The sequence below is a fragment of the Dermacentor silvarum genome, chromosome 8 (genome assembly GCF_013339745.2).
Source record: "Dermacentor silvarum isolate Dsil-2018 chromosome 8, BIME_Dsil_1.4, whole genome shotgun sequence".
Lineage (NCBI taxonomy): Eukaryota > Metazoa > Arthropoda > Arachnida > Ixodida > Ixodidae > Dermacentor > Dermacentor silvarum.
The window spans coordinates 32,049,043-32,121,131 of NC_051161.1; the positions used below are offsets into that span (position 1 = coordinate 32,049,043).

The window sequence follows — 72,089 nt, forward strand, 5'->3', positions numbered from 1 at the left end:
GTGTTTTCGATATACGTTCTCGATTAGCAGCGGAATTGGCTTAACGAGAGGGTTTGCTCATGTTTGCTGTATCCGCCTCGAGATGGCGCCCAAGTGTATTTGCGTTAACGTTAGCGTTTTGCTCCGTTCCGCTATTCTAAAACACTACGTTGTGTATTTTGTACCGCGCAGTGCAGCCTTTCTTTGCGTTAGCGTTGCGTCGCACGCTAACGTAAGCGTTTTTCCGCTATACTAAAACTCCCTAATGCTTCGTAATTCGCTCATTTTAAATCTTCCAGTTTAAAACAGCGTTGTGTATTTTGTGACAAGCCCTACTGAGCTAGTTCGTTCATAGCTTAGACGAGTTTTGATCAGGCATTAGTACAGCGACGTCCTTGTCTGTCTTCCGTGGTCCTTTGTTCTTGCAGTTCAGCTGTTCAAAATTCGTCTTACATGACAACTGCGTGTTTTCGTTGAAGCATTTGTCAACGGAAGTTCATAATGTGTAGCTGCTCACTCAAAGTTGTCAAGTGCACATTTTTAACTCTGTCGTGTGCCGACGTGCGTAGCATTCACTCCCCTGACATGCACACTATGTTTTACAACAGTTAAAGGCTCGCTATGTTGGTCTCGTTGTCGTGCGCATGCATCGCCGAGCTGGGAGAGCGTGAGCTGGGAGATAGTGAAGTTTGCGCTCGACACACGCTTGTGCCACGGCTCCCGCGTTCGACGTTGTGGTCTGCTTCCACAGCTGGCTGCGTTGCCGCTAATCATTCCAGCGTATAATTTCGCTTCTGTCGTCGTAATTGGGAGGCCGCATTTACGGGGGCACGGCCGCTAGATAAAAAAAAAAAAAAAAAAAAAAAAAAAAAAAAAAAAAAAAAAAAAAAAGGTGCGGCCTGCCGCGTCGGGCGCGTTGCAATGGGAGCGAATGTGACAGCCGTAGTTGAATGTGACAGCCGTAGTTGCCGCTTGGTTGGGCCGAACAGCGCTAGTCATCGGCGATGGATAGCGCCGTCGGCTGGCACGCGCGACGGCGTTCCAAGCGCGTTCCTGACGCATTTGCTATGCCAAATGCCAGACAACAGCCCCCGACGTGTGGCGCCGCGGCGGATCACACCGTTTTTGATGCACGCGGCAGGCCGCACCCGCCGTGAACGCGCTCGGGAAAGGGCTCGTCGTCGACGTGCCGATTCTAGCGGGAGGGCTTCCGAAGCTCAGGCAAAACGTCAGCGAAGAGCCGCGGACAGGAGTTGAGGCCAAACGTCAGTGAAGAGCCGCCAACCCCGAGTTGCGGGAGCGCGAAGTTGAGGCCACGATGTGGTTGAGGCCAAACGTCAGCGTCGTCTTGCCCTCCAGGAACCCGATAACGGTGGTGCACGCATGCCTCGGCAACGGTAGCGCCAACTTCCCCAGTGTGACGGCCAGGTTTCAACGCGAGTTTTTTAACCGGAACGCTGATGATAGACATGTTCGGCTGGGTGATGCCCTACGACGAACGCCCATTCTCATCGTGGGGGGCGATGTTCACTACAGCAGACCCACCATAGTCACAGGTTCGCTGGCTTCCAACTTCACATTAGTGGAAAGGCTCCGAATTTTTGCAGCGACGCTGTTAAGGGCTCACTGTTCGATGATCGCGTCCGGCAATAGAAAAAAAACACCGCCCAAGCACTAAGTACAGATGGTTAACCAGCGAAGCCGAAACGTGCGGCCCCGGTGTTTAGCAGTGGGTTAATCCCGACGCTGTATTGAAGCGTTTCTCAATTATTGGTTACATGTTTGTTTCTAGTGGAACGCAAGCGCCAATGGCGGGCGGATGCTGCTAAACACGACGCCGAGCTAACTCGAGATATCGAATGCATGCGACAACGGCGAGCCGAGGAGGCGGCGTTGCGGGCAGAGCAGCGTCAACGTGGCAATGGCGGGAACGCGTTCGCAGGGGCCAACGCCCGCTTTCGGCGGGAGTTTCCCGAGCGGCACTTTGGCTTCGTCTCCGACGAAACGTCCACGTTGAAATCGGTAAGTGGAACGCAAGCGCCAATGGCGGGCGGATGCTGCTAACCACGACGCCGAGCTAACTAGAGATATCGAACGCATGCGACAACGGCGAGTCGAGGAGCCGGCGTTGCGGGCAAAGCAGGTACGACGCAGAGAACGACGTCACTAACGGCGCAGCCAATGGCGCGCGCGCTTAGGTGCGACGTAGAGAACGACGAAACTGACGGCGCAGTCAATGGAGACGTTTAGCGAAACATGGGACGAACGGTTTTTCGTTTCGCCTAGCCATATACAGCTTTCGCTGGAAAAACTCTCATTGGCCGTGCTGTATGTGCGAGTGAAAGCGCGCTTTCACGGGGAGCGAACGCACGGCGGAGAGCAAACGCGACTTCCCAGTGGAAGGGGAGCGGTGGGCGAGGGCATGGAGGCACCCTAGACCAATGCCTCCTGAAAAAACTTTAGATGCGAAGCATCTCATGGTCAGGGCCATGTCACTCTCTCCCTCCCTCCGCCGTACGGCGTCCACACCCCTACTGCGCATGCGCCTCCTCCCCCTTCTCTCGGCATTCCCCCTCTCCTCTCCGGATTGCGCAACGAATGGCAACACCTGCGGCTCCGCGCGCGATAATACGAAGAAGCTTAAGTTAGAGGCGCGACGGTAGGCGCCCCAGAGGCACCGGCAACAGTCACCAACGCCGCGCGCGTTCGGTGCGAACGCGGGCAAAACGCCGACGGCGTCGACAACAGTTCTGCGCGTTGCTGATGCTGCTGCATGTCCAAGTTTATACAGCTGATAAAACTACCTTGAGTCGACCCCATGGCTGCTTCGCATACTACTCAGGGTTCCCCTACGGGAAGATGGTGTAATATTTTTTAGGAGGCATTGCCTAGACCAACACTTAGGCATGACACAGGAGAGCGAGCTGGTAAGACGACGCGAATTGGTCATGTGTGGCAGTGAAATCGCAGTGCGATGCGTAGAAGGTATGTTGCCTGTTTGTAAAGTGTTGGGGGTCGGTAGCGAGAATTACCTACGTGTCCTTTGTATTCCCTCGTTGACAAGATAAGCTTTCAGACCGCACCCACCTCGAGTACGGCTTTAAAAAAATGTCGCAGTTTCGCCCGAAATGGGAAGCATATCAATTGTGATAGCAACTTAGTAGAGAGCTATACGGAGTAAGGGTAGTAGTATTATCCGCTTATGAACTTGGACATGAAGCAGCACCAGCAACTCGCAGAACTGTTGTCGATGCAGTCAGCGTTTTGCCCGCATTCGCACCGAAAGCGCACAGCGTTGGTGACTGTTGCCAGGGCCTCTGGGGGCGGCTCGGAGGTTTTCGACGAGACCAGAACGGGAAACTCGTCGAGCAGCGTCGGAAGTCTTTACCACCTTCTCGCCTCGCAATGTTTTCATATAAATACGCATTTGGTGCCGCAGCTAAACGTCGCCTAAAGGGAACCCATTCTGCAACTCTAATGGTCCACCGGTTATCCATCCTACGCATTACATGGCCTGCCCAGCTCCATTTTTTCTTGATGTCAATTAGGATATCGGCTATCCCCGTTTGCTCTGCGATCCACACCGCTCTCTTCCTGCCTTTTAACATTAGGCCAAACATTTTTCGTTCCATGACTTTGTGCGGTCCTTCAGTGGGGATCAAATTAACCAAAAAAAGAATAACCATGGTCAAATCAACAAAGTCTACTGTATTCTTCTTTCAGGGGTTTTTTGTGGCAAAAACCAGTTCTGATTATGAGGCACGCTGTAATGGAGGGCTCCAGAAAGAAAGAAATTTTGACAACCTGTGGTTCTTTAACGTGCACTACAACGCAAGCACATGGGCGTTTTTGCATTTCGCCTCCATCGATATGTGGCCGCTGTGGCCGGTAATCGATCCCGCAACCTTTTGCTCAGCAGCGCAACGCCTTGGCAACTGAGCCACCACGACGGGCAGGCCCGTAGCCAGGGGGCGGGAGGGCACAAGTTCCACAAAAGTCAGAATTTACATACTGATATTTTTACCGAAAATAATTACTGAAAAATAGGTGCTTTCCTCAAATAGTCAAGGCCTTCCACTTCAACCTTGCTCATCATTCCAATAACTAAGCAACCTCAACTACACTGGCAAGAGGAGACAAAAATTTACTAACCCCCATGAGCACTGCACCGGACAACATGCCATGTGTGCAATGCCCCATGTGACCGCTGCTCAGCAATTACTGTGATCAGTAATATGCAAAAGTGAGATCCATGCAGGTGGTTAAAGAAAGATTGCGAAAGTCGCTGCTTGTGGTCTCATTTCCCGTTCCCGATTAATTTACACTATCATTAAACAGGAGAAACAGTGTACAGACCGTGTAAGTGAGCATTTGCAGTTAACTGTTTTAGTAAACATGACCACTTGGGCAGCTAAGAAGATCAGGCTGCTAAGCCTCTGGCCGGGCTTATGCAGAGATGCTTCTACTCAACAATGCAACAGATACAGATGAAAGCACAAGTTTATTAAAAACACAATAGGAAATGATGATCGGAAAATGTGCTATATATAAAAATGAGACTACACAATGAACGCAAACTGCATGCCAAGGCATGCACAAAAGCACCCACCTGTACAGCAGTGCATCAGCAAAACTTACAAGCATATTCACGAATAAAACCATTCAGACTTGCTGCTTCTGCTTACTTATGCAACGTGCATTTCCAAAAATTGTGCACATTGTTTGTGCATTGTGCACAGTTTTTGGGTTTTTTTTTTCCCAGAACATAAATGATGGCACTGATTGAAATGACATGTTGAAAAGCCAGACGCAAGCAGACACTGTTTTGAATGACTGCTGCAGAAGACCTCCATTGCTGCAGAGAGGCACCAGATGCTGAGCGAACTCGTGGTTTTAATGTGTTTAGTTTGATGCGCAGTCGTCAATGAATAAAAGCATAAAAGTCTATTATCTGCTACAATAAAAATAAAGAAAAAGCAAAATGCATGATTCATGCTGTTAAAATGTGCTAGGCATTTCGCTGCGTCAGTTGCTTTTTAGATGTTAGTCTTGGCAGTTTTCTTGGCTTGGCGATCCGGGAGACATTTTCTTTATTGTCCAGCTGCAGAATCAATGAAATGAGAGAAAATACAGGTAGTAAGAAAATAATATTCGATTCTTCTTGCACAACAAGGAATCTTTAGCTCGGGCCCAACTCCAATGCCACCTATTCAAATATACATGTAAAATGCAGAAACGTTTTTTCGAGATAACCAATGGGCCAATCTTAATGAAATTTGTTACATTTGAGAGAGACACTTAAATGCCAATGACTGTTCAAAGTGGAATTTCTACTTAAGGCTTGAATGGCTTAAAAGCAAATTTCAAAAATTGGTAAGTTAAAAAAAAAAAAAAAAGCAGAAGCACGAAGTTTACAGATTTGTAGCTCTGCACCAAGAACAGATATCGTAGTTCTGCAAACTGCATCCGTTAGAGCATCCAAAGCAGACAAATGTGATATGTCAATTTATATCTTACGCGAATTTGTTACATTGTTTACAAGGGTTTTGCAAAAGTCCTACTCTCATATTAGTGGTCTTCCCAAGAGCCATGTATAATACATCAATTTTGTCCGCTTTAGATGGACTATTAGATGCAATGTACAGAATTGTGATATCGCTTTTTTTTTATTCCAGTGTTACAGAGTTGTATACTTCAGTTTCATTTACTGAAAGTTTTTCTACAATTTTTTTATTAAAACATGGTAGAGTGGCAGTTGTCCAACAGTCACTGCATTTTAACTTTCTGTTAAATGCAACAAACCTCATCAAATTTGGTGCAGTGGTCCTACCTAAATACATGGGTATTTAGGTAGGAGCCCCCAAGCTAAAGCTTCCTCTTGAAGAAGAGAATAAATGACGAAGTATCACATTGACACCATCTTTTGAACAACAATGTGGTTGCTCAAGAAAGACATGGGATAGACAGAGAACCAGGAACTTAAAAAATACAGTCGAACCTAGTTGATATGTTTTTCAAGGGACCACAACAAATGTAACAGCTGGGAAAATGTAATCGTGTGGAAGGCAGCAAATTGCCATAGCAACGCCAGAAACAGCTTTAAATGACTGCAAGTACAGTTAGACATATCAGCGCTAATACTGCGACCAGGAACAGTGCCTGCCAGCGTCTATAAGGGACACGTACCATGTTCCGGTTGCGCTGCATCAAATGTACCGGCTGGCTGCATCGCTAAATTTAAGTGACCACCGCGTTCAAACGCAACTCAAGATGCTGGAACATTACAAAATGGCGACCTATCAAAGGGGAACATGATACATAGAAGTCAATAAATAGGATTTAGGTCGGGACCACAAAAACACAACATAGCAGCTGGAAAAACAACAGCGAGGAACATATGAAGTTTTGTTGTGCCGTACTGTGATGTCTGACGCAGTGCACAATAGCATCCGAAAGATGCAGCACCGTTCATCAGCCAAGCAAGGAAGCAAATGCGGTGCACTCCAACTTATGCAAAAATGAAACGTCTGATAATTAGGCAAGCAATGTTGAGGGCATACATTGCAACATTACATTGGAGTGTTCTCTCCAAAATATGGACCAAGCTTATCGATGCATGCTGCCAGACATTGCCGTCGGGCTAGGCCTAACTTGCGCGCCTCGTAGGGAGTAGGCTACCAAACTTGCAGTTTGATGTTGAGTCAACGACACGCAATGCAGTGGCTGTATGGCACTTGGAAAGAAGAGAAACCACCTCTACAATAAAAGTGAGCGCTCAAATGGTGGCAACTTGGTCGTGATCGTAGTCGTAAAATATGTAACAAGCTCGCAAAAACAAAAATGACGGCGGCTGCACTTTTAATTTCGAAATGGCAGGTGATCGGAACCAGCCGGGCTCCATGTTGAAAGAGCTACAACACCGCATTTCGCTCTTTCTATGACGTTATTAATGAAAACTTTGAGCTAGATGTGGGAAAGTTTTTCTTTCTGGGGTTTTACGTGCCAAAACCAGTTCCGATTATGAGTCACGCCGTAGTGAAGGGCTCCGGGTAAATTTTTTTAGTATCTTACTTTATTGTGGGAAAGTTCCGGAGACAATAAAGTAAGATACTAAAAATACAATTTTCTTACCAAAGTAGTGTAGAATCATAACTGCCGTGGCCAGCTTCAGCCTCGTTAATTTGTGCGTTTTGAAGGGCAGGAACATATAACGAAATGCTCATACAACAACCACCTCTTGACTGTATGTTTGTTTCAATGACTCATTTACTTGTACTGCAAGTATATTTTATAGACAAGGTACTATTAATTTGAAAGATCTTACCGCTGGATTGGATGCCAGAGATTCTGTCGAAGATGATGTTGAAGATGATGAATGAGGTTTCGACAGTGATGCAGTCAAGTCAATCTGTAAATAAAGAGGTACCGTAACCATAAATGAACAGAGCAGTGTAAAGTTAGTTTCTTGTAAGGAAAGTTGTGCTGTTGAAGCCAGGTCTTTAGCAATGCCTCAACACATGCTTGGAAGTTTTTTTTCTAATGCACAATGAACAGTCAAGTCCTTTCAGTTTGACATTGCTGCATTTTATAAGTGTTGTTCAATAAACCACATTTCGCTCCCATCGAAATGCGGCCACCATGGCTCAAACAGACAAATGATATTTATACATTTATGAATGTGCAGCTTACATGAGTTTTTTATTTTTCAATGTTTGCAAGAGTTTTGTGAAAGACCACTCACAAATTGGTGTAATATTTCAGAGCGGTGTACAATACGTCACTCTCATCTGCTTTAAATGCATTAGGTGCAGTTTAAAAAATTGTAATATCTCTTTCCACTGCAGAATTAAGAGTTTGAGAATTCCTAAAGAAATACATACTGATAGCAAAAATTGAAAATCCACTTCTTAGAGTTACTAGATTATAAAATGCACCAAACCTCATCAAAATCGATGCAGTGTTGGCCAAATGAAACAATTTCTAAGCATCCTGTTAACAAATCCACAGATACTCATGCCAACATGACTCGTGCATTTGGCGAAGACAATGTATCAGACAAGCCACTCTCGATGGTTCAGTTTCAGTTTTCATCAGTTCAAGCACTATTTCAAGAAGGCCAGTTTCAGGGAGGGAATGGTGCACCCATTTTAGTCTTTTCGGAGAAAATTTCCATTGAAAGATGGTGGGGAACTAAACCTAAGAATGCTATTCTGTCAGAGCACTCGCCCACTTCCTGGAGATCAGTAGAAAGCTGCAACAAAATTATGAAATCACATTTTCATCTGTCGAGAGTCAATGTACGATGGATTCCTTGCCTGCTTACTTTAGTCCATAAACAAGATTGCGCAGATGTGTTTCCACTTCACACAATCTAAAAGAATATACAGTCGAGTCCCGCTACAACGAAATTCATGGGACAGGCAAAAAATTTCGTTGTGGCGGAACTTTGTTGACACGAATTCAGTATGTATATACGTATCTATGTTGCACAGTTGCGTTGATTAACTTGCATATACCTTTGACAAGTGCACTTGCAAGAGCAGATGGCATCCACCATAACCCTGCAGTGGACGAAAGTTCGGCTGACGATATGATATTCGAGTTCAAACTATTGCAGCTATAATTCCAAAACATACTTGCAATGATGCAAAGTAGCATACAATGCCCAATGTCATGGCTACTGCACACATGAATGCAATTACCTCGTCAGATGTAGGCAACACTAGGCGAGTTGCAGCGTTAGAATCAGTGGCCGTCCTGAGCCTGTTCAGGATCCGCTCATGAGGCGATGTCTGTACCAACTCCGTCGGGTATCTGTATTCACGTCTCTGTGGAGTGCAGCCTGGCAGAGAGAGAGAGAGAGAGAAAAAGCTTGCATACTATAGCAGAGCGTACAACAAAGTACAGTGGAATCTCGTTACGATCTTCACGGGAACCCAGAAATTAAATTGTATCATCCAATGTATTATCCAACCGAACAGTATTATCGGTAATGGAAGAAAACACATATTGTCCCGAAAAACGTATTATGGAGAATCGTATCAACGAGATTTCACTGTAATTGGTAAGGTACCACACTAGGGCTAACAGTCTAGTAAAATACCAATTAAGTGGAAGCTTCACCTTGAGAACTCCCATCTAATTACTCTAAACAAAATTCTGCTTCCCACAGTCAATAGAACTAATCGCTCTTCAATGCAGTAAATTAGATTCAAATTGGTTCAGTGTTTGTATAATGAAAGCATCTCTATTTCATGCACGTTAGAATAGGAAAAGTGGAGCTTGCCGAGAGCTAAAGAAGTCCTTTGTATTTATTGTGAAATATTATTTACTTAGCAGTTATGTTTTCTGGGATCACTAGATTGGGCAGTGAGAAGTGCTCTTACTAGGAGATTACCGTGCAAGCTTCTTTATTTCTCTGAAAAGTCTATTCACTATCTTTAATTAAACAACAAAAGTTTAAGGTAAGCAGCCCCAATACCACGCAAGGATAGCGAATGTTTTTGACAGTTACAACAGGACAAACAAAAATGATGTGCCGTGATGAAATGGCACCAGACGTGTGGATCAAATCCGCATACGTTGGACAGTACAAAAAATTGCCACTGCCTTTCTTGAGAATACAGGACTGCGGTGAAATAGAGCAGACAAGGCTCGTCTCTTTCTGGGATGTCCTGGTCTCGTACATGGAGCCAAAACAAAAGAAATAAACTACTTTGACCAACCGATTGAAACCCATGCATTCTATAATAAAATTATAGAATTCCCCTTGAAGGAACACCCTCTTACCTGTGGGTACATACTCCTGTAGGTCATTCCGGAAGAAGTCAGAGACCACCGAGGAGCATTTTGCCATGTTGTTGGCAATGCCTGCACGAAGAGCTTCCGCAATGTCTTGTGCTTGTGCGGTTTGCACAGAGCCACACTGGCAGCTGGACAAAAGCTGGCCGCAGCTGTGCAACTCTGTGGTCTCCAAATCGCCAGTCAAGGCTTTAGTTCTGTCAGCTTGGCCTTGTGCAGTTTCTGTTCCAGCAGCGACAGTTTCCGAGATGCCACTAATGCAGGCTGCCATTCTATCATCAGCAACTCTCTTCTGCTCTGCTAGAATCTGAAACAAAAAGAAATGTGGAACAGGGCTGTTGGAAACAGATCTCTACTGAATACACAGGCGTGTAGTGGATCATGCATCACATATTTACAGGAAGAAACAGCGGAGACAGAGGGAAATTAATAGGATGTCTGCAGCAAATTACATTAAAGGACAACGAACGGATAGCTTTTAATCCAGTAATTCCAGTTCAAAGCCTGAATTCCTCAAGAGTGGAACGAGTTGTTCTCATCACCTTTAATGCTACTAGCTCATAAAAACACAGAAGTGCAGCACAGCAGCAGCGAATGCAAAGCCAAAGGCCAATTACATCACGGCAGCTTGACAGCCACCCACCCTACCGGACAGCTAGGCTTAAGCAGCTCCACTTGTGCAAGCGCAGTTGTGATTTGGTCCAACCTCAGCTACTTCTGCGCTACTACTGTAGGGTATACGGCACTTGCAACTGCCCAAAAATAAACTTAACACCAATCTAAGCTCAAGAAAAACTAGTCCACCAGGCTTCGTACAGAACATATTTGACTCAAAATTATTAGTACGGGGGACAACACTGAGCCTCGCGGAAGGCCATGTGCGATGTAATGAAGCGGCGAGAATCAATCTTCTATCTTGACTCTAAGAGTGCGGTTTGTCAATAGTGACGTCATAAAGTACAATTCAAGGAGAAGGAACCAATTCTTATTCGTACACATACACTGACAAACAGTTCAATCTCCTTAGGTGCAATTTCTTGCAGCAAGGCAACTGCAAAGTTGGACACAGGCTTCAAGTTAGCTCGTCAGGTTGCTCTTCTAAATTGACTTTCCCATTGTAATGATCTCAACCACATTCTGGCACGATGATTAGTAATGTCCAATTTCAGCCAATGCAACTCATGTTAAACCAAAAAAAAAAAAAAAAAAAAAACTAACTTACCTACTTGACACAAGGCATTTCTAGGGCCTAAGTCTCGAAAATGTAGCCATGATGGCTGCGGAGAGAACCTACCAGCAAAACCACAAAATGGTGGTACGGTTTGGTGTCTTGATCTGGCTTTGTCTAGCTCCACAATGGCAACAGGGTTTTAAACAAGCCTGGCGATGGTGGCTGTGGGCACGCCACATAGCAATTGTTTAGCGACACTCTCAAGAGAAAATATATCTAGGATTCTTTGCCAATAGACAGTGTTTATGGCATAAGCCCGTATCCGGAGTTTGTTACTTTGAATGTTCGCAGGATGCTTCCAACCCCTAGTTTTCAAGGACCCTTGAACCTCCTTGAATATACAAGGGTTTTCACAAAGGTTTTCAAGGACTTTCAAGGAGGTGTACGAACCCTGAGCCACATTTTTCATTCTCGTAAGGCAAATTCAAAAACTCACTGTAGACGTGGAAGCCACCTCATCAGAGACGCTCTCTTCCACAACCTTGTGGATGTCGGAAAGGCTGCGGGCAGCCTCTTCTGCCTGTAAAAAACAATGGGCCACATGGAATTGTACCATCCCTTGAAAATGTATTTAGTGCACCGATTCCCATGTGCAAGGATGGTAATATGTGGTTAAAATGTCTAACCATATTTGTGCATGCACATAACAATGTGGTTACAATCTATTGTCGGAAGGCAACGACCCAAGCTTTCTTCTGAAAGCTACATCTCAAATTTAAAAAGCCCCATAGCTGAACATAGATTTACACTTAACGGGGGTTTCATAACACACCAAAATTCACTACTACAAGGACTTTGTGTAATCTGAATCTAGTCATGGTAAACTGGCTCTTTAACCCAGCAGGCATTTCGAAGAGCCTAGCTCGTCAGTGCGATAGCGAATGGCAACATTCCCATTTACAAAATAAATTGCAGAAACAGAATGTGTCCACTTAATTTTTCTTTTACTACATAGAAGGCTGCACAACGTCAGCGTTCAAAAGAACTGTTTATTGTACTCATTGCGTTTGGTATATAATGCAGCACTTTTTCAGCGTTCAAGGCCGTGCTTATTTGGTGTTTGTGTTCTACTTCATAGACAGTAGCCCTTTGCAAGTGCTGAAAGACTTTTTGAAATCAGGCTTGCGGAATAGGCGATATAGAAGCACTGTAAAATAAGGCATTTTCTTTGTTTTCGAATGTATCGTTTGTTATATTGAGGTTTGACTATACATTGTGGGAACGCAGACATAAGCGGCACTGTGGACGAAGAAGACGAGCCACGCGCCAGCGAGCACGTCCAGCCGAGTGGAGCCTGCTGGCGTGGACTGCGGGATCAAGCCGTTTCCCAAAATACATATCACTGCCACAAAGGTTTACTTGCTGTGAAAAATTTCATTAAATCGCGAATTTCATCAAATTTCAGCAGTAAAATTAATTTCACAAGTTCCCAGCACATTCCTGGTCTATAATCTATTATTAGTAAGAACTTATAAATTACAAGGTCCACCACAGCACGGTTATGAGCACCAGCAAGGGAGGTGCAGATCGTGCCATGAGCAATGCATTGGCGTGTCTCAAGGCGTTCGATTCACGAGTGTTTCCTTGCACGGCAGTGCAAATCTTTCACGCATGGCTGTGCGCGCCGCCTGATCTCGAAGGCCATGGCTGACCTCACTTGGTGCTCGCAGTTTTCATCAGATGACACCCACAATTTAAAACCAAAATTATAAAATCAGATATTTGTCCCAATAAAAGAAAAATGTTGCAGTTTTGCCAGAAACCTGTAACCTTTTCACTTGCTGAAGATTACCTCCAAGATAAAGTGCACGGCCCGCGCATAGACAGCCATGCACAGCCACGTTAACAGTAGAAGAGGAAACGTGCATGCTAGCGCAAGAGGGCTTCATTTCAGAAGCCGTGAGGAAAGTCTCTCTCTTTCAACCATGCTAGGGTAACCGTAACCGTGTCTCCAGCATGCTTGAGGGCAACGCAGTACAGCGTACGGCAGCGATAACCTCTGATGCCAAAGGCCACGACGGCAACACCCAAGTGCACGGTCAGTCCATAAGACCAGAATCTCTGAAGCTACGGAAGCGGCACTCATTTTTGTGCAGTTCTCCATTCGGCACCACATGAATGTCATGTACTATCCGCTCAGTATGAGCGACAACACAAAAGCACGTGTCAAACCGGTCGTGCGTTGTTTCACATACTGAGGGCGATAGTACGCTGTTAGGATCAATTTGAATGAACGGCCGCTCAAGCGTTGCAGTCACTATTCACGCGGCTTGAGTTTTCGTGAATAAGGCACCACGCGCTGCTGCCACACAAAGTCTACGGTGCGGCATCAATACTTAGTTTAGGTCATTACTGATAACGGCTTACAATGGAGTTCTCCCTTTAGAAATCCACTTTTTTGTCCGAAGCGACATGAGAAAAAAAACATCACTTTGCCATTCTCGGCGTGCGTGTGGCCGATGCTGCAGCTCTAACGGCAAGTTGTTTACAAAGTGCTGGCTTGCTGCAGTAGTTTCGGCTCCCAGCCAAGTATGACACTTCGCTATTGTATGTAGAATCCACTTGTCCCGCTGACAGTAAAAAATTTCACGCTCCCAATGAAAAAATGGTGCCAGATGCACTTGTAGTTTTGAAATGGCAGATGAATGGAACCAGTCGTGGGCGCCGTTTCGAAGGAGCTACGCAGCCGCATTTCGCTCTTTAGACTTTTTTTAAAAATAAAAACTTGCAATTAGATGCGGAAAAGTCCGGGAAGAAAATTGAAGCTACTTAAAATCCTATCTTCAGACGAAAGTGGTGTCGAACCACAACAGCCGACGCCAGCTAGTGTCGTAATTTATGCGTTCAGAAAGGAGAGTTCACATATAACGAACTACTGATAAAACGACCACTTTTCGCGGAACTATCGAGTTCGTTATAGGCAGGTTCGACTGTATGTGCTTAGAAATCAATACAATTCTTTCTAAACCGCATGCTGTGCAAAGATGGACCTGAAGATGAAAAAGAGCAAGAGGTCCATGCAGTGACAAGGGAAGACAGTGTGTGTGTGTGTGTGTGTGCGCACCGACTAGGAGATAAAAGGATTATTGGTTGGCACACATGTAGTAATCATCTTTGAAGTGCGTCAACCACTGAATCTTTAATCTGCAATCAACTACACATGAATGCTACTGGTTTACTTACCCTAGCCACGCAATTGCTCGTTGCCTTGGCGCCGTCCTGGTGCAGAGCCGCAACACTGGAAACAAGGCCTTCCGAGGACTTGGCCAGCGATTCTGCATTGCTGAAAATAAGGGCAAGGGAATTCACGGCCCGCTCATTGCACTGATTACAGTCAGAAATGAACATTATATAAAAGAACTATTAGCCACAAACACTAATGACAGATGCGAGCTTCATTCTAAGCATGTTGCAGGCAATATGTTACTGTACACCTGCCATCATGACCCGCGCTCTAGGTATATTTTGCCGACTGCAAAAGACGTTGCACATGCAATGTGGCAGTCTCAATGTAATCTGTGCATGCTGCTGTAAATAATGCTGCAAATAAGAATGGCAAGTGCAGTCACTGCCAGTCACTACTTGGTGTTGGTTAGCAATCAGTCAATTCCATAAGCCATTTCTGTGCAGACCGTCAAATACAAACTTTATGGAAACTAAAGCTGCTTGAGGCTATTGTGTTAATGAGGATGGCCTAAAACTTTTCTAAAGCTGCCAGAAGTTTCCGCATACAGCAGTGGAATATTAAATTTTATGACCTCTTCTATAGAGAAACGGAGCCTATACGCCTTCCCGATGAAAAACAAACAATGAATGTATAGCCAAACGAAATATGTAAAACATATGGTCTACACCCAAGCTATCAAGGTATCCATTGCAAACATGCCAAAATGGGGACTTTTGTAGTACTTGCCTCTTGATGGCTGACGTCTGCACAGTGCCTGCTTCTGCAATACTAGCAGACACTCCACTTATCTGCAGAGAAGGACATTGATATGGTATTTTAGTGTTTTGTCAAATCAAATCCAACAGTTTTTAAAAAACGCCAGTTACGAAACTTCAGGATCAGCTTAGATTAGAGTACTTCATTAGGGAAAAAATGTCACTCCGCTAGCGCCATTGCGCTAGTGCTGGCCAGCTATCCGATGCAGTTTTGACCCTCTGAGTGCATGCTCATAGCCTATGGCATGCATTGTGGGGGTGCAGGAATGTTCATTGTTTTCTTTTTTTCCTACATTCGCTTACGGCCAGACATCTGCTTAATGGCACTGACCAAGCGGTGTCACTGTGCTGTATTTAGGCGAAATGCGGTGCTGGCGGCAGATAAGACCGGATAAGTGCCGAGAAGACCCGATAAGTGCTGCATTTCAAACACACTTATAGGCATTGGAGTTTGTGCGCTGTGTGATGAAAACAGTGACAAAGAGCCAAGCGATGTCTATGAAAACTACGAGCCCAGTAAATGCGAGGAAGCTGGGACAATTCTCTGGCTTGTGCAGGATACAATTAACAAATGCTATTAACCCTTTGTGGCGGTTTACTATTCATCTCGGTTGGCTTGCATTTGAGGAAACCTATTCCGATCATCCGTATTTTGGGGTTTGGCTTAGAATCAAGTCTGGCTTAGATTCGAATAAATACGGTACAAGCTTCATAGATTGAGTGAAAAGATGTATACAGCAGGGTACAATACATATGTATATTACGGAAAAGAAAAAATAAATACCTCGGCAATAGTGTTGTCGTTCATAGCCTGTGATGTAAAGAAGAACTGCGAGAAGTTCTCGAATTGCTGCCTAAGAGCAGCCATATTCTGAAAGAGGGAGTAAAGGAAAGAAAGAAAAGGCAGTGTAAAATTACCAATATATATTGTAACATGAACACTTGCTAAGCAACAAAAGTGCTTCCAGGGTTCCTAATCAGCGACAGAATATCAAGTGCAAAACTAATACACTTGATGTGCAGCTGTAAGCAGGCAACACCCAATATTCCAAGCAGAGCAATGCTTCTACAAATGCACATCAGTAGCGCAAGCCAACGGCATTTTTACAAAAAAGAGGAGAACACAACAGACTCCCGTTGAGATGAACCAGGCTAACCCGAATTTTTGGAGATAAGGAATGATGCGTGAACATACATCATTGCTCGATTTCCCATAGCCTACAGCTTTAAGAAACTGCAAATATAACTGAGCCTATTACAGGCCCGAATGAAGCCCAAGCGTGACCTGAAGCTGTTAGGGCAGAACCCAGCCCAGGACCCGTGTCAAAGTGCACTTACCTAGCCCAAGCCCGTGCTGTGCCTTACATTGCTCATTAAGAGCCGGTCATAGTCAGGCGCGTAGCCAGGGGGGGGGCTGATGGGGCTTCAGCCCCCCCCGAAATTTTTTCGTGCCGGCATGCACCGCCGACCAAAACTACCACCGACGCCGGGAATAATAATAATAATAACAACAACAACAACAACAACAACAATAATAATAATAATAATAATAATAATAATAATAATTTACTTCCCATGAAAAGAATGACATGGTGGGGTTCTGGATAAAAAGTTGCACGCAGGCAACTTGACCAGCCCAAAAACCCATCAAAGGCAACAGAGGGCGTCGGGCGCTCACATGTGAGTAAACAGATGGGAAGGTGTCAATTAAAAAAAAATGTGTATACGAGACAGGCAGTAATACACTTTAACAATTAGAAAAACACGTAGTCTGCATTAACAAGGAAATATTGAATTTATACATGAGCATTATAGATTACATAAAGAAAGTCTTATTACACGAAAACAGGAAAAAAATAGGGAAAAAAACATAACATAGCACTATATTCAGTGAAGCATAAACTAAAGCAAATAAAGGGGGGAAAAGTCATACAGTATTGCATATGAACAAACTCATTAAACAACAAGGATTAGTTTGACTGAAAGTAGTTGTGCAGGCTGCATAATGACAGAAGGTCTATTTCTCGCAAGGCGAGGTTACTGAGGTGAAGTCGGAAGTGTATGTCGAAGCATTTGTTGACCATAATTAGTTCTTGAGTGCAGAATTCTCCATTGTTCAGGTGTCCTAGTGTATCAAGCTGCGACATGTTCGTGTAGGCGAGCTATGTTCAATCATTCTGCATTCTGTCTACAATGTCTTTTTCACGCTCGAAAGACATTTCGGCACGAACATTGTGAACTCGGGCTGGATTTCGTGGCACCTGTGGTGGATTTCGTGGCACCTGGGGTCACGTAACGCAAGGAGCCCCATCCGAGCACAAACTTTCAAAAGCTTTTCGATAGCGAGCGGGCGCGTTGCGGCATCTCGCAGCGGCCGCGGAATATACAGAGCGCATGTATTTCAATTCCAAATTTTATGGGTGTAAAGTTCTCATAAACTTTTGACGCGAAAGGTGCACTGACATTTTTAAAGGCGTGCTTCAAAAGATTTTCAATTCTGGAACTTTATGGGGTTAATGCTGTTATAAACTTGGACCAACATGCATGCATTGGAGCCCTCGTGTCCAAGCCGTTCCAGAAATGAAAGCACGCGCTCGCAATCTTCCACACACACGAAAATACTAAATATTACCGTGACTGTGAGCTAGCAGCTGATAATTTTCTCCAAACATTATCAGGACGCGTGCCCAATGTGATCGATCAGCTGGACCAGGGCAGGCAAAGTAAAATTTGAGAAAACAGGAGAAAGGAAATGGCCTATTATTGAGGAAATTCTTTTTGCGGGCTACAAGGTCTGGCTCTCGTTGGCCAGAGGGACAGTGGCCCTATGGATTCAAGCATAGGCCTCCCTGAAAATACAGGTATTTTCAGAGCGCTTCTTCGCATGCGAGCTGATTGTGGAGATAAATATCTGAAGAACCATTTGGAAAGTTGCCCCAGTAATGCCTCGTATTTAAGCCCAGATGCACAAAACCAAGTTATAGAAATTTTTGGCGGAATTATCAAAGAAAGCCTAGTTGCTTAAGCAGGCTGCTTCTCCGTACTTGCTGACGAAACGACGGACATCGCCGGAATCGAACAGCCTACTGTTTGTGCAAAGTACCTAAACAAGGATGCCAATGACATCGAGGGAGTGTTTTAGGTTTTAGCACCGGAATAGATGCCCATCTCTCATTGCGACTGCAGGTTCTATGTAAATGTGTACAAACGGTTCCAGATTCTAGTCACCCTTCCAGTGACCACTGCCAGCGCAGAGAGAATATTTTTTTACAAGAGTTTACTAAAAAAACTACTTGCGCTCCACAATGTCTGTGAAACGCATGGTTAGACTGGTGCTTCTATACACCCACAAAGACGTCGGCATCAACGTGTCCGAAGTCATTGACCGCTTCGCTCAACTTCCCCGCCGAGAGAAGTTTGTCCTTTAGATAGCGACGCAGCAAAAATCAATGCAACTAAAAAGCTCTATTCCTTCAGGTCCATAAGCTCGTAATTGCGAAAACGTATGACTGTTCGTTAGCTTTTAAAACCGCAGAAATTTTAGCCGTTTATTCTAGCAGTTAGCATCATGATCAAAATTATCATTCGAATACGAAAATTACGAGGACATCAATAACCAATTTTGACCGACCTTGCTCATTGAAAGCCCGGCCCACGATGCGTTTGCCAAAAATACACTCGGATATTGGGTAGTAACTTGTCGCATCATCTGTGTCTTTCGCTTGTCCTTTTCTTTCCTTTTTAGCTACCTGCTTTTATTTCTTTTTTGAAACGAAGCAAAAGCCTCCTTTAATTTTGGGTGCAGAATAATTGTTGCCGCTGTGCAGGCAGTTAAATTACACATTTTCGTACTGATTTCTGCATTATTCCTCCATTATTCTACCTGTATGGTGCTGTCGCGACCGCTGCATGGCCCGAGTACATATCGTGATGTCTGCGATCATAGTTTTGTTCTTGCCTAGATCATCTGTCTTTCTGTGCGCAAAGTTTACTATCTCTGACTCCGCAACGTGTTTATTTGTCTTGTTTGACGCATAATATACAGTGACGTTTGCTTAAATACGTAGATTCATTGGAGACTTAGACGTATATTTAAATATCTCGTTGCGAGGTGCTGTGTATACAAGCAGTGAACTTTGTTTCTGCAGCGACACTTTTTTGCCCTTCATCAAGTTGGATCTTCTCATTTGTATATTCCATTCCATTTTCGCATTTCTAATGTATATTTTGCAGAACTCCTACTTTTATGTGACTGCCACAGATACGAAGAAGAGAGGATTGCCCTTCGGACGGCTTTGGGGCACTTAGACGACAGGTTTTTTACGGAGGAAAATATCTTGGGCGCGTGGCCTCGTGCGTCTGCTATGTGCAGGGCTATAAAGGCGCTGCTGTGTTTTTTGAAGTGCACAAGTCTGTATGACCGCCTGTGACGAAACTCAGCGATGAACGCTTAACTGTATAAATATGAAACGTGTGAACTGTGAACTTCTCTCTTCCTTCTCTTTCAATCCCTTCTACCCCTTCCTCAGTGCAGGGTAGCCTACCGGGCTCAGCATGTTTAACCTCCCTGCCTTTCCCTTATGACTTCTCTCTCTCTCTCTCTTAATTTTATTTGTACTCACTGTTGCGAGTATAATCTCGGTGTAATTACAATACACGACCGATAACAGCTGCTCCTGCGTAATCTATTGCAACGAGGGACAGCGTCATTGAGGTTTTTTTCCTGGCCGTTGCATATGTGCAAAAATGTAAACAAGGTTCTTGAATGACGAAGATTCATGAAAATATTTGTCCTCAACTTATTCATTAGATGGCCTTTACGTTCTTCATATCAGCTGTATACATTGCTTTGCTGGTTTCGAACTCATATAGTTCTAATGTCCGTGTGATATTTTCTTTCCTTATTAAATAGACAAAAAAAAACGCAGCCGCATTGACATCAGTTATTTCTGCCAGAATTTTTAAGACATACGAATATATTCTTTTATGAAAAAATACATATTTTACTTGACAGTGCGTAGCGTTCAATAATTCGTTTGCAGCATCTAATATACAATGACATTGGCAATGCAGTTATTATTCATGTATTTGATCCCTCGACAAATTCTATAAGGAGGAGGCCGCGCTGCAACCTCAGCCCCCCCCGAACAAAATTTCTGGCTACGCCACTGGTCATAGTGTACTGATTTCTGCATATGTTTAACAATCTAATACTATTGTAGAAAAGCTGGAGACAGAATTTGGAAATATCATAAAAGAAGTAAATAGAAATGCAAGGACATTCTTGATGTGCCTCTGCAGGATGGTAACTAGGTGAGGATGCATATGTTTTTTTTTAAACACCGGGGCACCAACATTTCAGTTAGTGATGCAATGTGCACAAACATTTAGCTTAGTGAAGCAATGTGAAATGTCAGCTTTTACAACAACTGCAACGAATTGCACAGTTCCAGCAGGCAATGAATACTTAACAGCTTCAGTACCACTGCATAAAGGAAGGCATTGCATCATGACAATGCAATTATCTTTTCATGCCTGGTGTGTAGTGTTAAGGCTGTTTCATTTATCATTTTCTGTCGTGGATGAATAGCAGATATAGTTCTGTGGATCACTCCTGTTAAGGGGAGATGCTCCTCAGAAATATTTCTTTTTAAATAATGATGCTGGGCGAATGAAAATTCTACCACTTGTAGAGCTTGATCTCTTCATTCGAAATCTACTTTTGGTTTAGGATATCTCGATGCTTTCATGTCCTAAGTGCCATGCATAAGTGAGAAGCAGTGCATGTTTGTGCAGCTGCTGGACATAGCAGTTAGCATGATAGAGCAGTGCAAAATTATTTTTCCTATCCCTAACACTCCACTGAGTGCTAATAAGCAAGATAATGTGATTCCCTTTACAGGCAACATTTTAAGAAAATTTCGTATCTGGTGCTTCATATTCAGTGGCTGGTGCCCGACTACATTAAAAATTTTCATCCTTAAAAAATGAAGTGATTGCATTAAATCCTAGATAAGTGCATTCTACATATCCTAAAGATCACGCCCATCAAATGTGGTCTTGATTGGAACACAATAAGTACATAAAATGTTGTGCACAAACACCTTGTTTTGCCCAAAATATGAAGTTGAGAAAAATGCGATTGAAAGTTATAAAAGCTGTTTACTTCTGTTAATTATTATTATTACTTCCCGGGGAGATTGTAATGTGGCAAAGCTAACCTTGGAGAGATAAGCTTAGGCCTACCACCTTGCACGAGCCCAATGGCGTACGACACCGCGTTTTGACGCATCGCGCGCTTGAAAATAGGTCGTATCTGTGCCTTTTCTTGCCACCTCGAGTGCTTTAACCGAGTTTATTATACTTTTCCCTATCATTTCTGTCTCTGATTTCATCATATGTGAAATAGGAGAGATCAATGTTGCTGAAACAACTAAAAACACAAAACCTGTTTCTTTAATGAAAATCGGCATTTTTTGACCCGCCTCTCCCCTTAAGATGAACAGATTTTCATAGCAGATTAGAATTCGACGTAACAGGTGTCTGCTGTAGTGTGTGTGTGGCTGCAGTCGCAAAACACTGGTGCACTGACAGAGAATGGTCTGCATGGTAAGCTCTGCAGTTAAGCACTTAATTGGAAAACAGTCTGCTTTGCCACTTTGTTCTAAAGTTCTTCACATAGTTGCAGAATATTGTACACGCTTTTGTACAATATGCCCCATTACTGAAGATAGCTTCAATAATGTCCCCATGATAAACAGTCCCACAACTAAAGAGGTCTTGGCAGGAAATGCTAACGTGCATAAACAACAAACTCGGGAAGAAATCGTAAGAGAAATACCACAAAATTGACCTGCATAATAAATAGCTAAAGTTGCACTGTTTGCAGTAAAACCTCAACATTACGTTACCAATGTCTTTTCACTGCAGTTCACACTTATTTTTTGTTTCGTTGGAAGCATGTCAACAAGGTTGCACTCTACTTGCTTGAATAAGAGCTCAGCACAGCAAAAAGACTTGCAATCATACATAACTGAAGACTGGGAGGAATCACTTCTTCAGCAAGCTCAAATACAAAATGTATTCCAAGAACTGGAGAAAAATACAACAATAACAGTATTACAGAAGGAGGTAGTATATGCACAGACCTTCTCTGCTTTAGTTGAAAGTCTCTGGATCTCTTCATTCCTGGCCAACTGCCGCTGCAACTTTTCATTTTCCTCGACGATAGATGCTAAGAAGCGGGCCTGCTGATTGTGGTGCACGGTGACCTCATCCGAGACAAGGCGGCACTGCAAGACAACATGCAGGTCCAGAAGGCTTAGGTTGGTGTTGCAAGATTTTGCAGTTTACCAATGACACATTTAAGGCAACTTGTTTTCCAAACTGGGCCTTTCACAAAGGGATGTTATGCATCAAAATATAAAGAATTAAAATTTAGCCTTTCACATTTTGAACACTTCACAGTTTTCAAGTGCATACGCCAGACTGCATGGTGGATTTAGCAGACGTCCTTTGACTCATTTATGAACCCCTTGCTCCACAATACAATCGTTCGGACATAGGTCCCAGGTGGCTCAAAGTGGGTACACTTGCAGTGCAGCTCAAGTATTCAGGTCGTTTCATAGCATGCAAGAGATACTTTTTGAAAAATGGAGGGATGCAGTTTGAGTCCCCAATGCAAAGGAAAGCTAGTAATCTGGAACCCTGCCGTTCCAGATCGGGGCGATGAAATATTTAGAAATTTTCACAACACTATAATGCACGACCACAGAGCAAGTGTCTCAATATTTTGAACACCAAGAACTTTGAAAATCCGATTATAATGATCAACGAATTTGACATGCCAGAATCTCACAGAACCTTGTGTTATACAGTCAAACCTCACAATAAAGAAAGCGCAAAACAATGAAATTCTCGGCAACAAAATATTTTGATATCCCCAGCGAGTGCCTTTGTGCATTTGTGTCTGCATTTTGCGTCTCTCGACACCGAAATGTCAATGGATCACGAACTGTCTGTTTTAGAGCAGAATATGTATATGTGCTTTGAAGCAGCCTGGTAAAGCTCAACATGGCCGATTAAGAAAGTTTTCTTTTTTTTTTTTTTTCACTTTGCTGGACATTCAAGTTTCAGAGTGGAAGTGATGAGATTGGCTGAAACCGATTGAGTCGCCAGTTCGCCTTGTGCCTGGAGTGGAAGTGATGAGATTGGCTGAAACCGATTGAGTCGCCAGTTCGCCTTGTGCCTGGTCGCAAGATACGCATTTGGTGCCGCAGCTAAAAGTCGCCTCCCCTCCCCCCCTCCCATCTCCCCACGGCATTTCACAAGACGGGAAACATCACGTTTGCTCTCTGCCGTACATTCACTCTCCGTCAAAAGTGTCCCTCGCATGCTCTCACCAGCACATACAGCATATGGCACACGGCGACGATTTTATCGCCGTTGGCCTTTATAAGGAACCTCACGGTGACGACAGAAATGCGCTTGAAGTGTCCACTGAAACCAGTGGACTTCCAAGAGTAGCTGAAAGCCCTCTTTCGCCTTCAGCAAGCAAGGCCTGCCCACTTTCAATATCGCCATAATTCTTGGTCTTTACGCCGTTGTTGATGAGTAGCTCTGCATTCACCAACATCTTTGCTGTTTCAACCTCCCGCTGGAGGTTTTTGTCAGGATCACTTGACGTCATCTTGAAAACATCAGCACGCTGCCGTTTGGCAGCCTGCTCTTCTTCAGCTGCCAAACGTTCTCTATCTTTTCCTTGCCTTTTGCACTGCTCTGACAACATAAAGTGTAACGTGAAAGCTACATGGTTTACAACCAAAGCATTTGGCAAAAATGAGATAATGTTCCTTATGCCATTTACGGTCTGAATAGTCAATAGAGACCTTTCATTAGGTTGCCGACAATTCGCACTAAACCCTCTTTCTATGTCTGCATATCTGTGTGGCATGCAAAGAAATGCTTTCACAATTTTGCTCAAAAGAGGGTACGCATTTGGCGCAGAATAGGGAAAATGTAGCAGGATGTAGCAGGATTTGCCTATTGGCACAATTTAGCGCAGTTGGTGCAGCTATCGCATCACTGCAGTGGCCTACAAAAGTAAGAGAAGCAAGAAGTGAGGTGCAGAAGCAAGCTTAGCAATTACCTGCAAGAAGCAAAGCAGCAAGCGTATTCTTTCAGAGAAAATACAGCACCATGCCAAGGAGAAAATTGTGAAGCAAAATGCAAGAGCTGGGCTCACCATCGATGCAACCTGCTCCCCCAGAGCTAACTGGTGCTTTTCCAACTCTTGCAGCTTGTTTTGTGCTGCTTGCATGCGCTCCACAACGAGAGATTGGCACAGCTTTTGCAGCCTTGCTTGGTTGTTGGCCTGCAGAGAGAAAAGGACACAGTGTTGCAAAAGGCTTGCGTGCAAATGTAATGTCGGCAAAAATTACTGGTGTTGCAGAGTCAACATAGAGTTCCAATAATTAATCAACTGTTTTTAACAACAAAAAGGGATGAGAGTTTGCCACAATAGATGGTGCCAAATCGTTCTCTCAACCATGTGAAGCTGTTCAGGGACACTCTGCTCAGCATAATAAGTATTTTTAAATTCCCCTGCAGTGACCGGGAATCAAACTTATGACAATGCATGCAGCAGCCAAATGACAGCCTTGCACCACGATGTGTAGCACAAAGTGCTAGCCGAGTAACATTGACGACTTGCTGTGTTAGGTCGTTGATGGAGAATGCGAATGTGGAAGCGCAGAGTTCTGGTCTGGGAGCAGGCCAGCAACACCAAACGCGTGCTCTTATTGTAAGGCAACCAGCATTAATGCTTTCGAAACCAGTACAACCAGTACAATGCTTTCAAAACAAGACATTGATCCTTCCACCAAGCCATTATATAGTAAAACCATGCTGCTTACCAAGTCAGCTGCCATCTGATCTGCCTGCTGCTCCTGGGAAGCTTGCACCATGGACAGCAGTGATGAGAGGATGGAGGCATTAGCTGCTGCACTCTCATCAGCAAACTTTCTGGCTTCCACTGTGTATGCAGCAACAGCAGCTTGATGTTCCTGAACGAGGCTGCTAAGAGAGGCTGTCAAAAGAAGGAGCAGAAGTAATTATACAAACTGCGTTTAATCTGAAACATGTAAATGGTGATTGCCCCTAATTAAAGCAGTTAAGGGTTGTGCTAGCAGCATATAGATATCAGAAGGTACCCAAAGCATACAGTTGAAAAAAAGAAAAGAACATCTCATAAAATGTATCACTTGGTGGGCATTGTCCTGGCCAAATTTTATTGCAAATGCACGAGAGAAAGCCCGTACATTCAAGAAAAAAAAAAAATGAGCTCATGCCCACTCCGACGACAAACCCAGCCTCTCCATCACAATCTGGCACTGACAACTACAAGCTACCCAAAACGTTGCATCTATACTTGTGGACAATAACTTGGCCATGGGGGCAGAGCTTCTGCATTTGTACGAGAACTGCTTCCGATTTTGATGCTTGGAACTGCTCAATACGCTGGCGTGAGGAAACGCGGCATCAGCAGCGAGCGAAGTGACCTTCGTGCAGTCTATCGCTTCAATGCAAACCGAGCGCCGAGAACACACAGCACGCACATCACTCTCAAGATATGGCTGCGCAACCACGCGCACCCGCCACATACGCAGTTGCCGCAGGAGTAAAACTGCCACCACCCCCTCCCTCTATCTCCCTGTGTAGGGTAAGTAGGTCCAATAGGCTGATCCATTACATCAGTGCCTGTCCATGCAGCCTCACTGTACAACATGCCTGCTGCACATTCATCTGGCCCTCGAATGCAGCCTATCGCGCTCCTGTTGAGCATTACAACAATGCTTGCATAGTATTATGCTGAAAAGTTCTATTCTAAACAGTCAGGATTAGTCTTTTCAAGTCATCAAAGGTGCCCTCCACAACCCACATACATATTATATTGCAAACGCAGTATTTCAACAACAGTAAGTTTGCCACAGGAGCCAGGCAAGCATTAAGAGCATAATACAGGGAAAAGAAAAAATGCTGTGTTCTCATGGTTTATTTTCTAAGCAATGGTTATAACTGTTATGGGGATGCACAACTCCTATGCCGTCCCCTGATGTTTTCCCCGCATGGCTCTCATCTCCTGTAATCCGGCTTCGCCGCATGGCTTTACGGTGGTGGCGGTTGGTGCGGTTGCGGCGTATTTTGAGAGATGGCGCCTGTGTTGCGCTGCTAACGTCACCTAACAGCAGGGTACTTGGGGGCAAAAAGAAGTGCTTCCTCTATGCATTGACGTCTGTGAGCGATGCCCACGTTCCCCACGTGCGTCGATCCACGCTTCGCGAGACTGTCTCACGAGGCTAGGAGCAGGACACAAGAAATGGACGAACACTGCTCATTCGAATGTGCCACCGTTCGCGTGACCATACACATGAACGACTAGGCATCAGTGTCTGGCATGCAGGCAAACACGTTCACTCGCTATACGGTCGCGGTAAGTCGGACCTCCTCGATGCATTGCGCGCCCATCAGCGTAGTAATTCGGGTAGCAGGCATGAGTGTATGAAAGGTGCAATAAATCCCCTTTTGATTGTTTGCACTACTGTGTTGTCGGTCCTTTGTCCCAAGAGCACGTCTGGAGACCCCCATTGTACCCCAGCACTTCACTTTGGTTGGGTGCCAACGCAACTTTTGCCTCAATTATCTGTCATTACTTTTGTGGTGCTACCTGCGCTGACCGTGTCTCTTGATGACAAACGAAATCACGGCAACTGCCTAGGGGCCAAATGCCTCCGAGTGAATGGGCATTTGGTGCTGTATAATAACACAGGTCGGCATGACCTGCCAGTGTTAAATAGTTTTCGGAACTAGCAACGGTCAAATGAGCTGCTTACTAGCCTAATTTTTTAGTTTCCAACACAATTAAGTATCTGCCAACCTGTGAAATTAAAAATCCCGCAAACACATCACCAAAAGGGAGGAAATGGCATATACACGTGTGGATTCATATGCGATGATTTACCTTTAGATGCAGCATACAAGCAACAAAACTTGCGCATCAGTGTAAATTGACAAGCAACATATCTTTTAGGTCACATTGACTTTTTTTCGGCGACATTTTTGCTGCCGATTTTGCCTACCAGGAACTTGCTTGAAGCAGGTCAGAAGACAGTCAGAGACCGACAAACAGCCCTTTCTCAGACTAAATTTATTTTTCGTAACACTAAAAATTAGGGCCCATTCTACGATTGTACGAATATTTCGTGAACTGTACGGAAAAACTGGGGAGAGTTGGCAGGTATGAAACTGTGCTGTTCCAACATACTGAAGTAATGAAACTTGTTAATAATGTGTCTGTATATCGTTATTCAATTCAATATTTGAAAAAGTATTTGATGTTCTTGGTATTTGTACACCTCTAGCTACTACACACTTATCTTCACGGATCTTGTGATGTCAGTAAGAGTAATTCAAAGCCCGGCTGAAAGGCACTTACCGAATGAGCCTCCAATGCCAGTGAGCGTATCCCGTTGAGAAGCAAGCTGTGTGGTGAAACTGGATTCAATTTGATCAAACAGCACACCTGAGCTGGCCACAAAGGCATACTGCCGTTCCTTGTTCGTCTGGTCAATGGCAGATGTGCGCTGAAGCTTCTGCTGCAGCAAGTCAATGTCTGTTGTGGTGGTCTGTGCCACGCCAACCAACTGGGGATACAAAAACAAAAACGGGTATAGTTGTCTTCCCAACGAAAACATTACCTTCGCGCTGTAGGAGCACAACAAAGCTGTGTAGTCTCACTGTAAGCAAGGCAGACAGATTGCACTCACAATCAGCATGTGCATTCGACATGCCGCATATTTTTGCACAGAACCTGCCTGCGCATAACTGGACAAACCTCGTTTTAACAAAGTCAAAAGCGAGTTAAAAGTACTTTGTTATAACCAATCTTGCCCTAGGTGCAAACATGGAATGCCAGAAAGACATACTGACGACAGAACAAACAGACGCCCACAAGCAGCTCGTCGCGAGACTGAATGACCGCAAAAAGATTTTTAATATCCCTTGCTTACATAACAAGCGGCAAAAGAAATTAAGGAATGAGAACAAGAATTTGTAATTGTTTCATGAAAACCAGTGTGTTGCATCAGCCACACTTCGCAGCGAAGTATGTTATTATTCATATGACGAGTCTGCAAGTAAAGGATCGCCTTCTTCACTGCAGCAGTTACTTCCAGCCCATCCTCACCGTCATCGTGCGCATCGAATCACTGCACTAAATCAACTGCATGCAGTGCTTGCATGCAACGGTGGGCCAGGCTCCTGAACATTCGGCTTGTCACTGCCCGTCGAGGCACATTCGTGTATGTCCTCATCAAGTCCAGTCACAGCACAGACAATTTGTTCCTCGGTTACCTGTTCCGTTGCGACAACGTTGCCAGCTATGTAGTCACAGAACATTTGGCTCTCAAGCACAAAACCAGCATCATGAACAGCATTCCACACATGTATAATTCTATTTTCATCTCGCGGTACATGTTCGAGTTCATCAAAAGCCAGTCGATGACATACTTTCGGTAGCACACTTAAAATTTCACGATGACTCTTTGGTCCAGCAGTTGCACAATAGATGTACAGTTCAGCAGCAGCAAGCACAGCTCGATGTTGCGGAGAGTCAGAGTACAATGTGGTGGGTCGTGCAGTTGCCCATAATGAGGCATATTTTGCAGCCCTGCTTGATCAATCACTCGTCTCATTCCCGTAGCTACTGCGCGAAAAACATTCCTTGTGTCAGCCAGGCCTTGCCGGTTCCAAACATGCTTTACTGCAAATTTCTATTTCCCCTTGAAGCAACGAGATGATGCACTTTTTCAGATCACAAGAGCGGGCATCTTTTCTGACCAGTGCATGTTGGAGCAAATCCGCACAGTCACGCCGACCTTGCCGAGCTTGCCAACATGACTGCACTCATCACGAAATGCGAGGGTCTTCCAAGGCAGCATTTGATAAAAGAGTAGTCTCGTCTGCACTGAATAAGTACTCCACACTGCTATTCTAGTAGCGAATGAATAGCGCTTTGAACCCATGCTACTGCAGCTTCTCAGTCAACAGACATGGCTTCACCACTGAAAATCCTGCTGACTATGTTGTGGCGTCCCTTGAAATACTGCAACGATACAGCACTGAACAAATTTTTCTTGCCCCATAATGCAAACGAAGTCTCTGGCTTTCCTCTGAAGATGTGTGTCGCTCAGAAGAACATTCGTGGCCTGTGTGTCCAAAAACCACTTCTATACAGCTTTTTGTACACCTTGAATGCTGGCGCTCGCACTTTCTGCAACCTTTGATGCCACATGCAACAGCCCCAGTAACGCTCAAAATTGTTGACAACATGCTCGGCGCAATGCTGAAGTCTTCAGCCACTTGGCGATAGTGTACGTTTTAGCATCGCGTGCAGTCCGAGATTGACTTTATCAGTTTGAAGTAGTCAGTATATTGTCGTTCTCAAGTAAAACTGGCACAATACACCTGCTGCAAGAAAATTGATTACTTCGTTATAAAGAAGTGGGATATATTGCACTAATGGATATAACAAAATTTGACTGTACTTGCTTCAAAAAAGTATTCAAATCTGTATAACAATAACTTTGCAATCACTAATGGAATTGCCACGGTATAGTATAAGAACTACAGTGCGATGGTAACAGTCTTATCCATTTCATTTAATTCAAATGCTATCGATAATGTGATTCATCTTTTTACCTCCTGAGCAGTCGCAGTAAGTGCAGCCTCTGTCTTGCAGTGGGCCTGCACAAGGTAAGCCTGCTCTTCTTTCTCAATACTTGTTTTGGACAGCACCTGTAATACATGGTTGTTTAATTAAAAGTGCAACTGCAACACAAAGACATGTGGTAAATTTCTACACATGATACGTCAAAGAAAAATATGGAGCGAGTGGATTTTATTACGACTTCCATTTCAAGTGCGCTTATCATTTGTAGCAAGAGACAAAACGGACTTGTGTTAAACTTATGTTAGAAACTTACCTGCTCTGTTGCAACCAAGCTCATCTTAGTGCTGTGCAGCTCAGCAGTTGTTGTCTGGAGCTGTTCAGTCGTTTCAGCAACTTCTTGCTTTGTCCTCTCAAAGAGTTCCGTAACCTTGAGGACAATACAAGCATATCATGTAGGAGTGTGCATACTCAATTTGAGAAAATGCTTGCTGTTAGGGCACGCATTTATGCTAATCTACTGAGAAGATAGCCTCTTTAAAAGAGGCCCTACTGCAACACGATGTAGCAATTTGCCTTCAAAGAAATTTGCCACAGTGTGCGTTCACCAATTCGCATGAATTCAAGTTTTCACCATCCAGCACACACTGACTGCTACATTGACGAATACATGCCACTACAGTAGACTTATGCCAATTCAACCCCGCTCGGTCCCGGCCAGTTTCCATACATTCCTATGAGCCCAAGCTTCCGTTATTTCGACCTTCAAAGTGGTCCAACTTAATTGATCAGCTTCGCCACAATATAGCCGTGTTATGCAGTGAAGCATGCCAAGAATAGAAAGAGGCCACTGTACATGCTAGTATCTTCGGTCACAGCAAGAGCACCTAGACACCTAATAAGCATACTGGCAGTCATTCTGAGCTCTTTCCGACGTTGCTGTAGCGATTTGAGCCCTCGTTTCTCCTGTCATGCGTGTCTTGTATACGAGACTGATTATTACCAGGTCCTTGTACACGTTCCCGAATTACACGCGCATGCACTGTGCACCGAGAAGTGGAGGAAAACCATCTGTGTCTTGGGAAGGCTAGGGAAAAGGAAGACTAAGATAAAAAAAAGAAAGTTGAAGGGAGACTTAAACCCAACAAAAGAGCGAGGCTCTAAAACTGAAGGCTTGTGTCCGAAGACGACGATGAGCGTGTGTAAATTAAGGAACATATGCTTTGTCCCGTAACAGTAGCAGCTTTCCTCGCTTGGTATTATTAACTGCATAGGACGGCTGTATTGCAGCAAAGCTAACTTTAAAGGCAAATACTGCCAAGTGAATCAATGGCGCATTTCGGAATTTTTTCTGCTTGTTTAGTTCGTCTCGCCAGATAATTCAGCTAGTGTCATTGGTCCTGTGATGATCTAATTTACTGAAGTTGACTGTATTGTGAACAATAATCGAAATTAATGTGCTCTAGCACATATTGTAGAGGCCATGCTATACTTGCCACTGGCAGCAACAAAACAAATATACAGTCAAAGCTCATCATAATAACGTCATTTTGGACACTTCAGTCACTAAATCCAACAGTTTGGTATAACCGTGTTTTTTTACGTCAAGGATTGACTGTATGTCATTTCAAATACAGATGCAAGCTTTCATTATCATGGATAAATTTAAGTGGAAGGGGATGGTCAAGAAAATCCAACAATTTTTACTAGCATAAGCTAAGGTACTACTTAAAATTCCTTGAAAAACCAAAAATTTTTGACAAAAACTGATAAAGCAAAGAAAGTGTAATCAAAACCCAAAGCAACATCATGTTTACTAGCTTCAACTCATTAATATATAACACATGAATGACAAACGCTGTGGGGACGCTCTACTCTCACGGGTCCCCCAATGTTTTCCCCACTAGGCTCTCGCATCTCCTGTAATCCGGCTTCGCAGCATAGCTAAGTGCCGCCAGCGATGTGTGATATTGCAGAATATTACAACAGTGTTGCGCTGCTAACACCACCTAATGGCAGGGTGACACGGTTGGAAAGGGAGTAGCCTATTTCGCTTTGGCTCGGGGTCAGCAGAGTGTGCGGACGCTTCACACACTCGCAGGCATGCTTCGCGAGACTGTCCTACTGAACCCTTCGGAGTGGCACACCAGGATGGACGAACTCAATCGATTATAGGAGTTGGTGCCCAGCATGGGGGCGAACATTTTCGCTTGAAAACATGGCGCGGTCAGTCGGGCTTCCTCAATTTGTCGAACTCCCATCGGCATATTCCATTGGTAGTACAGTTAAACCTGGACATAACGTAATGGACAAATTCCCGAAAAACTTCATTATAAAGAGGATTTTGTTATATGCAGGTTCGGCATGAACATTAGAAAAAGAAACACTTATTGTATTTACTCGATTCTAACGCGCCTTCGATTGTAACGCGCACCCGTTTTCGTCGAAGCACTCATCCTTGGAATGTCACACAAGGTACTGGATGCGTGGACACGTGTCATTTCGCACAAGCACGAGGCATCGGAAATGAAGAGCGAGTGTCACGATGGCGTTGTAGCGTCATATAGTGTTACAGTAGAACCCCGCTGTTACCTTCCCGAGTGCGGCGTTTTCCAAGCTGTGACGTCGTTTTCGGCCGGTCCCGGCACAGCTCCCATAGAACCCAATGCATTGGTAACCCCGCTGTTGCGTCGCAACTGTGGGACCGTTCCCGCATCATATGTTGCGAACTGCCACCCCGCGCCGGCCCAAGCGGCCATTTTGACTTTTCATATCGCTTGGCTTGGTGGCTTGACGATGGCATTGGCCGCCCAAAGTGCCGGGGGCGACAACTATGACGTATTTTCGGTTTCGCCAGCAAAAGTATGGCCCTTGAGATCCGTATTTGCTATCTAAAGATGGTGTCTATGACGCGTTGTGGCCCTAAATTTGATTTTGGCTCATAGATGTACCGTGCAAAGTCCAATGGCAATAACGCAGTCGCCGCACGCCGTATGCTGTATGTGCGATAAAAAAACGTGCGAGGGGAGCCGACGACCACGTCTAAATCTCACGCGCGCAAGAAAGAAAAGCAGGGAGGAAGCGCGCCTTCCGTTGTGCTCGAGGCACCGGTGAGGGAGCGAAGGGGGAGGGATAGCAGGCAGCGTTCTCTGGCATCAACTGCGTACTGTGTGGCGGCGCACGGTCGAGCGGGCCTTATCTTTAAAACGATCTGCGTTGGGGCAGAGTCAGGCAGTGTAGGTGCGTCGGTGGCACGTAACTCAGTTTGCGTTGAAGCGATAGACACCAGCACTAAGGTCACTTCGCTCGTTTATGCAGCGGCGCTTCCACACGCCGCCAGCATTTGACAGCACGTGTCAGTGCTCATCGAGTGTGATCTGTCACAGCGTCTGCCAGCTCGTCGGCAACATCAACTGGAAAAGGAGAGTGCCGGCTTGGCGGGCTAGGCCAGCTGCAGCAAGCAGCAGGATCAAGTTTGAATGAAGGGAGGGGGAAAGGTGACGCCCGCGACGGCAAGATCGCCAGGTCGAGGGATGCAGGCTTGCCTCGCTCACGCTTGCGCAACACACGTGCGCTCGCTTCGCATTCCGTAGCGGCGCAAAAGAGAGAGAGAGAAAAACATTTATTTAGACCATCGAGATCGTTGATCTCGAGGACGAGTGGGTGGTGTCCTCATTCCAGGACTCCACTGGCCATGGCTGCTCGACGTACTTGCTGGACGAGAGCTTCTTAGTCCCGCCAAGATATCGCCGGTCAGCTGTACCTCGCACCGCTCAAATGACGATGTTAGGCGTCTTTAAATGTTGAGGTTTGCCCGCGCACCCCCACGAGATGTGAAAGAGTGTAGGGCGTGTGTCGCCAGCACCAGGGGCAGATGCCGCGATACGTTTGTGGGTATATTTTGCTGTATCTGTGTAGGTTTGGGAATGTGTTTGTTTGCATAAGTCTGAGGGCTATTGCCTCTTCAGTGCTGAGCTTTTTGTGAGGGGGAGGAAAAATCCTGCGGTTGAGTCGCTGGATCTCGAGTCGGTCGCAGTAATTTGATGGCAGGGGCACAAAGGTAAAGGGTTGGGATTGATGAGATGATTGGTTTTGCCCCGCTCGGTTGATTAGCGCTCAAGCTAAGGCCCCCCGTTCGCCCTTTCGTTCCCCTCCAGTCCTGCGTGACCCGGCGTCCACGTGATTTGATGGGATTCTTGCAGCCTCGTGCCTAGAAGCTGAGCCGCCAGCACCGGTGTTCGTCTGTTGGTAAAGTTGAGGCAGGCTTGTTGCGAGTCGGTAACAACATGAACTTCCCTGCCCACCCTGTCATATTGCTTTATTACTAGTGCCGCGGCTTATGGTCTCAGTCGCAGATGGGGTCTCTGCCCTGACGGAGGCCGCGAGGGTTAAGGAGTTGTCTCTCCCGTTCATGGCGGCTACCGCGAAGAGGCCTCCTGTAGGGTACGCCGCCACGTCCACGTACGTTACGTACGGGTCACTCTTGAATTGTCGGCGCTGTCTGTCGACCCGTGCGTTGCATCGTCCTTCGTGGAGTTCATGACTCATGTGCTTTGGTATGGGGTTTGCCGTAATCTTGCTTCTGACCTCAGGCGGGAGTGATCGTTGCCCATTGAGGGCACGAAGCTCCGTTGCCGTTCCGGTCCGGTTGAGGATGGCTCTGCCCGCCGCCGTGTTCTGTAGTCTGGCTTTTTGCGAAGCCATAACCGCGTCCGACAGCTCAGCGAAGGTGTTGTGGATCCCAAGAGCCGCTAACTTCTCGTTTGAGGTGATAACAGGGAGACCCAGGGCCGTTTTGTACGTGCCTCTGATGATGGCATCGACTTGTTCTTGGTCGCGTTTGTTTAGAGAGTCGTAGTGATACAGCATGCTAAAGGTTACTCTGCTGATCACCAGAGCCTGGACGAGGCAGAGCGTGTCCTTTTCTCGCATACCCTTGCGGCTTCTTGTTATTTGTTCGATAATCCGCGAGATCTGGTTGGTGGTGGACCTTAGGGTTTGTATGGTGTGAAAGGCTTTCAAGTTGCTCTGTATCCAAAAACCCAGAATCCTAGTCTTTTTGCTTTCCGTGATCTTGTGGCCCTCTAGATAGAGTTCGATATGGTCGGGTGACTTGTAGATTCCTCCTCCGTGCACCCGGATCACCTCGGACTTCTCGGGCGCGCAACACATCCCGCTCGCTGCCACAAATCTCTCCACGGCCGTCGCGGCCTCTTGAAGGGTCGTCTCCTTTTGTGCGAGGGAGCCCTTGGTGGCCCAGAGCGTGATGTTGTCTGCAAAGGTGCTTCTGGTTGCTGCTCGCACAAAAATGACAAAATTTGGGGCAAAATCTCTAGGTTGTCAGCGGGAAAAATTCATTATTTCGAGAGGTCTCAAATACATGTGCTTCTATGGAGTAACGGCGGGGAATAGAAAAACTTCGTTATATCCAGGAATTTGTTATATGAAGGTTCGTTATAAGCAGGTTTAACTTAATTCAGTTAGCTGGCATTGGTGTATCAAAGGTGCAATAGAAATGCCTTTGCAATTGTCTGCACTACTGTGCCGTCCCTTTGTCCCAAGAGCATGTTTCAGACCCCAGAAGGCATAAAAAAAGGATTCTGAAAGTGAACAGCCACCAACTTTATGGCCAGATGTCCAAGTGAAATCTAATCTTAGCAGAGAGAAATGGAATAGTCGACATTGTCACAAGGTTACGAGTTTTTGAGGACCACTACAAAACCTGAATGGGCTACTGTAGAAGAAAAAGAAAAGAGCATTGAGAGAATGTAACTCACTGTCTGAAGCTTTGCATTTAGGGACTCTATTTGCGCTTCTTTTTCCAAGATGTCTTGCGACTGGCTGGTGAGCCTCAGCTCCATGGTCCTTGCAAAGAAGTACAAGTGTAAAAATTTAGCATTTACGGAAAGCAGTGCTCGAAATGCTGGAATAAATTAGTGTTCAAATACGAGGGAAAGCACTGAGCATCTTAACTTGCACAACGACAATAGTAAAAAAGCAAGGTCACCTTAAGCCTTGCAATTAAAGCTACCTAAAAATGCAACATGCACACAGAAAAGGTTACAGAAAGAATGCTAGCTGAAGTGCAGCTGTCAAAGTTATTACAATTGTTACAAATGAAGGCAATATTTCTTGAGATTTGTTACACGATAACAAACACCACCAGTGCTTCAGCAGGAAATGTTGCTAGCATAAAGTGTCTATTTGAAACAGAACCATCAAACAATTTAGAAATCTTGGTTTACCCATCTACCATTAGAGACAAGAGAGGCAAGGAAACCGTGAAATGCCACACCTCCACGAGAAAAAAAAAAAAAAAAAGGTACCTGTAGTTTTCCTGGTCCACAAAAACACCATTCTTATCTCTGGTTGCGGCCAGGTCTCTTCGGAGACGCTCAATCTCCTCGGTGTACTCCTGCAATTAAAAATCAATATTCTGAGCCCTGTGGAACGAAAGCAGAGTGTTTTGCAAATGGAAAAAAAAAAAAAAAAACAGGAAACGTGTATGAAATCTCTCGCAAGTAATTTGCGTCACAAGTCAGACACTGCAGGCTCAAAAGTGGTGAATACTACTAGTTAATCGCTACTACAGTGAAGTCGTTTCAAGCCTTAGGTGAACACTAAAGAGATGCAATTCAAGCTGCATTAGAACGTTACCCTTCTACAGTGCTAAAGAAAACTCCAATCTTAGCATGAGAAGCCAGAAAAGATGCAAAAAAGAAACTAAGAGCAGCAGCACCGCCTTGGAAGTTCCCTCACCAGCTCAACATGGCACGAATTTCGACGCTCTTCTCGGGTCCTGTAAAGTTTTTTTCTTTTTTTCAAATGTTAAATACAGACTGCATGAATTCAAGTTTGTGAAGTGCAATCTTTGCTCCTTTGGAAGAACTGCCAATGAGCCACAATGATTCAAATACACCAGTTGTCATGTGGCAATGCTTTGTACGTATCTGTGTCACTATGCAGCCTGAACAGGCACAGCATAACATGCACCTAATCAGGAACAGCGTACTACAGCCGTAACTGTAAAAGCAGGTGAAGGAAAGAGTTCGAAACAACTGCAGCGAAGGAATGCTCGCAAAGTTAGCAGCAAAAGGGTATGTAAAGAATAGTGAAACAAAAAGGAATAAGCACTACTTAAGCAAGAAGGCAACACATATTTTAGACTATGTATAAGAGGATATTATGCGACAATAGCGAGAGGTCTGTAAAAGCTGAAGAAACGGGCAAGTGCCACACAAGACAAAGCAGAGGGACTCGTTTGCTACAGCCAGGTCCATGTAGAAACGGGAAGGAAAATTACAGAGGACGAAAAATAAGCAAGTCTTGCCTTGATGAGTGCCCGCTTGGTCATCTTTTGATTCACTTCTGGACGGTTGGTGATGTTCTTGGCCCGATGAGCATAGTCCAAGGTGCTCAATGTCTCCTCCAGATTGGTCATGTCAGGCGAGATGGTCGCGATGATGGAAGTCTTTGTGCGGCCACCCAGAGAGTCCTGCAAGAGTCGAGTCAGCTTGCTTTCCCTGCAATAAGAAGGTGACAATTGTATTTCACACCTAACAATCTGCAAACATTGATTCCTTAGTATCACAGCAGCAACAAATGTTGCCATAGGTAAGTGCTCTACTGCAACCTCTGTAAGCTAGTTGGAGCTCTTGTCAGAACAGTACCATACCAGACCCCTAAAAGTAAAGCTAGTTTCGGTTTCAAGGAATGTGCGCGCTCCTAGCGGTTGCCAGACATACTAAGTTATTTTTCTTATTTCTCTTTTTGTGAATTTTAAATGGGGCGAGAGCATGGGAAGTGGTTGTCTTCGTGCATCCTCCGCTCACCCTTGCCACTCTCCCAGCGATATCAAGTCAGATCATGCTTGGTCGTCTACTTCGGTTGTCGTCGCAAGTGTGAAGATGGGAAAGATAAGACAGAGAAGCTTGATCAGGCGTGCAACGAACAGAAGACGCAGGAAACCAGGTCGACCAAGCATTAGACGAAGATGGCTAAATCGGGGCATCATATGTGTTGCGCGGCTCTGTGGTGTTCGAACACAGGAAATTCCAGTTCTGCAAAGTTTTTCAGGTTTCCTAATGACCACAGGTAAGTACAAGTATTCCACTCAATTTTCCGAGCAGGTATTCCTTTTGCATGAGTAAACCACTTCTGTGCAAGCCTGAGTGGACTGACATAAGAGCAGTGTCACTCGACTCGTTCGTCATGACGGCAGACCATCTGCTGCCGGTGAAATATTTGTAATAAAGGGCTTGAATGCAGTGTTTTTGGGGCTAGACATTTTGTTCACTCTTTGTAGACATGCACAGCCAAGGTTAAAAAAAGAAAAAGACGCAGCCGTGGTGGTTAATTTCCACAATGGTTTGGATCTTCTGGAATCTATTTTCACTCGTTATGTACAAATTTCCGTTGTGAATGAAAATTGCTTCTGTAGATTGTCACTTTCGCACCGACTGCGTGATGGTCGGTCTTTTTCCAGTACTGAATGAGTGAGTGTGAATGTGTGTGTGTGTCTTTATGCTACCCCCCACTACATCTGTGGACTTTCGCTAAATGTAACCACAAGTTAGGACTTTCAAAGCGACTACTTTCACGAAATGTAATATATTAAGCGCGAATACTCTTGGGTATAAATGAATCATAAAAGAGGTTAGTATTGCACGAAAATATGTGCATTTGATGGTGCGTACCCTCGTGCGTTACAAGAAAGTTCAGGTGGTGCTGGAGCCGGTGAAAATCGAGGAAAAATATTTTTTATGTACGCAAATGCCCAAAATTTTTAGAAAGAAATCGCAGGGATTGCAGTGCTAAGGTTGGTGCAGCTTGCGTGGAATGACCCATTGACGACCAGTGCGGGACGATAAATACAGTTTGTGTAGGTGACCAGTTCAAACAGAAAAATTTGATGACGGACACCGAGACGTGAAATGATTCTAGGTCCCAGATAGCAAACGCATACTCGAGGTTAGGTTAATTTGATATGATGAATTTACAATTTACACACATAATCCTCGCAGCTTTTTTGTAAATGGCACAGTGAAGAAACCTTATTCCTCCAGAGTTTTTTTTTTTTTTTGTGACAAAAGACGAAAGTGCACTTAAAGAAAAATTGATGCGGCGAAGGGAGCGCAATAAATATGCAGAGAAGTTCTTCCAGACGATAGAGACGTCGCATTGACTGTTCATATAAAGATCTGTCATCCGTGCTGTACACTGGGTTTCTCGTCTCCTACCATGACGTCACAATATACAATTTCTGATCATGCTCATGGCACACTGCACTAGGACCTGCCATGGCTGCTTGTCAAAGCCTTCCCTGATGTAGTGGCACTGAGGCGACTGATTGCAATGAGAAGTTTGCCTACACAAGTGCCATCAATTGCCATAATTTATCTGCATTAATAGTGTCTTGCCTAACAGGATCAATCCCTTCTGGAACCTCCATTTACGCTCACAACTGCCCTAAACCAAGAAATTTTACAGCTCCCCTATTGAACACATATTTTAGCCAAGCTTGGGCAATTACAGGTATAGGCTGACACAGTCGAAGACTCCAGGAAGCTTGTAAATTAGCCCATCTTATGAAGGAAAACCATGCGTGATACAAAGTTTCGGAGTGGAGCCAGTTAAACATGCTATCAGTAAAACCTCAGTAAAAACGTATAGTCGGTAGGAAACGTGCATCAGGTATGAAGTAAGCAATGTACTAATTAGCCGACAATGGCATATGTGCGGCTAAAGACTTACCGGCGAAAAAAAATAATTCTCACTCAAACAGGCGTACAGATAAGTTTTATTTGCAAGCAAGCCGCAAAAAATCTGATTTTAAATTGCCGCCGTGGCAACCTCGCAGCCACGACGACATCCTCAAACTCTGCAAGGCCTCAAGCCAGTTTCTCCATAAGGCCCCACACTTCCCTGCAAGAACCTGCATGACTGTCAACGCACTAGTTGCGTCGAATAAAGAAGGGCCATCATCCACGTCATCACTAATGGCCACGATGTGGAAGCGTTAGAAGTTATGGGCACTGGATACACGTCATGGCTACCATGTTTTGACGTCACTATGGGAGGCGACTGCAGCCCAGCAAATGTCCGCGCACCGCAATTTCGCTATCTATGGTTAGCGCCACTGACATTTTGTTGATTTCGCGCGCCAAAAATGAAGTAACTACTACGTACTAACCGTTTGGCATGCGTTAAGCGACTACGGCTTAAGCTGTCAGCCAAGACATTAGTTTGCGACAGTGGCGGAAATTTATCGCGACTATATATTAAACCGGAAGTACTTATTAAGCAGGTACATATTGTTACGTAGAAACGCGGATTTACTGTATTTTGAACACCAATGGCGAGGAGGAAATTTTAATAAACAATCATTGCACCTTCTTACATTTGTACATGATGCATCAAGATTAAAAATGTTCCCCAAGATGGTCTCTGTACTGAACCAGCAGAACCAGCACAGATAAAAACCCCCGATGTTAAAAAACGTGGCCAGAAATATACCTGTACGGAACGTGTGGTCCCTTGTCCACCAAGGCAGTTATGACACGACCCAACGTAAGGAGAGACTGGTTGATGTTGCCTGCGAAAAAAATGCAAACGCCAATTAACACAAGCTGTGAATCCAAATGATGAACACGCTTCTCTAGTAACAATGCACATAAATGTTGAGGCCTGCCACAATGAAGATCAGCTGCTAAGAAAAACAAAAGATGTTGCCATATAAAATATAAAATGTCATTTCATAGGATGACGGTCATGGCACCACAATTATAAGTGCATACAATAATACAACTAGAATTGCTCATCAAAAAAAGATGCTATTTGCAGCCTTCATTTTAATATTACTCTTCTAAGAACTTTACAAAAATTGAATAAGTCAGTAGAACACATACTGAATCATGCTGCTCTGATGGTCAGAGCTTAGCAAACTCTCCCTAGGTGTTCACAAAACAACTTACCTGCTTCACGTGCTCTCCTGTCAATTGCCCCAGAGCGGCCAATGTTCTCGCTCCCCGCAAGGTCAACCTTGGTGCAGAATAGGATCACAAAGAAGATTGTTAATGCAGTGTGCCAACACAAAACTAAACAGCAGATGGTGAGCAACATGGGAACAAAACACCTGGCACATGCTTAGCACATCGTAGATATTACGCGACACTTATGATCAGATGGAAAAGGCAACAGCTGCACAGATCACACAAGGAGAAATTGCTAGTGACAATAACGCCTTGTTAACGATAAATGAAGAAAGTGAACCGCATGAAGCTTGATGCTTCTAAAATTGGTTGCACTATTACTCACGAGGTTGAGCTTGCCGGTTTTCACCAGCTCCTCGCCATCGTCTGTAGTCTCGCGGATGTGAACGGTAACCGAGAAGACAGTATGGCTACGTGAAGATGTCGCGTTGAGAAGTGTAGCTGCAGTTTGACGTTTTGCAGCCCCCTTTTGGAGTATGAAGAACACTTCTTCACGGTTGTGCACCGTGATCTCCTCTAGGCCCTGGATTATGACAGAACCCTGAAAATGTACGAAAGAAGCTGTGAGATCTGGCAAGATTTTCCTGCATTGAAGATGAAGTACAATGTCCTGCATCAGCGTTTTACTGCCCCATGCTTGCTGGAAGTGAACGTTTAAGTGTGATTAACATTGTTTGCAGGTAATCAGCTGCACATAAACAAAAGCAAGGAAACTTGTTCAATGCATATGAAATATAAGAGTGCTTAAGCTTCAGCCAATGATAACTTAGAATAAAAATGCAAGGGAAACAACTTCATTATTGTTTAGTTTCTCCTAGATGAAAGCACCGGACACAAGGAACAGGGGCAGTTCAATACTTTTCTAGCTTCTGTGCCTTGTTAGTTGCTTTTCAAATGTTTTTGAAGCTGATGTTCGTTTGAGAAAAAGCGAAAAGGAAACAGTGAAGAAAAGCGATACGTGCATTAATTCTCATCTTGTCAAAGGACTACAGACAAAGGCTTAGAATTCTAGCTACAGTGGTGGGAACTAAGCAACCTTTAAATAAGGGAAGCAGTACAGTAGTGGGCTGCCACAGACTGCAGCTCCATGGAGCTACAGAATTAGGAAAGTACTATTTTCTAACATGGGCTCAGTTAAAATTGAGTACAAGTAACAAAAGCAAATAACATGTTACAAAAGATTATTCACAACTGGCCGTGCACTTTGAAAAGAGCTTTCTCTCCATGTGGGAAATACCTAAGAGACCATTATTTAATACACATGGCACTAAGCAAGTATTTAAATTTGTAGCTTGGGGCTGTGAAACTCAGGTTTACCAAGTATAGCATTGTCCCATTGTACCCAAGCGCTCAAATATCTGTCAAACGTTGCTCAACATGACAAACTGCCTAGAGTTACACTTGAATGGATTTGCAATTACAATTAACAGTAAACAACTCAACAGTATATGGGCCTAGGAGTACAATTAAGAATATACACAAACCTAGAACATGCCCTCAAATTGCAAATGCTCAGGTGTCCAGTTCATCAGTCAAGGCTTACGATACAGATTTTGCATCAGATAAAGCAGCTTTAAGGAGTAACACAAGGCTTTACACACACTGAAAGAACACCTGAAGCAGTGGATGTTGTTGCATAGTTTCCCAAGCTTCAAGGAGTGCTTGAACTAGCCAATGAATAATGCAGCCATTTCAGGACACAATTTCAGGACAATGCACACTTTGTGCGATCTTTGATATTTACATGTGCCAAAATTGGAAACGCTAATCAAGAAGCCACCCGCACCTTTCGAGAGGAGTCCTCGAAGATTTTGAGTCTTGACGTGTCCTCATGTGCACTGAGCAGGTCAAAGAGTTCCTCATTGTACAACTCAAGGAAGGACACCTTGATTGTAAATTCAAGGTCCTGGGACTGAAGCTCTTCGAACAGCTGCTGCAGTGTACGTGGGATGATACCAGCCAAGGGGTCGTCGGCCCAGCCCAGGTTCACGTTTGATCTTTCACCTTCCATAGTGAAGGTCTTGCCAGTGCCCGTTTGACCGTATCTGAAATCAAAAGCGAGAGGTCAAAAGCTATTACTAACGCCCACTCGCATTTCATGCGTAAAATTTTCAAGAGACCCTGATGTAAGTCTAAATTATCTGAAACGGTGCTTTTTACGCAGTCTAGAATTTCGTTGCAGTTGACCTGTCTCCAAAACGGTTCGGACAAATTTTGAAGACGCATAGGGTACAGCTACAGTAAAACATTTGGACCACAATTTGTGTGAAGCATCTCGTATTCAAGGGAAGCTGAAGAGGTTTTAGAATTCGAAGATTTACAGGGGTTTGGAAGACTGACACAGTATAACTCAACTCCTGCAGTTATTTTCTTGATTATGCGCGTAGCAGCACCACAATCGCGCTTTAAACTTTCATTGAAGCTCCGCCCCCTTCGCACGCCGAGCGTAGCGGCGAAAGACCGAGCGCGACGATGACGTCAATACAGGGTGACGTGAGCGCATTATTCGAATCACGCTCCTCGCGGATACCCAAGATGACGTCACGATCGTGTTCGCCATCAGAGCCCGTTAATTGACCCGCAGCATCTCCCGCAGACGCAGCAGCTGCGGCTTGTTTTTGTTAAATTAAAGCAACTTGCGGTGACTTCTGGCCTCTTAAACTATCATTTTCGTATTCAGGGGGCAAAAAACTATAATAATTTGTTCAAAGCTCACTTTTTTTTCGAAACGTGATTCAGCTGCCCTTTAAGAGAGCTACAGACGATTACAAGTTACCCTCCTACATAGCCATGCTTTTTCTCCTCAACGATTTCGCCGAGCTATTGGGGCTAAGCTCCACCTTCACTGGCTCTGCGTCATGATGGGACGCCGCGTCATCTACATCCGGTTGTCTTGGAGCCAGCGCACGAAGCCTCTCCAACCTCTCTGCCAGCCACCTGGCAGTCGATCCCAAGCGAGAGCTATCGAAGGAGCGTGCGTTGCGAGCATTCTGTCACAGAGCCGAGTGTGTCCAGTATTCCATTAACCACAGGCGAGCAGGGCATTTTGATGGATGGGTGGAGGCGAAAACTAAAACTCCTCCAGACTCTTATTGCTGTAATGAAGGAGCTTTAGCGCAGACGTATGTGAGCTGCCTGATCAGTTGGCATGGTCCAGCCACCTGTTGGTGCAGAGCTTAACCAGCCAAAGAAATTGATAATATCGCTGTAACTAAGTATAAAACATTTTCAACATTTAGAAAAACAATGTTCATGATTACGCTCCTGCCAAAAATTTACACCAGCAGCAAAGTAGAATACACTTGATTACTGCTATATTAGTTTGTGTTTGGTTGAACTGTGCCACCAGGTGGCTGCACCGTCCAGGCCGTGCTTCCCCAGTCAGGGAAGTGCATGGTTGACACAATGGCAAAAGCTCAGAAGGTGGTATGGGACAACATGGAGCACGAAAATCTGGTCGTTATCCATGCTGGTGTCAACAATGTGCTGAAAGGAAGGAGCCTGAACCTAAAGAGACAGAGGTTGGGTTGCGTAAACTCAAGAGAAGCCTCTGCGAAGGTGCATGTGACCATACGCACAATCCCAGGGCCAGGCTAGTGGGATGGAAAGGAGTGTGGCTAACCAGGTCATTAGGGGGTCTGAGCCGACCACTTGGGTACGGCGCAATGGATGTAAACCGGGACGTGTACGAGTCTGGCTCCCACCCTTTTGCACAGGATGGCATTCACTACAGTGATGCCACGGGCGGGAGGGTAGGTAGTAGGATAGGGCGCCAAGCTACGGCTTTTTTGGGGGGACCCAGAGCCCTGAGGCCACCAGTGTAGACAAACATGGACCCAGAGAGGCCCCAAGATTAAGAAAACTAGAGTTGCTAGGAGAAGAAATAGACGTAAGCACCAGGGGCAAGGTTATTCTGACATAGGGTATATTAACATGCAAGGTGGCAGGAATAGGCTGAAGTGGGAGGAGATAGACAAGCAACTAAGGCAGGAAAAGCTGATGGTATACGTGTTTGTGGAGACATCTTAGGGACATGGAGCAACCACCCTGTAATCGTGACTATGCATGGGAATATTGCAATAGAAATGAGGGCAGCAGAAAAGGGGGTGGAACTGGGGCATTCATTCATAAAAGTATGAATTGGCAAAGGGTCAAACAGGAATGCAAGGAGCATTTATGGCTAAAAGTGAAAGTGGCAGGAGAGCAGACACTCCTTGGCTTGTGGACAGGAGCAAATGCCAAAGAGGAAAACAAAAAAATGCTGGAATGCATATCAAGTGACATTAATGAGCTAGGAGAGTGCGAGATTATTATACTAGGAGACATGAACGCACACATAGAAGACATGGACGGGTACACCGGCTCAACAGGCAACATGATGCTGGATATGCGAAAGGCATGACTTAGTTGTATGCAACAGTACTGAGAAGTGTGAAGGGCACATAACATGGGAGGTAGGGAGCCTGCAGTCGACGATAGATTATGCACTAATGTCGCATAGGATCCATGATAGGCTAAAGGTAATGAACATAGATGAATATGGCTCCAGAAGCCTAGGTAGTGATCACAAACATTAAGGCGAGTTTAGAAGAGAAATGAAAGTAGGTAGGAGGCAAGATGAACAACCAGGTGGGGATATTTTACTCGGAAAAGCAGCTGGAAATAGCAACCCAACAAATTGAGGAAGTAATTTCAGAGGATACTAAAACAGAATGGACATATGCAAATTGAACAGGGCTATTTGAGCTAGAGCTTTCTAAGGTACGAGTCAGGCCCAAAGAGAACAGAAGACGTAAACCCAAGAGCTGGTGGGATGAGGAGGTTAAGAAGGCCATAGAGAAACGTCGGGAAGCATCCAGGGAACAGATATTCAAAGCAGAGGGGTGAACCAGAAGCTGATGTATATAGAAAATGGGATAACTTCTTAAACTGTAGAAGGGAAGCATCCCATTTGATCAATGAGAAGATTAGAAGAAAGGGAACCCAATGGTTGTCAGAAGTAAACAAAAAGGATAGAAAAGCAGCGAAGAAAATTTGGAAACATCTCAACTCCTTGAGTAATAAGACTAGCCTAGAGCAGAGGTTTATAGTTACAGGTCAAGGTGTTCGGCTAGGAGGAGATGAGGCAATGAAACATATAACAATGATGACAGAAAAATTTTAAGAACGAAACGTAGCATGTGCTCAATCTGGTGAGGATAGACTGGTTAGTGCAGTGGCTCCACTTGAACAAAGCGAGTGGGAAAGGGCAGAGAAGAGGGTTCCTAGTAGCACGTCGACAGGTCATGATGGCATCCCAATTATGTTAATAAAGACATTGGGCCCAAAATCTAAGAAAGCATTAAGAGAGGCAGTGAGCAAAATGATAATGGATGGTAAAGCCCCCGACGGGTGGAGACTGAGCAGGATGAGCATATATAAGGGAAAGGGGGACAAAGCCAATGTCACGGAGCGGCATATTTTCGAGAGTTCGAGTGGTTTTTGACGCCAATTAACGGCCGCCAAAAACGTGGTGCACTCACTATGCGGCGTATAATTCTGATTAGCGACACGCCGAATTACGGGTGTCAAAGGCGTCGTGGCCTCACGGGGTGCCATCTCGATTCGAGACGCCGATTACGGACCACAAGGTGTGCGTGCACGTCCGTGTGGTAGTGCCGGGCTCGACCTTGGCCCTTGACCTTGGGAGAGAGGAGAATCGGCCATTTTTCGTACATGGTGAAAAGGCCGCGGCCAAGAACTTTGGGAACTAGGAGCCGTGAATTAATTAGGAGAACTCTGCATACCTGCAGTTAATAAAGACATTGGGCCCAAAATCTAAGAAAGCATTAAGAGAGGCAGTGAGCAAAATGATAATGGATGGTAAAGCCCCCGACGGGTAGAGACTGAGCAGGATGAGCATATATAAGGGAAAGGGGGACAAAGCCGATGTCACGGAGCGGCATATTTTCGAGAGTTCGAGTGGTTTTTGACGCCAATTAACGGCCGCCAAAAACCAGTATGTCCCACAAATCCTTTTTGGATTACATTGTCATAGGCTCCCTTGATATCCAGAAATGTGAGCCATAGGGGCCTGTGTTGGTTTTCTGCTATTTCAATACACTATACATCTACATAGGGAACTAGAGAAAGGAGAGGCTATTTAAGCGCAGGTTTTGGGCCCTGCTGACGAGTCTAGAAGCTGAACCTATGCGCTGCTGAGAAGCCGTTAGGGGGGGCTAGCGCCGTCCAGCATCGCCTGGGCCGCCTAGCCACGTCGGAACTCCAAGTAACTAGTTGACGTACGAGACGTCAAACCAGCGTCTGCAACGAAGTTCACGGTAGTTCGCCTCAAGTTAGCTCAACCTGCTGGAGAGAAGACATCAAATCAAGACTCCCGGGAAACCCAGCCCAGCAATTCGCATCCACCTCGACAAGATCGGACCGCCAGCATTCTTCGGGAAAGCTTTGTGCACCGACGTCATGGTTTATGGACTTGCTGCTGCTGCCCGGCCACGCGTATGACATCGTTTGTTTTCTTTTGAACTTTGATTTCTTTTGACTTTGCTTTAGTGAAATGCTGTTAGGCGTTATTCTTGTATATTTTATCCCACCCTGTTTCATATGTGTATGTATTGATTAATTGCCCATCATATTTCTCTGTCATCATTGTGTTATATGAAGTTCAGGTGTGAGTCTGTCTTGTGTCTTTTTTTTATTTTATTAATTGTGGATATTTATCTGTCGATAAATATCTGTTTTTTTGTTTACTCCAGACTCTGACTCTTTACATTGTGCTCACTTGAGTACGGAACGACCAACCAGCTGTCCACCCCGTCGATCGACTTCGCGCCGCCGACGAATCGGGGACAGCTGTGACAGCCGACATAAACAACTACCGTTCCACAACAATGACGTCAGTGGTTTACAGGGCGGTGATGCAGATTATAAAGGACAGACTGCAGGGATGGGTGGAGAGCGAGGAGGGGCTGGGGGAACTACAAAATGGGTTCCGGAAACAAAGAAGGTTAGAAGATAATCTGTTCTCATTGACGCAGTGTATTGAAATAGCAGAAAACGAACACAGGCCCCTATGGCTCACATTTCTGGATATCAAGGGAGCCTATGACAGTGTAATCCAAAAAGGATTTGTGGGACATACTGGGCACTCTAGATGTGGAAGATGGAGTAATTAATCTTATAATCTATATCTATAAAAGTAACAGGGTGCTTATAAAATGGGAAAACCAGGTATCTGGGCCTATAGAGATACAGCAGTGGCTCAGGCAGGGGTGCCCTCTGTCACCTCTGTTGTTCATGCTGTATTCACAAGGATTAGAGAAAAAATTAGAGAGGAGCGGACTTGGCTTCAACCTTTCCTTTTTTTCAAGCAAGGAGAATGGATTAAGCAGATATTAGCAGGACTGATGTACGCGGATGACATTGTACTTATGGCTGACAGCAAGGAAGACTTGCAAAGATTAATGGACATCTGTGGTAAAGAGGGAGATAGCTTAGGTTTGAAGTTTAGCAAAGAAAAATCGGTAGTCATGATCTTTAATGATAATCAGGGCAACGAGCATAGGATACAGGAGGTTACGCTGGAGGTAGTGGATAAGTACAAATATCTTGGAGTGTGGATAAACAATGAGGCTGAGTACCTAACGGAACATGAAAAATATGTAACGGCTAAAGGTAGCAGGAATGCAGCTGTGATGAAGAATAGGGCACTGTGGAATTACAATAGGTACGAAGTGGTGAGAGGGATTTGGAAAGGGGTGATGGTCCCTAGTTTGACTTTCGGCAATGCGGTCCTGTGCATGAGATCAGAGGTTCGAGCAAGGTTGGAAGTTAAGCAGCGAGGGGTGGGTAGACTGGCTCTGGGAGCACACGGAAATACACCAAATCAGGGGGTACAGGCTGACATGGGATGGACGTCATTCGAGGGCAGGGAAGCTAGCAGCAAGATAGAATTTGAGGAGCGATTGAGATAAATAGCAGAAAAGCAGTGGGCAAGGAGAGTTTTCAGTTATTTGTAGATGAGGAATGTTGACACAAAATGGAGGAAGCTGACCAGAAAATTGTCAATAAAATATTTGGACTGCAGGAGGGGTGTAAACTAGGATACAGCAGTTAAGAAAAAGGTTAAAGAAACAGAGAGCGGTCTATGGAAAACAGGGATGCGGACGAAATCACCACTGGAAACAAACAGAACTTTCAAGCAAGAAATTGCAAAAGAAAATATCTATGATAGTTCTAGGGGCAGCTCTTTGTTGTTTGAAGCCAGGACGGAAGTATTGTGGACTAAGATGTACCGAGTCAAGTACCAAGTACGTTGTGCAGTGCGTGTGGAGAGGAAGAGGAAACGGCTGAACACCTAATACTTTTCTGTAAAGGGCTTAACCCTATAGTGCAAAGCAACGGGGCTGATTTTTTCAAAGCATTGGTGTTTAGGGACAGTGAAGGCAAAATAGACTTTAAGCGGGTAGAAATAACCAAACGGAGTTTATCTGATTGGTGGCTAAAATCAAGGCAGGGGTGAAATTTCACCCACCACAAAGTACAAAATATGTTTATAGGTGGCGTATGCCACTGCCCGATTTAATGGGTTCAGCCTCATCCCTCCATGCACGTTTGTGCCTCCACTCATGCCGTAAGACGCCCAGGCACAGTCAGCTTGCGCTTGCATTTACCCGAATACCAGACACGCGAAACACTATTGGGGTATATAGTAATCCTTCGGTGTGAAGTGACGGCTGCAAACATATAGATACTCGTGCCAATCACATACCGACAAGCAGCACTGCAGCCACTTCGCTCGCATGTTTGCCTTGCAGAGAGACACGACGTCACAGCTTGACATGTCTCCGATCGCTACGTCGATCGCAGCCCACAACGCAAAGGCAAACCATCGCCGTGAAAAGACCAATAGAGACGAACACAGACCACGTCAACATGGAGCGCGTTGCAACACAAGCAGACGACACTTGCCGTGTGCCGGAAGTGCATGAGTGTAGCGATACATTGTCCTTGTGCATTCTCTTTCCGTCTCTTTTTATAAAAACAAATAAAATAACATTTCATCTATTACGAACGTTTGTTCACCCTAGGCATGCAATCAGATAGCTCACCCAACTGACATTATATGGTCAAATTGCGTCACCTGGTCAGGGGCGACTGAAAACTTCGCCGAGTGGCATGCTGCGATCGGTAGTTACCTTCCTTTTTAAAAACATAAATTACATGCTTTACGCGGAGCACTTAGATGGGTCAATGATCAGAAGGACCTACCCTAACGACTCCATATGGTTTGTAAAGGTGTTTATTCAGCAGAGCTTGGAGCAGCGCAACGTCAACGGTCAGCGCAGTAACAGCTTTCAAGCACGAGAGCCGTTGCCGATCAAGAGCACTCGACCCACTAGCGTTTTGAACCAGTAGCGCTGAACCCACTAGCCCCGTCTCTCTTCTTCGCTACAATCACTCCCGGGAGCGATAAGGGAGCCGTCCGGCAACCTAACAGTTCGTGACGATGAGGGGGTCATAATAGGGCTTTAGACGGTCGACATGGACAATGTCTCGTCCACGGCGGCGCATGTCTGAAGATGGCTCTACTGGTTCTATTAGATAGTTCACAGGAGATGCACGTTCGATGACACGATAAGGGCCTTCATACTTCGGAACCAGTTTTGAGAGGCCAGGGGCAGTGAGGGGGACTGAGAGCCACACGAGCGCTCCCGGATCGAAGGTGACCGTGGAAGTGGCGTCACCGTGAGTGCTCCTCTGGCGCTCTTGATCTTCAGTAGTAAAGGCCCGAGCGAGGTTGCGGCACTCTTCCGCATGTCTGACCGTGGCAGAAATAGGCACAAACTCGGATGCATCCGGCCGGTACGGCAGAATTGTGTCGATGGTGTGTGAAGGGTGCCAGCCATAGAGTAAGAAATAGGGTGAAAACCCAGTGGTGGTCTGCGTAGCGGTGTTATACGCGTAGGTGACGAAGGGTAGGATGGCGTCCCAGTTCGTGTGGTCGGAGGCGACGTACACTGAAAGCATATCACCGAGCGTACGGTTGAAGCGTTCCGCGAGGCCATTTGTTTGAGGGTGGTACGCCGTAGTTGTGCGATGAACAATGTGGCACTCTTTGAGAATGGCTTCAACTACTTCCGTCAGGAAGACTCATCCGCGATCGCTGAGCAGTTCTTGAGGTGGACCATGCCTGAAAGTCAATTCGACCATGGCGGAGTCTGATCGAATCCAAAACGTCCTGAAGGGCATTGAAAACGATGCCTTTAACATGTTGCTGGCCAAAAATCCTCGCTCTGTGGCCGAAATTATTACGCTGTGCCAGAGCTACGAAGAACTCCGCAGGCAGCGATCACTGACCCGTCGATCTCTACCGCGTGACGAACACATCGCTGGTTTGGCTGCCATGTCCGACCAGACAACTTTGCTCGCAGAGATGAAGGCGTTCGTCCGCGAGGAAGTTGCCCAGCAAATCTCATTGATGGAGTTTGCACAACCGCAGCCAGTGAACGCACCAACGCCGAGTTTTGCGCCTCCGCTTCGCTGCGTCATAGCGCAAGAACTGCACGAGGTTTTGCCTGAGCACCACCAGCATGTTCCGGCGGCTGCACCTCACAGCTACGCTGAAGTCCATGACCAGGCCCCGACAGATCCCGACGGCTGTACCACTCAGCTACGCAGAAGTCGTTACCCAGCACCTCCACCAATTGTAAAGGTGTTTATTCGGCAGAGCTTGGAGCAGCGCAACGTCAACGGTCAGCGCAGTAACAGCTTTCAAGCACGAGAGCCGTTGCCGATCAAGAGCGCTCGACCCACTAGCGTTTTGAACCAGTAGCGCTGAACCCACTAGCGTCTCTCTTCCTCGCTACAGTTTGTACACATGGGGTTCAAGGTCTTTCTACCTCACTGGATGACAGCTTGGGCATCTGCATAAGTCTTCAGCATTGCAAGCATTTCGTCTGCTGCACCCAGGTCTGAGTGGACCATAGGCTCATCCCACATCGCAAAATGCGGCCAGCCTGCACACCCTGAACTTTTCTTTAAAATAAATAAGGTCGGATACTTTTTAGACAAGTCTTGGATTTCGAAAGTCAAGGGTCTCATGAAATTGTGTCCGGCCCAGCCTAAATTATCGGCGCAAGCAAATAGGGGTGCGATTGATGTAGCAATAGAAAAAAGACCTGCCAGCGAAGTTGACCAAAGCACCGTGCTAGAGACATGGGAAGGAACTACAGCAAGAACACTCACGCAAATACGGTGCAGTTGTAGCCCATCATGACCTCGGCTATGGTAGGCTCCATGACTGCCCGGTACACATCGATCTACACGACAAAAAATCAAAATAAAGCTTCAAGCAATTGGAGTCAGTGACAGCAGTAAGGGTCTAGAAAAAGGTACATGCTTACCTGCTTTGCATCAGGTCCAAATACTTTGTCAAATGTGAACGATTTGCGAAGGCTCCGCTCCGGAACGACCCGGTCATTCACAAGTACCTCCTTCCTTTCCGGTACAACTTCAACAGCTTTGATGAACCCATTTCGTTTCTCCAGCGAGTTTGGGGGCCTACACAGAAGTGTGGGCTGTACTTTAAGAATGCACGAAGCCACAGGGAAAACGCGTAACACTCGCTCACACTTTTGCAAAGCAACGGAATGGAATATGACGCACCACGCACAAAATAAACGGTCATAAGCTTACCGGCACCGTACAAAAACTTGAATGTGCTGGTTACCCAGCTTTCTCGAAGCCATGGTCCTGTGATACAGGTCAGAATTCTGGTGAAACTGCAAACGTAAATTGCCGGTTCACGCCACTTCCGAACGCTGTCACGAGAATTCCAGCACGCGCAATGACACCGCCGAACACTGCCACTGCTATCTCTGCCACTGGTCTAGAGTGTATACACTGGCCTAACTGGCGGGCACTGCCACTACTGCCACTGCAGTTTTAAACTCTCACCTGGAAAACATCAATCTGCCATTGGTCACAACTTAGCCACGTGATACAGTGTTGTTGATGGCAATGGCTTTTAGATAAACAGCCAAAATATTTTTTTTTTCAGTATATGTAAAAGTTTTTCTCAAACCTTTTTTTTTTTACAAAGTAACCGGCATATACTATTTATTGAACATAAATATATTCTTTACATAAAGTCGCTATTTGGCGCTTGTTAATTTTCTGGTGATTTAAAGGGGAAGGGCAAGGGAAAGGTTTGTTGACATCACGTGCTGTATTTCGTCCTCCCTCAAGGGCTGCAGAAGATAGCGCCAACCTTTCCCTTTCCCTCAAGAACCACTTATCATCGTTTGGTGCTGCAACGAGAATTTACAGAACACGGCTTGAAAGAGAACGTGAGACTTTGGAGGTGTATTGTAGGCAATGAGGCATGTGGGTTTAACCGAGCCATTTGATGATCCGAGATGATCTCACTGGTATGATGTCGTAACATCTACACGCGCCGAAGAGAACCCAAGTTTATGTTGCGTACGCGTGTGCACGCGACCAGCTTTCGTTCTCTAGATATATCTTTTGACTTTGCCGTATCCTTGTAAAACATTTGGCCCTCACCGTTTACATCGTGAACGATGACATCCTCACAGAAGTACAGGACGCCCACTGCAGCCACGATGGCCTTGCAACCGGTCATTAGCTCGGTGTAACGAATGCAACTCGGTGCTCTAGAATGCCCCTTTACGAGACGAAACTGGTGCGACCCATGTTTTGCATTCCCATCTTGCATATGCAGATTTGATATTAATGCATGTTTTTGCCGAAGGGTTGCTACGCTTATCAAGCGCAGCGGAATTCTGCTATTCCAAATGAGAGCTTGTAAACACCTGTTTAAATGCATTGTCTCCGATCCTTGCGCGTCTCTGTGACCACGTGACATGTGCAATAAAGCAACGCCTCCTAAATAAACTTTATAGGAGGCGTTGAATCAAGCATGGAGGAAGGAGGGAGTATTACGTCACTAAGTATATTCTAGTTCTTTATTCTATGGCCAGCCTTGGCAAGCGAACGCTTCGTGTAGCCTTGCGTCGTTACCTTTGCCCAGTCGCAGTATTACCAAAATTCTATCAAGATCCGACGCCGATCGCGATCGAAAGTAAACTTCGTGCCCAGGTCGACAACTAAAGAAATATTTTTTTTATTATTATTAATTAGTGTTGCATTGCAGGCACGTGTAATTGCGAGCTTTAATAAAGAAGCTCAGACTTCTAGTTGTAAGCCCTCTTGTTTTTGCCTTAATGTCTCGTGTGTACGGTCTTACGCTCATTGCTCGGCGCCGTTCCCATAAGTTTTCAGTTACGAAGTTTCTGAAGAGGGGCGCCAAATGTGAGTTTAGTAAGCTTTGTACCTGTTCTTGCTTTTTCAAAGCCTGCAAATCAACTCTCAATGCCTACATGGTGGTGTGTACTGCAACACATTTTATTGCACAGAGTAACAGTAGAAACAAGAGAACAGACATTATCTAGTGTACTAAGGTCCCTTTAACTGCTACAAAGCACAAGGCCACACACAGGTTTGATTCCAATCTGCAGAGGCAAGGGGGTTGAAATGTAAAAAGTTCATTTACTGAAATTTAGGTGTACGTTAACTAGTTGCATATGTTACTGCAGTAGCTTACAAAGTCGTGGCCAAAAAAAGAGCAAGCGTTGACTTACAGTTAAAGATTTTATGGTGTGCCTGTGAAATGCGAAGCTTGGCAAGTTAGTGTTGAATCATTTTTGAAGCTGCGCTGTTTTATTGCGTGAATTTAAATGTACTTGATAGAACCATAAATAAATAATATACATTCGAATTCGATGCCGCCTGGTCAGCGGCTTTGGAGCCAGCTGTGGAAGATGACGAGCCCGTCTCTGTGACCACGTGATATACAGGGTGTTTCAGCGAACACTTACGCCGCTTCGGCGCTGCAGTGGTTCAAAAGGGAAGAGGCAAAAATCGATGCACTAATGCGCAAAAGTATAAAGCGAGTTCTAGGCTTGCCTATCACCAACAGCACCGAGAAGTTCATACAATTAGGCATGCATAACCCCCTCTCGGAGGTGATCGAAGCCCAGCAGATGGCTCAGATCGTGCGTCTATCGTCCTTGCGGGCTGGTAGGCGCATCCTGGAATCCATAGGCTGCAGTCTTACGGAGACTAACGAGCGTAAAGTGACTCTACCATCCTCAATCAGAGGCATGTTTACGGTAGCTCCACTTCCAAGAAATGCCCACCCGCAATACAATGTAGGGCGCCGGATAGCTTGGGCCCATTCTTTATTGAAATTGGTTGCATAATAGTCGGGATCTCGCAGCCTTTGTCGATGCAGCCCAGTACGGGCGTTCCAATTGCTTCGCAGTGGTTTCGGTCGACCATACTGGCAAACTCCTATGTTCTGCCTCGGTTAGAAATGTTTCGGCAACGGTGGCTGAGCAAGTGGCCATCGCTATAGCAATGAAGGACCCATCGTGTCCAAATATATTCACAGACTCGCGGTCCGCAGCTAGGGCTTTCGCCTCTGGCTCAATCTCGCGGGAAGCAGCGGCCATCCTCGGCAGCGAGGGGGCAGCTGGGTTTCACACCATAAAACGGTTCCCGGCCCACATGGGGGCCAATGTACATCCCAACATTCGCAACGCCAATGAATTTGCCCATGACCGTGCGCGAGGTTTCGCTCACCGCAGCAGTCCCGGTGGATTCGAAGGGACTGGATTCGAAGGGCTGGGAGGTACAGGGACTCGCTCCTAACTTTCCACGAGATCTTGACGCAGTATCATCTTTCTCGGAGGGCTTTTCCACTTCCTCACCCTAGACTCGACCGCAATCGTCGGCCTTGAGGATGCTCCAAACGGGGTCTTCTCGCCCAACATCGAACCGCAATGTCCGGACTGTGGAGAGGCGTATTGCATATTAGCCCATATGCTCTGGCAATGTCCTGCGTTACACGACACAGAGTTCATCAACAAAGAGGACTGGGAGGAAGCCCTTAAAAGCAGCAATCTCTCGGTTCAACTTCGGGCTGTCCAGAGGGCCTGCGAGAGGGCGAAGGGCCAGGGTCTTCCGGTCCCTGCGTGGGAGCGGCCCGCGACTGCTACCGACTTCCCCTGAAAGGGGGCGTCCCAACGCAGTTCCTCAGGACCCGAATAAAAGTTCTTCGTCCGTCCTGCGATGGGGACAAAGTGCATGCGCCGAGTGCCGGTAGCTTTGTGTGCGCTGTGCTTTTGATGTTTAGTTTGCATTGAAGTGAGACGAGAGACCGCGAAAGTCAATTTGCCCGCTGGTGCTGGCGCGCTTTCTCACTCCGGCGTTTTTACAGCGAGTTTCCGGGTCATCGAGCGAGATGTGTTCATGTTTACCTGTGCGCGCCTGACACCGTGCTTGTCTATTTAGATAGCAATTAAGTGAATGTTTACAACTTTATACGTACGACCCATTAAACTACTATCCTTGCTTCGTATAGTTCTCTACCAATTTGCTATCATAATCAATACTTCGCCTTTCGGACGAAACTGCGACGATTTTCAAGGGACCGCAAAAAAAGAAAAAGTTGCAGTTTCGCTCTAAAGGTGAAGCAATGATTGCGATAGCAATTAAATTAGTAGACAGCTGTACGTAGTAAGGATAGTAGTTTTATCAGCCGTATAAACTTGTAAGCATAGGCATGCTAACTAAATTAACAAACACAGTGGCACGTGCTCACAGGTAAACACGAACCCATCTCGCTCGGTGACCGCGGGAGTTAGCTGTCAAAACGCCGAGTAAAGAAGCGCAGTAGCAGCGGCTGTCTCTTGCTTTAGCGCGAACCACGGTGCAAGATATATATGTTACACCGTGGTGCGAACTAAACGTCGAAAGCACAGCGCATACTAAGCGATAGCACCCACAGGTAAACACGAACCCATCTCGCTCGGTGACCGCGGGAGTTAGCTGTCAAAACGCTGGAGTAAGGAAGCACGGTGCAAGATATATATCTTACACTATGGCGCGAACTAAACGTCGAAAGTACAGCGCATACTAAACTATCCGACACTAGGCGCACTTTGTCAACATCACAGATCGTTTTGAAGACGAAGCCCTTGCGGGCACTTTGTGCACGTACGTTGCAGATCGTTTTCGAGAGACGGCGGCCGCGCCACATCGGCAACGTGCCGGTCGCTTGTTGTAACGTACAAGCTGGCTGTACCGGTAAATTTACGTGACCGCCACATTCAAACACAGCGTAAGGACAGCGAACCAAATGATTGCGAAAACGCGACGTAGCAGCCGGGGAAACCCAGCAGCAAGCAATGTATCAACGAAGTTCCACTATTATGAATTCTTACTGCAAAAAATAAATTCATTTTTTCTTGATTTTGTGTATGTTTTCATGATACGAATTTTGGGTGATGCGAATGTTTCACGCGACCCCATGGAATTCGTATCACCGAGATTGCACTATATACTTGGCATACACCTTTCTTTCACTAATTCTGCCCTGTGGCATTTGGCTGGAGTATAGCAAATGCATTATGAGGACATTGGCATGACATGTTGCCATAATCATGATTGAATGATGACAGCACAATTAAAAATGATGTCGATGGAGTGATGAAGGCAGTATGACGACGATGGGACGTTTCTGAAACGACTTCGATGGGTCGCAACAAGGTGATGGCAATGAGGTGACGACAGCATAACTAGAGTTGTACGACGACGATAAAATGACCACAGCGGTATCACAATCATGAGCACATACCTAGTGGCCCAAGCTAGCAAACCAAGATAACCTATGCCCTCTAGCAGTGCCAACACAGATGCAGAAGCTATTGGAGTTACGATGTTGCAGTGACTGGGTGATGCGCACATGTGCCGACCAGTCAAGTTATAATTATCCTGCAAGGGCCATCTTTAGGATTGAAATAATAGTACAGGCATCAGCTGGGACATTCAGTGGGGATCAAATTAACTAAAAAATAAAAATAACCATGGTCAAATCAACGAAGTCTACTGTATTAAGAGAACAACAGAGGTGGATATATGCAAAAGGTATCACAATAATCTCCATGCAAGGCACTCAGGAGGGCAGTCTTTCATAAGTTCAACAGGTGGCACCCATCTGCCAGCTGGTACAGATCTATGACAAAGGCAGTTAAGGCAATGTGTTTAGTCAAGTCTTTCTTGTTTAGTCCAAACCCTTCGATTCCAGTTACGTGATGGTCATTAATTTGTAATGATTAATAATGGACATATTGATCTCAAGTGCAGCTTCACCATGGTACATATGTAAGCTGCAAGAGCATAACTTCAAATATCTACTGCACTGAAGCAAAACCCCTCTCGCCTTCCCTTCCTTCTATGACACAAACACTGGTATACAACCTCACTCCACTTGCCTGCGCTGTGCCAACTCTTGGTTTCTCAGGAGCAAGTCTGAATATTCTCCTCACCAAGGGCTCCTGAAGTAGCAGACACCTGGGAATTGCTTCCCACTGACATGTGTTTGCAGTTCAGGTTTGCAAAGATAGGATGTGCAATTCCAGTATGCAAGTGTTTTATTATTTCAAAGAAAATTTGACAGCAGGTAGTGTGCAAATGGACTTGGTGTTTTCCGTAATTTTTGTGCACAAATTCAAGTATCTTCTTGTATTTGGGAATTAAATGCTCTCGAAAGTTGCTAGGTTGAGTTGTTGGTTCCTTTAAAACGCAGTGTAGTCCGTCTTTACCGATGAACATAAGAGGTTTGCCTCGACACATAAGTAGGGAAAGGAGAAAAAAAGTTGGTGCAAAAGTTTCAGAGCAGCATCACCACCACTTTTATTAAGTAATGCAACTAATGAAGCATTTGCTCAAGTCAAACTCCGATGCTGCCTATTCAAAAGCATGTAAAACGTTTTTGCAAGATAACCACTGGGCCAATTTTAATGAAATTTGTTGCACTTCAGAGAGAAACTTAATTTATAATGACTAAGGTGGAATTTCGTTTAATACTTGAATGTCTTAAAATCAAATTTAAAAAATTGGCAAGTTCGACAAAAAAAAAAAGTTTTTGGAAAGGGTGGGCCTATAGCAGAAGCATTATTTACTAATGCAGCTTTTGTTAAGAGTATTTTGTAGATTTCTGGTTGCACGCTCGAGCTGCAAGGACACGAAGCTGTTTTCATGGCTTTAGTATAGTACATTAAAGCTGCTGCTTCAGCTTTACTTTACCCAATTTAACAAGTTGACTTAAGTTTTGGATTAAACATGTTATGCTATCATCCTGCCTACAAGCTTGCATACAACCTTGCTGGCAAAGTTTGTATGCCTGTCCATGTCAAGCAAACTGAATGATGTGCAACTCCATAGTGGTCAACCCGTTTGCAACAGCTTCTGTTGAATTACTTGGCGTTAGTCGCAATCTTCCTCTTGCTGCATTTTTCACCTTCAACCTTGCACTTAATGCCATTGTTTCAACTAAGCAACCTTAACTACACTGAAGAGAAAAAATTTACTAACAACCCCACGAGCGCTGCTCAGGCAATGCAATGCACAGTGTGATCCATGCAGGTGGTCAAAGAAAGGAGACTGTGGTCTCATTTCTGTTCCCAATTGACTGGAAGCAGATCAGGCTGCTAAGCCTCTGGCTGGGCTTATGCGAGATGCTTCTACGCAACAACGCAACAGATACAGATGAAAGTGAAAGTTTATTAAAAACACATCAAATGGAACTGATGATTGCAAATACTATATACAAAGATGAGGCTACACAATGAACGCAAACTTCGCTACTCGGAATGTACAGAAGCATCCACCTGTACATCAGTGCATCAGCAAAATTTACAAGCATATTCTTGAACAAAGCTATTCAGACATACATACATCACTTTAAATGTTAAGTTGGACTTGTTGCTGCTGCTGCTTACTCATGCAGTATCGCTTATGCACCCTAGAAGACTGTAGTGCCACATGTTAAAAATGTAGTCTTTAAAACTGACATCCCACAATGGGTGGCATCTAAATGGGCAAATATTTAAAATTTCGCATATGAATCGAATCATCTGCTGTTCGATTGATATCCAATTTGAGAATTTGCTATTCGAAGTTGTCGAATATGCATTTCTATGTTTTTTTTTTAGTTTTTTTTTTCAGTACATAAGAAGTATAAAATAAAAACCTAAGAAATGGTGGCACTGATTGTAGTCGACATTGAGAAAAGTCAGACGCAAGCATAGACTTTCGTATGCCTGATGCAGAAGACCTGTGTTGCTGCAGAAAGGCACCAGACGCTGAGCGAACTCATGGTTTTAGTACGTTTGCCTCGACTTGCAGTCGTCAGTGAATAAAAACATAAAAGTATTATGCTAAGCATTACGCTGCGTCAGTTGCTTTTTTGTTAATCTCTGCTGTTTTCTTGGCTTGGCAGTCCGGGCGACGTTTTCTTTGTTGTCCATCTGCAGAATCAATGAGATAAGAGAAAATACCACAGGGTAAGAAAATAACATTTGACTCTTATTGCACAACTAATGAAGCATTAGCTCGGGTCAAACTCCGATGCTGCCTATTCAAATGCATGTGCAAACGCAAAAATGTTTTTGCAAGATAACCACTGGGCCAATTTTAATGAAATTTGTTGCACTTCAGAGAAACTTTAGTTATAGTGACTGTTTTAAGTGGAATTTCGATTTGTGGATTGAATGTCTTAAAAGCAAATTTTAAAAATGGCAAGTTAGACAAAAAAAAAAACAAAAAAAAAAGAAGTGAAGTTTCAGAGCAGCATCACCACCAGAACCTAAGAAATGGTGGCACTGATTGTAGTCGACATTGAGAAAAGCCAGACGCAAGCAGAGACTTTTGAATGACTGATGCAGAAGACCCTTGTTGCTGCAAAAAAGGCACCAGATGCCTAGTGTACTCGTGGGTTTAGTACGTTTGCCTCGACTTGCAGTCATCGGTGAATAAAAGCATAAAAGAAACTTAATACAGTAGAACATCAGTCTTTCAAGGGACCACAAAAAAAAACAGTGGTGGCGTGGAGCAGAGGTGGAATACCCGGCTTAAAATCTGAAGGTCGTAAGTTCGAATCCTACTCCAGTCCACCACATTTTCAGGCATGGAGTGGTGCCTGACACCGGCAAGAAAAAAAAATATACTGCCGAGAGCTAGTGGGGCTATACTAATTCAGGTGCAATCAAACTAGGAAGGCCCACTAAGCTGCCACTACCTCCCTTAAGAAGAAAAAAACGTAATAGCTGGGAAATGTAATCAAGTGGAAGGCAGCAAATTGCCATAGCAACATCAGAAACAGCTGTGAATGGCTGCAAGTACAGTTATTTAGGGCAGTATCAGTGCTCATACTACGACAGGGGGCAGTGCCTGCGCGTGTATAATTACGACACACATGCGATGTTCTGCGACAGCGGCCCCTTTCAATTCTTGATATTTTGATTTCACTTGCAACAATATGCCTCGCCGCATAACGCGGCTCTATTGTGGTGAAGCTGGCTAAAGAGAAACGACGATTATGCAACGCACACAAGACACTTGCTGGCCCCGAATAAACGTAGCCCTGCGCTCGGTTAATCTGGTCCAGTGTGCACGGTTCCTGGTAGATTTTAACCAATGCGCATTTCTTCGGATGCTTTGTCTGGCTTGTGCCACTGCTGTCTCTTATTGCAAATGTTGGTTGCTTGTTACAATGTACCGGCTGGTCCCTAAATTTAGGTGAACACCACGTGCAAACATAAGACGCTGGAACATTACAAAATGGCAACATCTACCGTTTGCAACCATTGTGCACACTTCTCTTTGCTTTCGAAGCAGTTACGCAGTAGGGGCTACATGGAGCTTAGCAGAATAGCCTAACACATGATTCTCGAACAAGTGTATGCTCTGTGCACATGTGCCTGCTCTCGCTACTTTCAAAGCAGCTTCTTATGAAACGGCACTAATTGTTTCCTTTGATATTCCCACGAGATTATAAATTAGTATCATGCGAAAATTCCAATTTCCAAATGGCAGTTTTGAATAGTGTGCTATTTGAAACTCTTCGAAAACAGATTTAATATTCGGGGAAGCATATCTACCGTGCAGTGAAGCAAACTAAGAGTGGAAAGGGGAGCTAAAAGGGCCAAGTATGCATTCCTTATACACGTGCACAGGCACTGTCTCTAGTAGCAGTACAAACACCAAGAAGTCTTAGCAAGTGTAACTGAGATCAGAATAGAAGCAGTGGCACGGTCCTATCTTCTGTTAACGCTTCCTCTAGTCAATGCAATAGTCAACATTTTTTATTGGGGCATTGTTTTACTCATGCGTTCTCATGACCTTCCTTGATGCAACACTGGCAGTTGCATCATGCTTTGCTACGAGTTCTACTGCACTAAATGTTGGTCTCATTCTTCCACAGAAGTAATTAGTTCCAACATGCAGTAGTTCCGATGCATACAAGTTTGCAGCCACAGTAAAAGAGGGCTGAGGTGGCATAGGCAACACTTGAGTATGGCGGAAACTTTGTCGTGATTTGTCGTTTTCTCGAATTGAGACACTGTATGTCATCTGATAATTTCGATCGTAAAATATACAAGCTCGCAAAGAAAAAATGGCGGCGGCTGCACTCGTAGTTTTGAAATGGCAGGTGATTGGAACCGCCCGGGCTCCATTTCGAAAGAGCTGGCCACTGACAGCTTCAGCGTAGTTAATTTTTGCGAGTTTTGGAGGGCGGTACCATATATCTGCTGATATACCAACAACCTCTCGTGGAACTATCGAATTTGTTATGTTTGTTTTAATGACTCATTTACTTGTACTGCAAGTATATTTTATAGACAGGGTACTATTTGAAACATCATACCACCGGATTGGATGCCAGAGACTCTGTCGAAGATGATGAATGAGGTTTCAAAAGTGAAGCAGTCAGGTCAGTCTGTAAATAGAGAGGTATCATGATCATAAATGAACAGAGCAGTCTAAAGTAACACACACACACACACACACACACGCACACGCGCACACACGTACAGTTGCTTGAAATATTAATATTTCAAGCAACTTCGTGTCGGTTTAAATAGCGTAGAACAATAGCGTGTCGGTTTAAAGCTCTTATCTGCTTTAAATGTATTAGGTGCAGTTTGCAATGAAAAAATATATTACAATTTTGTAGATTAAAGAGTATGAGAATCTTCCCAAAAATACATACCGATAGCTAAATGCAGCAAACCTTGTCAAAATCGTTGCAGTGGTGGCCGAATGAAAAAATTTCTAAGCTTCCTGTTAACAAAACCACAGATACTTATGCCAGTTGGCCTCGTGCATTTGGTGAGGACAATGTATCAGAGAAGCTGTTTCAGTTTATTATAATTTCAAGCATTATTTTAAGTAGGACCCCAAGAAAACGGGACGTTAAGGGGTCCCGTGCAATGGTCGCAAAATCCTTTACAAAGCACCGGAAATAAGAGCACAGCCCTACGAAACTACCAACATCCTTTGTAGACTTCGGGACAGGAAAGTTCGCAACGGCGCAAATTTTGGTCAGGTCGAACGCCTCTGGCATTACCAAGGACGATGATTTGGCGGCGAGCAAAGTGATATAAAAAAAAAAAAAAAAAGACCCGGCAGAACACGTCAACAATGCCTGAAAGACGATTGAGATGCGTGTCGAATGTGGGCGAGAAAACGACGACGTCGTACAGATAGCACAAATAGGTGGACCCCTTGAACCCCTGAAGCAACGAGTATCGTTCATTCGAAAGTGGCCGGTGCGTTGCAGAGACCGAAAGGCATCACCTTGAACTGATAAAGACCGTCAGGGGTAACAAATGCAGTCTTTCCGTCCATGTCATTTGACGGATATCGGCCAGTAGCCGTAGTCGATAGAATAGGTGGCACCGTATAGGAAGTCTAGAGCGTCATCAATTCGCGACAAAGGGTAAACGTCCTTTTTTGCATTTTGTTTAGGTGGCGATCATCATAATCAACACAAAAGCTCCACGTTCCACCCTTTTTTTTTTTACAAGTACGACGGGAGAAGCCCAGGGAATAAAATCCATGCAGCTTAAATGGCTTGGAGGCACGTCCAGAGGGTCGGCAAGAAGAGGCAAGTTAAGGCGAAGTGAGCCAGCCGAAAAGTCAACGAGGGCAGAATGCCTGGCGAGGAAATCCAGACCGAAAATGAGTTTGTGAGGGTAATGCTCGATGACGGTGAAGAGAACGACGGTGTCGCTCGACAATGGAGAGTCGGGCAGAGCACATGCTAACAAGAGTCGACTGGTACAGCTCGGTTCGGGGCAGGTGTCGGAACTTTCGCGACCCAACGACGAAGAGCAGCACTCGTAATGGACACGTCATTACCCCGGTGTCAGTCAACACGCACACAGGAACATTGTCAACAAGAATGTGAAAAAGATTCTGGTTCGTGGGTATGGTCAAGTGAGGATCTCGTGCTAATTTTGTCAATGCAGCTCAACCTCCAGAAGCTGCACTGCAGTTTCCCGGTCGGGGGTGCTGCAAATAGGTTGGAGAAGGAGCACGGAGTGATGGGGGCACACGCGATTGACGGCGAGAGGGAGAAGGTGAGCGGGAGTAGTGGGGTAGTGTCGCAGGGTCAGATGGGTCGGGCATATAGAAGGAGCGAAGGAAAAGGATGCGCTAGAGGGACGAGGGTGGTAATCGGAAGAATAGCGCGTCGGTAAATCCAGCAGCTGTGGCAGTGGCAAGCGATATGGCCAATGCGTCGGCAGTTAAAACAGATAGGCTTGTCCACGGCGCACCATTCGGACTGGTTGCGTGGTCCATAAGAGGAGTAAGAGCAGCGAGGTGTGAACGTGCGTAGAGAAAGAGGTTCCGAGCACACGGGACGAACTGAGTGCAGGCCGACGTTTGAGTCGACGGCCTGGATCAAGGAGATGTCGCTGGAGAATGATCAGATGACGGGAATAACGGGCCGCCAGTTGTGCTGCTTCGGCCTCATGACGAATGATGCGGGTTAAGTGGTCACATCACGAAGGCTGGTGGAAGAGGTCGTCACAAGACGACGTAGCAGCTGTCTTAGGAAGTTGTGTGATGTGTTGGGATACCCAACGGCTTTTAGCATGTATCGAGACGGTGGCACTCCTTGAGGATCGTATCGATGCTGGCGACGTTTGTAAACGCCAATAAATTGAAGGCGTCGTCAGCAATGCCTTTCATGACGCGATTAACCTTATCGTCCTCCGACATGTTCGTGTCGGCCTTGGTACAAAGGGCCGAGACGTCGAGAATGTACCACACGTAGGAGGACTCTGTCGACGTCTGTACACGTGTGACAAAACCCTTGGCATCGAGTTAGCGACCGAACGGAGTGCCAAAAAGTCGTGGAGCTTCTGTTTGAAGAGATCCCAGCTGAAGATCTCTTCGCGAGTCTGGAACCATGCCCGTGGACTGCCGTCGAGGTAGCACGTTTGCAAGCATAATAGTCGGATCCCACCTGTGACTGGTGCCGACACATTCGTACAAGCGGAGCCAGTCGTCAACATCAGGACTGCCGACTCTGAAAACACCAGCATCCCGAGGGAGGGAAACGGCGACGTAGGTCGGGGCTGCACTCGTAGATGAAGAGCCGCCAGCAGGAGCTGAAGTTGCATTGTCGCCATTGCGACCGCTGCAAAGCTCCATGGCGTGTACGGGGAATGTCCATCTCCACCAAATAGTGTTACGTGTAGCTGTTGCCCAAGGCTATTTGCAATTTATTTACATGGAAGCCAACGGAGGCCAAGATGGCGATGCTATATCAAGCAGAAACACGATATGGGCGTCTGTGAATAGGGTTTGCATCGATATTATTTATGCAATCGGGCATGACCCAAGGGTCAATTGTCAAAGTGAAAAATGTCGGCTGTTCCGTACCAATATTTCAAGAGCAGAGATGACAAGTTTCAGTGAGAATGGTGCCATGTTTCAGCCCTTTCTGAGGAAATTTCCATTGAAAGAGATGGTGGGGACCTAAACCTATGAATTCTTTTCTGTCACAGCACTCACCCACTACCTGGAGATCAGTAGAAAGCAACAAAATTTTGAAATCGTATTTTCATCTGTTAAGAAGAGTCAATGCACAATGGATTCCTTGCCTGCTTACTTTAGTCCTAAAAAAAAAAAGATTGTGTAGATGTTTGAAGTGGAAACATTATTGAAGTGGTCTCCACTTCAATGCACCGTTGAAAACAACACATACATACATAGATATGCATACGTACACACATACATATACAGGGTGCTCATTTTTACAGAATTTAGAAATCTGCCTGTGGCAGGTAGCATAATTCTTATCGTTGAGCTGGGTTATTCGAAGAGGTGGACACTAGTAGCACGAGAAATCGAAACACATATTCAACTAATTAATAATTCACTACTGAACTTGGTTACAATAAAACCTCGATAATTCGAACTCGGTTAATTCGAAATCTCGGTTAATTCAAAGAATTTGAGCGGTCCCGTCATTCTCCATGCAAATTCAACTGGATAATTTGAATGGCCCATGTGGCTCTATTCGGATAATTCGAAGTTTTCGGCTGGTATCAATGTGCGTCGGTTAGGTTAGGGCGCTCCGTACAGTCGCCAACCGATTTTCCGAGCTCGTGGGGACTGAAAAATAGTCTGAAATTTCAAACTCGTTAGGCCGAAAAAAAAAAGAAATTATTAGTGCGGCTTAAAAAAAACTAATAATGCCCTGCCTCATACTACGCTTGGAGGGGATCGACTTGCTTGGATTTGCGCAGCAGTGACGTTGTCTCCGTGTACAGTCGACACAAACGTCACCGCGTTGGCGATCTCCGCCAACGGAGTTCGCCACGGAGATCCAAGAAACAAGCTTCGCACCGCTCAGCTCTCACGAAGGCACAGAAGGTAGCGCCGATCACCGAGATATGGGTCTCCGAGACACCTGCTCAATGTACATGCCGCGTTCAAAATAGTAACCAAAACTTGGAGATAAAAACTCGCTGAATTAACAAGCGCACGAGCACGGCCGCCGCAGCAAGCGAAGGTTCGTGCGGTCTATCGCTTCAACGGAAACTGAGCGGCGAAAGCACAGCGCATACAAAGGTCAGGGCTGTCTGGAGATCGCTTTTAAGATACGGTGTGGGCGAGAATCCGCTCCGGCGCTAAGTACGCAGTTGTTAGAAGAATACCAATATCGCTGTGAACAGCTGAAGTTTCTACTGAAACACGGCGCAAATACCGCGTCGTCGACCGGCACTGCGCCGACAATGAAGAGTTCGCGTGCTCGACAGCTATGCTGCATACGCATGCATCGTCAGCTGCACGAACCACCGACGCCGTACAAAACGTTTTCGGCGCTCGTCGCTAGGGTAGAGCGCATGCGCACTCGGGACATGCAAAAGGCGGATTACACCTGTCTTGTGCTCTGTGAGGATCGTATCACATCACATCATTTATCACATCATTTATCACTTATCACATCATTTATCAAACATTTTTACCAAAATGCTGTTTGATACACTGAAGCACAAAAGTAAGTAGAATGTATTTCGTGTGTGCAGTAGCCATGAAATACACAAATGCAATTACCTCATCAGATGTAGGCAGCGCTAGGCGAGCTGCAGCGTTAAAATCGGTGGCAGTCCTGAGCCTATTCAGGATCCGCTCATGAGGTGATGTCTGCGCCAACTCTGTTGGATATCGGTACTCTCGTCTCTGTGGAGTGCAGCCTGGCAGAAGAAGAGGTGAAAGAAAGCGTGCACACTATAGCAGAGCCTACAACAAATTCATATGGTACCACTTGATCCGACAGTATTGTGAAATACAGTAAAATTCCATTACAAGAGACACTCAAGGGACCCGGGAAACATGCCTCTTGTAACCAAAAATTCTACTCTGAGGAGTCCAACTAGACCACTTTATTATACATCAGCCAGTGCTTAAAACACATTTTTGATACATCAAATACATCAACTTATACATCAAAGTGTGCTTAATAAACACATCTTTGATGCGAACAGAGCTGTCTCATGGAAACATGGCGATGGCTCCGGAGTCCGACTAAAGGCACAGAAAGCGATTAGCTCTTCAGACGCTGTGATGAACTCAATGGTATAATGAGTCGGTGACAGAGCGCAACAGCAATTATAAAAGCATAATGACAAAAATTCAGTGCAATTTCTAGTCGCAACCATACGAGGAATGACATCCGGTTGCGGAACGGAACAGAATTGAGCCAAGGGAATGAAAATTGCAGCGCATACCGGTTGGTACGTTGTTGGTCGCGTTGCATGTGCGCGTCTGGGTTGTGTCTCTTCTAAACGGGGGAAGAATTTACTCTAGGGACCTAAAACAAGTTGTCCTTAGTAACAGAGTGTCTCTTGTAACCATGTCGCTAGGATGCGATGTTAGCATGGTGAACATAGGAAAACTAACCAAACCATTTTCAAGTCTCTCTTATAAGCGAGAGTCTTATAACAGTGTCTCTTGTAACGAGATTTTACTGTACCAAGTAGAAGCTTTACCTCGAGAGCTCCCATCTACTTACAGTCGAACCCACTTGTAGCGATACCAGTTTTAACAATATATCGGTTATAACAATGAGAAGCTACAGCACCGTCAACTTTTGCATGTTTTCTATGGTGAATTACCTGCTTACTACAATGCCCCCATGCCGCATTATCGGTTATAACGATGAAGTCTGGCTACTGGGTGTCCGTGCCAAAAGCAAATGGAATGTAAAATCCTTAAAAAAAAAAAAAAAAAAGACATTCGAGTCTCTGCACGCTGCCGCGCGCTATTTTCCAGCCTTCTCCACATCGCCAGCTTTGCGCGCCTCCCTCCCTCCCTCTCTCCCTCAGCCCTTTGACCCCTCCAAAACACAAATGGACTGATAGCGCAGGCCATGCGGTTGCTGCTCCCAGCTTGCACGCTGGCCCATGCTGGCCCTTCATTCTGCACAGTTCTACCGAAGGATAGAGTCACTCATGCTCTGCTTTGTTTGCGTCGAAGTCGTTCTGGGCCACATGGTTTCTCAGCCTCATTTGACTCGCCGCTGAAACGGAAGATGGTCGATCTGCCCGCTGATCATTGGCAATGTACGACATTGCTGGTGAAAAGAAGTGGTTCTAACCGATGGGGCAAATGTGCTTGCATCGGCTAGCGACAGCAGCGATGACTCAGTAGGGCAGGCTGCCTTAACATTGTCCTTGCAGGAGGCCCTGCAGATAATTCAGTCCCTCCGCGACTTCATTTTCGCGAGGGACCTGCCCGAGGGAAGGATGTGGGCAAGCGTCACGTAAAACAAGCAAAGCTGACGGACATGGGATTTTCTCATGCAAGCCAGTGAGAAGTACGTGACGGGATGCTTTTGGCGATCTCGCCCCAGCGTCTCTTCTAGATTTCTCAAGCCGAGAGGCTGCCGCGGCAACCTTCTTGCATTTCTTGAAAGGCCCCTTTTGGAGCAACCAAAGCGATGCCTCAGAGGAGTTCGCATGTCACTTGCCACCCATGACCCCGCCGCGGATTGTTACACGCGATCGGAGCGCGCAGGAAGCAGAGTTAAGCAGTTAAACGAGTCAACACAATCAGCAGCTGGATGAAGGAAGGTGGTGGGGAGAGGCACTGGCCTCGCCACCAATATAGTTTTCTCGCAACAGCTCTGCCAACCCCCTGTATTTTGATTTCTTTCGTGCAACATGGTTATACAGTCAAACCCGGATATATCAAACCTAAGTATAACGAATTATGCTGTATGTCGAACAGATATAAAATCCCTTGGTGAATTTTGTATTTTGTATATTTTTGGAAAATTGTATAAAGTATTTACTTTATATATCGAATTACCTATATATCGAACTTTTTTTTGTGATCCCCTTCAGATTCGATATATCCGGGTTCAACTGTAACAATTATCGGTTCTAACAATGGAACTTTCGTGGCACTGTAATATTGTTATAAGTGGGTTCGACTGTATACACTGGAATGAAAAGGTGATTTGGTTAGCGTCTGGAAAATTGCTGCAACAAATTTAGCAGATTTTTCCTTTTTCTTTTTCAGTACTGTACCGTAGTGTAAATTGCTTGTACTGGAACATCTAAACTGAACGAAAGGATATTTTGTTAACAGCCCCAAATTATGCAAATAATTCAGGCACATTTGCAAAACTAGTATGAACATTGAGACAATTACACGAAGGATGTAAACTTATACAGCTTAGTTGTCTACTTTAGACAATCTAACACAAGTTCACAGGGTTGCAATACAGTAGACTTCCATTAACTTGACCCCGACGAGACCGCCAAGATTGATCAAATTATACGGCGGGTTGAATTAAACAAAATGCAGAAAAGTGCTACAACATACTGCTAATTCATTTGGCAGTAGTATTTGTTCTATTATAACACACCCCCGAATGTTGGAATGACATTACAGCTCCTAAAGTAGAAATAAAATACGCACTTTTATTTTTAGCTAGAAATATTGTTGCACAATGGCGGCCGGTTTTTTTAAGGTGAGCTTCGCTACAGTTTTTAAAAGTCAGCTCCACCGCAAGACAACCGGGTTGTGCAGTAAAGCATAAAACATTGTGAAGGCAGTATAGGTTTTGTGTCCGATTACACTGCGTTGGCAATTTTCGGCCTATTTTCTTTTTAAAAAAAGGAAGGCGCGTGTTAGAATCAGGTAAATACTGTAATCAGACATTGTGAGCTACAGTTATTGCTTGAAAATCTTGCTAGGGAGGGCCGAAAATGGGCGATTTTGACTAGACTAGAGTATTCCGCATTCACTGTCCCCTAAGCTCTATCAAGACAAGACTCTGCCACTAATGAGGTCTCTGTCGGGGTCCCTTCCTAAAGGGGCGCATGCTCAGGCACATGCATGCCGACTGGCCATATTTTAGAATAGAGATAACGAAAGCTTGGGCCCATAGAAATGCATGGGATCCGGTCTACTGTATCTAGCACAGCTGTGCAAATGAAAATTTACTGCCTGAATTATAATTTCACAGTTTTCGACAACTCATTGTATAAATTTGTTTCCCTAATCAATATTCTGCTTCCAATAGTCAATAAATTTCACAATCCTCAATGCAGCAAACTGGATTCAAATTGGTTCAGAGTTTGTATAATGAAAGCATCTCTTTATTTGCTTAGTATTCGCTTAGCAGTTCTGGTATCACTAGATTGGGCGGTGTGAGGTGCTCTTACTAGGAGAGCAAGTGCAAGCATCTTTGTTTCTCTTAAAAATCAAGACAAAGGTTTCCTTGAGAGATTCTGCGCAGAAACAACAAAAATTTGTTTTATACGTCGAAATTCGATTTGCCAGCTGGACACAGCAAAAAAACACATACAGTGCAGTCCACTTATAACGATATCGAGAAAAACGAGAAATCCGATCGTTATAACCGATCATCGCTATATCTGGACTGCCGAAAAAAAAAATGCCGAAAATACCTGTGCAGTCCCGAAACCGAAACTGCCACTTGCGATTAAAAAATCGACGTTGTAGAAAGTAGGCGGTGAAAAATAAAACCTTTATTTATAGCTCTAAATAGCGTCTCAGTCGTTAGGCACGCTGAAATAGAAATCTGCACTTGCTTTCGCGGAAGTTTCGGATTCACAACCGCCGTGTACATCGCGTCCATCTGCTGAGCGAACACTGGCGGCTATAATTTAGCGTGCATGAATTCAATGAGCGACTCGATCGACGACGTTGCACTTTGGTTGAACCTCGGGGTCGGTGTCAAAGACGGGCCATTGTCAATCTCGTCGTCACTGCTGCTGCTGTCGTCGCCGCCGTCGCACAACGCCGCCGTCTGTCGCGACAACGATCGCGCTGTCGGAGTTCTCTTCGCAGAACGAGGCAGCACTATCAGCACTTACAAACTCCTCCATTGAAGCACCGCCTTTATGATCGTCAGTAGCGACATCTTCCTAGAGTTCGGCAATGCCAGCGGCTTCCACCGTGTTGGTTTCACCCATGTTGGTTTGTCCCGGCGCACAAAGCCCGCCTTTTCCGTTGATCGGCATGGACACTGCTTCTAGCCTTCATGATCGTGGCGCTCCCGGTTTTCATAATCGTCGATATCATCCACTGCGCGAGCTCGTACTTCGAGTCTTGCAAAATTTGCAGCTTCGTCTCGAGAGACGCAGCTTTGCGCTTTGTCGGCGCACCTCCCGCTGCTTCCGCGGTGCATTTCCGCGCTCGCTGAGAGAGGGAGAATGTAAAGGGAGCGTAGGCCGCGCAGGCGCCGCTTGCCTATCGCTTTCTCCCCCCTCTTGCAAAATCAGTTTCGTCTCAAGGGGCGCACCTGCCGCTGCTTCCGTTGAGAGCGCGCGCGGCAGCGAGCGCAGGCGCCCCTCGCCAGAGGAGGCGTTGCCTTCGCTTATCGCCTTTTTTCCGCCCTCTCCTCGCGCGACCGCCGGTGACACGCGGGGGCGAAGCAGCTGGCACCATCTTGTGCACGCTTTACCAACTTGCGATGCTCTCCGCAATCGGCGCG

At 45.3% G+C, this 72,089-nt stretch overlaps 2 protein-coding genes across 2 annotated transcripts in view; both read right to left on the reverse strand.

The window, feature by feature from the left end:
• Positions 1-4,767: 4,767 nt before the first annotated feature.
• Positions 4,768-52,588, reverse strand: LOC119460969 (kinesin-like protein KIF11). The gene is made up of 24 exons (XM_037722131.2): positions 52,367-52,588; positions 52,075-52,231; positions 51,917-51,990; positions 42,456-42,714; positions 40,995-41,210; positions 40,652-40,718; positions 40,194-40,272; positions 37,009-37,201; positions 36,005-36,093; positions 35,456-35,543; positions 29,995-30,108; positions 29,711-29,806; positions 27,447-27,654; positions 24,868-25,040; positions 24,198-24,326; positions 22,102-22,245; positions 15,738-15,824; positions 14,925-14,986; positions 14,195-14,294; positions 11,448-11,531; positions 9,769-10,087; positions 8,682-8,821; positions 7,304-7,387; positions 4,768-5,080 (listed from the first exon to the last, which is right to left on the reverse strand). The coding sequence occupies exons 1-24, from the start codon at positions 52,417-52,419 to the stop codon at positions 4,988-4,990; spliced, it is 3,108 nt and encodes a 1,035-aa protein (XP_037578059.1). The 5' UTR covers positions 52,420-52,588; the 3' UTR covers positions 4,768-4,987.
• Positions 52,589-59,308: 6,720 nt separating this feature from the next.
• LOC119460970 (kinesin-like protein KIF11) overlaps positions 59,309-72,089 on the reverse strand; it is a 56,153-nt gene continuing 43,372 nt past the window's right edge. Inside the window, exons 22-24 of the mRNA XM_037722132.2 lie at positions 67,175-67,314; positions 62,466-62,537; positions 59,309-60,066 (exon numbers count right to left, since the gene is read on the reverse strand). Of these exons, the coding sequence (XP_037578060.1) occupies positions 59,977-60,066; positions 62,466-62,537; positions 67,175-67,314 (302 nt within the window). The 3' untranslated portion in view covers positions 59,309-59,976. The remainder of the gene's footprint in view (positions 60,067-62,465; positions 62,538-67,174; positions 67,315-72,089) is intronic.

Excerpts from the sequence above, each read along its gene's own strand:
- LOC119460969 (XM_037722131.2), bottom strand. The coding sequence starts at position 52,419 with ATGGCTTCGAGAAAGCTGGGTAACCAGCACATTCAAGTTTTTGTACGG. Across the intron at positions 10,088-11,447 it reads AGGTGGCTTCCACGTCTACA|ATTCTAGCAGAGCAGAAGAG; the intron begins GTGAGTTTTTGA and ends TTTTTGTTTCAG. Across the intron at positions 5,081-7,303 it reads CTCTGGCATCCAATCCAGCG|CTGGACAATAAAGAAAATGT; the intron begins GTAAGATCTTTC and ends TTGATTCTGCAG.